Here is a 72,089-nt window from a genome sequence, read left to right on the forward strand (position 1 = left end):
CCAGCAGAGTGAGATGTATGAGATGTATGTTACAATGGATAAATCTATACTGACACATGATTATCACTGAAACATCATCTGTATGTTCACTGTTGCTGTTCCCTATTCTATGGGTCTGGACAAATGTATAATGATATTTATTCATCATTATGGTATCATACAGAGTATTTCCATTGCCCTAAAAATTCTCTATTCTCTGCCTATTCATCCCTACCTTACTTCCTCATCTCTTGACAACCATTGATCTTTTTACCATCCCCATAGTTTGCCTTTTCCAAAATGTAATATAATTAGGATTATGTAGTATGTAGCCTTTTCAGATTGGTTTATTTAGAAACTTATGTTTAGTTCATTGTTCATTCACTTCATATCACTAAGTTTATTTAGTTCCATTAAGGTTCAGTGAAGTTGCCTCTGTGTCTTATCATGGTAGCTCATTTCTTTTTAGTGTTGAATAATATTCTTTTTTCCAGGGGTACCACAGGTTATTTCTCCATTCATCTTCTGAAGGACCTCTTGGTTCCTTTTAAGTTTTGGCAATTATGAATAAAGCTGCTATGAACAATTGTGTGTAGACTTTGGCATAGACCTAAGTTTTCAATTTCCTTGGGTCAACAAACACAAAAGAGCAGGATTACTAGATCATATGTTTAACAGTATATTTAGTTTTATAAGAAACCACCAAACTGTCTTCCAAAGTGGTTGTACCATTTTTGCATTTTTACCAGTAATGGATGAGAGTTCCTGTTGCTTCATGTCCTTACCAGCATTTGTTGTTTATCAACATTGTAACAGACATTGGTCATTCTAATATTACTATAGTGGTATTTCATCATTGTTTTTTCATTTCCCTAATGGCAGATGATTTTCCTATGCCAATTTGCCATATTCATATCTTCCTTGGTGAAGTATATTAAGATCTTTGCCCTATTTTAAATTGTATTTTATATTGTTGCATTTCAAGTGTGTTTTTTATATTTTTTATAATAGTCATTGATCAGATGTGTCTTTTACAAATAAGGCTAGGGAGGAAAAAGGGATTCTCCATAGAACTATGAGCCGCTCCATTCAGTTAAGAGAGCAGCAAGCAGAATGGAAAATAATCATTGTTGAGAGTGGAATGGGACTAAGAAAAATGTGTATGTATAAGATAGTGATGGGGAGGTATGTGCACTGAATACCAAATGAAAGACAAGATTGAATTCAGCAAGCAATGGAGAGCAAAACAGGTATTCAAGCAGGAAAGTGACTCAATTAGAGGTGAATCCACCATTTTATTTATAAGCACAATTAACTCTTGATTACATTGTGCCTTAATATAATTAAGCTTTTATTTTTTATTTTTTAAAAGATTTTATTTATTTATTCATAGAGACAGAAAGAGAGAGGCAGAGACACAGGCAGAGGAGAAGCAGGCATCATACAGAGATAGCCTGATGTGGGACTCGATCCAGGGTCTCCAGGATCACGCCCAGGGCTGCAGGCGGTGCTAAACCGCTGCGCCACCAGGGCTGCCCATAATTAAGCTTTTAAACCCAGGTTGCTGAGCAGTGCCAGAGAAAAGTACACAATTGTTGGAATTACTGCAACAAAAATTTATGTTCCCCAACTTCGGCAGTATTATCAGGAGTACCGTCAGCACTGCTTGTAAATTCTTTACATATCCTGGTCAGCAATTGTTTTTCCCACCAAAAGGCTAGAAGAAACTCTAATTATTAAGCAGTCCTTTATAAAAAAATTTATAGAGAGCTTCATTTTTGCTTAAGAAAGGTCTGAATTGGGGATCCCTGGGTGGCTCAGTGATTTAGCACCATTCCAGTGCATGATCCTGGAGTCCTGGGATCGAGTCCTGCTCAGGCTCCCTGCAGGCGGCCTGCTTCTCCCTCTGCCTGTGTCTCTGCCTGTGTGTCATGAGTAAATAAATATCTTAAAAAAAAGAAAGAAGGGTCTAAATTCGGGTAAAATAAAAATAGATTTAAAAAATAATGTGTCTACACATCAACTGGACCTTAACAAACCCATGAACATGGCAATTTTAATGATAACTTCCGATATATTCTTTTTGAAGGTATATTCAAAAAGATATATTCTACTTAATATAATGTACCAGCAGAGCCACTGTTTGACTCCTCTAGCTATTATTTTTTCTGTATAAAACCCATTTCTACCTACATAAAAAACAATTTCAGAAAAAACAGGGCAACACAATAACTCTTATCACAACAGACCTAGAATAACCAGTATAAGCACTAACGTGTCACCAATGATATTAATCATGTCACCCTGACACCGAATGATGAAGATTTGCACTACACTATAAAGTAGGTAACACATTTTACACTTTATTGGACACTAGGTAATTAGCTAAGCATCTTGCAAAAGTATGAATATATTCTTCAAAACAACATCGCAATTATCCTAAAATATTTCAAACCTAAAATAAGGTTTGAACTTTAAAATATTTGAGCTCTAAGTTCATCTATTATCTCTCCTGGATGAAGAGCCAAAGGCAGATAACCTTAAAACTGTAGACTGATGGGGAACCTGGGTGGCTCGGTCAGTTAAGTATCTGGCTTTAGCTCAGGTCATGATCTCAGGGTCCTGGAATCAACCCCCACCTGGAGACCCATGACGGGCTGTCTGTTCAACAGGGAGTTTGTTGCTCCCTCTTCCTCTCCCTTTGCCCATCTCCCTGCTCATGTGCTCTCTCTTTCCTTCATATAAATAAAATATTTTAAGAAAATTTTTAAAAATAATAACCTGTAGATTTGTATTTTATCACTGAAATATAAATTGTATGTCACCACAAATCAATGATTAATATTCTGTATTTGCAGTAGACATATAGACTGCAGTCATCAAATCCTAAAATATTACAAGCTTTAAAAGAGGTGAAGGAGGTGAGTGCGGGCATGGGGTAACTGGGTGATGGGCACTGAGGAGGACACTTGATGGGATGAACACTGGATCTTATACGGTATGTTGGCAAATTGAATTTAAATTTTAAAAAAATGTGAAAAAAAACGGGGGTGGTTGAAAAGCTAAAGTTAAGTTCTCTCTGATAAGTTTTGGAGAATGTAATTCACTTTGCTTCTTCAGCATCATTTCAGTTACAGGGGCTGGCTTGCTACATGGTGTGATGTGCTGGGGTGAATTAGCTCCAGAATATCCTTTGCCGCTGATGACCTGCTCACTAGAGGACTACTCATTCTATCCAAATTATAATTATATTATATTATAATTTCAGAGGCCCTCACTTAAAATATAAATAAATTACTTGAAAATTACCAACCGATAAACACCTACTAGTTGATGGAATTCAGGAGCGGTCATCTAGTTTGGCAAAGTCTAAAATACGTGGGAGATACATATTGCTTGATATTCTCACTACAACCCTCTAAATTAGTATTATTAACAGCAGCAGGAGGAGCCTCCCAAGTAGCCCAGCTTCCACCTCCTCCCCCAAGGCAGCAAGAGCATTTTTCATAAACACAAACATTAATTCTCACCATACTTTTTAGGGTAAAGTACTCCTGAGATCTTTTGTATTCCTATCTATAAGAACTAAGAGACAAGATAGATAACAAAGTTCATGAGGAGGCAATTCTGCCTGTGTAAAAGCAAGAATTCAACCCTAAAATTCTCTATCCTTTATCCACCTCCAAATGGAGAAGAGGAAGGATCAAAACATAATGGCCAGAATGAGTTCCAGCCCCCAGGAGGCACTTTGGATTCTAATGAAGAAAACTCACTTATTCTTCATTATGAACAGTTCTAATTTATTAGGTAATATATTAGGGGAAAAATCATGTGGTTACAATATTAGAGCATTACATACTAGCTAAATACCATACTGGTTTATTAAATTTCTCAAATAAGCAATTGTCAAAATGAGAAAAAAGAATGTGGAGTGTGAACCAATCAAAACAATAGTGCATTGCTGAGTTGATCGTTTCCAAGGAAATATTTTATCTTTTCCAGTGAGGTTTTCAATTGGTCGTTCAGATAATGTTTATGTTCAGAGTCTTTTACAGCTACAAAAACTGTACTCTCACCAAGGAGACAAAAAATTCCCTCTGAAAAATAGCTAGATGTTCTGTTCTTAAAATCCCCTATTATTTATGCAAATACTGTCATACAACAGACTTAGGATCACCATGACTGTGAAAAACAGTATACAGATCATGATATTCAGATAATTTATTAGTATTTGAGAATATTTTGGAAAACAATGAATACTTTTTTTTTTTTTGAGAGAGAGAGAGTGACTGCATGAGTGGGAAGGGTAGGAAGGACAAAGGAAGATGGGGGCAGAGAATCTTAAGCAGGCTGCATACTCAGTGCAGAGCCTAACAAAGGGTTTGATCTAGTGAGCCTGAGATCCTGATCTGAGCCGAAATCAAGAGTCCGACACTTAACCACTTGAGCCACCCAGGCACCCCAGCAATGGATACCTCCATCTGCAGTAAAGACTTCCATCAACCATAGGGACTTCAAAAACTATTTTAAAATAACCATGAATAACTAGATATTAGAAGATGTACACTACTGTCTGTGCTTCAGATGAATGTACAAACATATTAAAATCTGCTCAGGCAACACTTCCTTCTGTATGATTCAAAACCTTTTGAAATTCATGTAAGAATTGCAGGGGTGCTCATCAATTTTAAAGTATATGAAGGGGGTAGTCTGGGTGGCTCGGTCAGTTAAGCAATCTGACTTTGGTTTAGGTCATGATCTTAGGGTCCTGGGATGAAACGCCTCAATCAGGCTCCATGTTCAGTGGGGAGTTTGCTTCTCCCTCTGCTCCTCCCCTGGGTTGTGGTGTCTCTGTCCCTCTTAAATAAATAAATAACATCTTTAAAACAAATAAATAAAGTATATAAAAAGGATCATATTAAGAATAGAAGGAGGGATCAAGAGCTTCCAAGATAGGAAGAAACTGAAAGAATATGTGATCACCAAACCAGCTCTGCAAGAAATATTAAGGGGGACCCTGCAACAGAAAAGGAAGAGGAAGCCCAAAGAAATAATACACAAAAACAGGGACTGAATAGGTATTACAACGACACTAAATTCATATCTTTCAATAGTTACTCTGAACAATTCGGCAGCATGGCAGGATACAAAAATCAATGCCCAGAAATCAGTGGCATTCCTATACACTAACAATGAGACTGAAGAAAGAGAAATTAAGGAGTCAATCCCATTTACAATTGCACCCAAAAGCATAGGATACCTAGAAATAAACCTAACCATAGAGATAAAGGATCTTTACCCTAAAAACTATAGAACACTCCTGAAGGTAATTGAGGAAGACACAAAGAGATGGAAAAAATTCCATGCTCATGGATTGGAAGAATATTGTGAAAATGACAATGCTACCCAGGGAAATTTACATATTCAGTGCAATCCCTATCAAAATACCATGGACTTTCTTCAGAGGGTTGGAACAAATCATCTGAAGATTTATGTGTAATCAGAAAAGACCCTGAATAGCCAGGGGAATATTGAAAAAGAAAACCAGAGCCAGGGGCATCACAATGCCGGATTTCAAGTTGTACTACAAAGCTGTGATCATCAAGACACTGTCGTAGTACCACAAAAACACACACATAGATCAACAGAACAGAACAGAGAACCCAGAAATGGGCCCTCAACTCTATGGTCAACTAATATTCAACAAAGCAGGAAAGACTATCCACTGGAAAAAGGACAGTCTCTTCAATAAATGGTGCTGGGAAAATTGGACAGTCATGTGCAGAAGAATGAAACTAGACCACTCTCTTGCACCATACACAAAAATAAACTCAAAATGGATGAAAGATCTAAATGTGACACAAGAATCCATCAAAATCCTAGAGGAGAACACAGGCAACACCATTTTTGAACTTGTGAACAGCAACTTCTTGCAAGATGCATCTATGAAGGCAAGGAAACAAAAGCAAAAATGAACTCTTAGGACTTAATCAAGATAAAAAGCTTCTGCACAACAAAAGAAACGGTCAACAGAACTAAAAGACCACCCACAGAATGGAAGAAGATATTTACAAATGACGTATCAGATAAAGGGCTAGTATCCAAGATCTATAAAGAACTTCTTAAACTCAACAGCAAAGAAACAAACAATCCATTCATGAAATGTACAAAAGACACCAACAGAGATTTCACCAAAGAAGACATAGACATGGCCAACAAGCACATGAGAAAATGCTCTGCATCACTTGCCATCAGGGAAATAAAAATCAAAACCACAATGAGATACCACCTCACACTAGTGAGAATGGGGAAAATTAACAAGACAGGAAACAGCAAATGTTGGAGAGGATGTGGAGAAAAGGGGAACCCTCTTACACTGTTGGTGGGAATGTGATCTGGTATAGCCACTCTCGAAAACTGTGTGGGGGTTCCTCAAAGAGTTAAAATAGAGTTACCCTATTTGCACTATTGGGGATTTACCCCAAAAATAAAGATACAGTGAAAAACCGAGACACCTGCACTCTAATGTTTATAGCAGCAATGTCCACAATAGCCAAACTGTGGAAGGAGCCTCGGTGTCCATCGAAAGATGAATGGATAAAGAAGATGTGGTTTATGTATACAATGGAATATTACTCAGCCATTAGAAAGAACAAATACCCAACATTTGCTTTGACGTGGATGAAACTGGAGGGTATTATGCTGAGTGAGTCAATTGGAGAAAGACAAACATCATTTGGGTTCATTCATATGGGGAATATAAAAAATAGTGAAAGCAAATAAAGGGGAAAGGAGAGAAAATGAGTGGGAAATATCAGTGAGGGTGACAGAACATGAGAGACTCCTAACTCTGGGAAACAAACAAGAGGTAGTGGAAGGGGAGGTGTGCGGGGGGGATGGGGTGACTGGGTGATGGGCCCTGAGGGGGGGACACTTGCACTTGACAGGATGAACACTGAGTGTTATACTATATGTTTGCAAATCCAACTCCAATAAAAAAATATACCAAATAAATAAATAATATATATAATGTATATAAAGATAAATATCCATCTAAGCACACACTGTTACTTAAATGAATAAAATACATACTAATTTTTGTCTCAAATATTTGAGGGTTTTTTGCTACAACATGCTAGTATTCAAATAATTATCTAAATTTTGTACTGAATAATCAATGAGTACCATATCCCTTACAGTGAAACAACCATATTGAAAAACACACACGCATCTCATGACTAATAACTAAAGATGAATAGATTTTAGGTCTTTATAACCAACTTTCTTCTACATAGACTTCTGTATGTATTAACTGTTGCCTTGTATTGGATTTCTAAACATCCTTTTCATCTAGATCTGTTCATGTCTAAAAATTGCATTATTCTAATTATTTTGTAAAAAATTAATTTCTGTGCAATTCAAGATATTTATTCTAGGAGTCTGGAATTACACATTGGGTAGCAATAAGCAGTTATCTGAGTGGTTTTAAAATGGAGAATTTTTTCCTCCTTCCACATGTCTATTTTTTTTTTTAAATAGGTGATCAACTCAGGTTATAAAGTGCCAAAGAATCACCCAGTATGTGTGCATTATTCTATGTGTATCACATAGTAGCTACCTATCTATCGATCTATCTGCATCTACTTATTTATCTATAGCAAATTTGAAATGGTTCCTGGTGCAATTTAAGTTATGGAAAATATCAAATGAAATTATAGTTTAGAAATATAGATATAGTTTAGAAATATCCCTAAGTTAACATAACTGGAAAAAGGGAAATTGCTGATAAAAGATTTAAAGCTCAAGATTTGCTTGAGAAGGGGCAAGATGGCAGAGGAGTAGGGTCCCCAAATCACCTGTCCCCACCAAATTACCTAGATAACCTTCAAATCATCCTGAAAATCTATGAATTTGGCCTGAGATTTAAAGAGAGAACAGCGGGAATGCTACAGTGAAAAGAGTTCGCACCTCTACCAAGGTAGGAAGACGGGGAAAAATAAAGAAAGAAACAAAAGGCCTCCAAGGGGGAGGGGCCCGCGAGGAGCCGGGCTGAGGCCGGGGCGAGTGTCCCCAGGACAGGAGAGCCCCGTCCCGGAGGAGCAGGAGCTGCACCAACCTTCCCGGGCAGAAAGGGGCTCGCAGGGAGTTAGAGCAGGACCCAGGAGGGCGGGGATGCCCTCAGGCTCCCTGGGACACTAACAGGCACCTGCGCCCCGGGAGATGCGCCGAGCTCCCTAAGGGCTGCAGCGCGCACGGCGGACCCGGAGCAGGTTGGAGGGGCTCGGGCAGAGGAAGAGGCTCCGCGGCGGGGGCTGCGCGGCGGGAGCGCGAATCCAACAGCGCAGGCCCCGGAGCACAGGGCGCCGGGACACAGCCCAGGATCCGGCCTCCCCCGGGACAGGCAGAGCCCGGGAGGGCCCAGGACAGCGAGGACGCTCCTGCCCCGAGCTGAGCAGATCAGCGGGCCTGCCCCGGAGCCTCCAGGCCCTGCAGACGGAGAGCCCTGGAGCTACTGCAGGAGCTGACTCCAGGGCTGCAGAGCTGGCCCCGCCACTGGTGTTGTTCCTATTGGGGCCTCACGGCGTAAACAACCCCCACTGAGCCCTGCACCAGGCAGGGGGCAGAGCAGCTCCCCCAAGTGCTAATACCTGAGACTCAGCACAGCAGGCCCCTCCCCCTGGATGGACAAGTTCCAGGGGAAGTCAAGGGACTTAAAGTATACAGAATCAGAAGATACTCCCCCGTGTTTTTTTCTCTTTTTTTCTTTTTGATTTGTTTGCTTCCCCACCCCCCCTTTTTTCCTTTCTTTTTCTTTCTTTTTTCTCTTTTTCTTCCTTTTTTCTTTTCTTTTTCTTTTTCTCTTTTCTTTCCTTCTTTCTCTCCTCTTTTTTTCTCCTTTTCCCAATACAACTTGTTTTTGGCCACTCTGCACTGAGCAAAATGACTAGAAGGAAAACCTCACCTCAGAAGAAAGAATCAGAAACAGTCCTCTCTCCCACAGAGTTACAAAATCTGGATTACAATTCAATGTCAGAAAGCCAATTCAGAAGCACTATTATACAGCTACTGGTGGCTCTAGAAAAAAGCATAAAGGACTCAAGAGACTTCATGACTGCAGAATTCAGATCTAATCAGGCAGAAATTAAAAATCAATTGAATGAGATGCAATCCAAACTAGAAGTCCTAGCAACAAGGGTTAACAAGGTGGAAGAACGAGTGAGTGACATAGAAGACAAGTTGATGGCAAAGAGGGAAACTGAGGAAAAAAGAGACAATTAAAAGACCATGAGGACAGATAATGGGAAATAAACGACAGCCTGAGGAAGAAAAATCTATGTTTAACTGGGGTTCCCGAGGGCGCTGAAAGGGACAGAGGGCCAGAATATGTATTTGAACAAATCACAGTTGAAAACTTTCCTAATCTGGGAAGGGAAACAGGCATTCAGATCCAGGAAATAGAGAGACCCCCCCCCCCCAAATCAATAAAACCGTTCAACACCTCGACATTGAATAGTGAAGTTTGCAGATTCCAAAGATAGAGATAAAGCAGCAAGAGACAAGAAATCCCTGACATTTATGGGGAGGAATATTAGGGTAACAGCATACCTCTCCACAGAGCCCTGGCAGGCCAGAAAGGGCTGGAAGGATATATTCAGGGTCCTAAACGAGAAGAACATGCAACCAAAAATACTTTATCCAGCAAGGCTCTCATTCAAAATGGAAGGAGAGATAAAGAGCTTCCAAGACAGGCAGGAACTGAAAGAATATGTGACCTCCAAACCAGCTCTGCAAGAAATTTTAGGGAACTCTTAAAATTCCCCTTTAAGAAAAAGTTCAGTGGAACAATCCACAAAAACAAGGTCTGAATAGATATCATGATGACACTAAACTCATATCTGTCAATAGTAACTCTGAACGTGAATGGGCTTAATGACCCCATCAAAAGGCGCAGGGTTTCTGACTGGATAAAAAGCAGGACCCATCTATTTGCTGTCTACAAGAGACTCATTTTAGACAGAAGGACACCTACAGCCTGAAAATAAAAGGTTGGAGAACCATTTATCATTCAAATTCTCCTCAAAAGAAAACAGGGGTAGCCATCCTTATATCAGATAAACTAAAATTTACCCCGAAGACTGTAGTGAGAGATGAAGAGGGACACTATCTCATACTCAAAGGATCTATCCAACAAGAGGACTTAACCATCCTCAACATATATGCCCCGAATGTGGGAGCTGCCAAATATTTAAACCAATTAATAACCAAACTGAAGAAATACTTAGATAATAATACACTTATACTTGGTGACTTCAATCTAGCTCTTTGTACCCTCGATAGGTCTTCTAAGCACAACATCTCCAAAGAAACGAGAGCTTTAAATGATACACTGGACCAGATGGATTTCACAGATATCTACAGAACTTTACATCCAAACTCAACTGAATACACATTCTTCTCAAGTGCACATGGAACTTTCTCCAGAATAGACCACATACTGGGTCACAAATCAGGTCTGAACTAATACCAAAAGATTGGGATCGTCCCCTGCATATTCTCAGACCATAATGCCTTGAAATAGAACTAAATCACAACAAGAAGTTTGGAAGGACCTCAAACACGTGGAGGTTAAGGACCATCCTGCTAAAAGATGAAAGGGTCAACCAGGAAATTAAGGAAGAATTAAAAAGATTCATGGAAACTAATGAGAATGAAGATACAACCATTCAAAATCTTTGGGATGCAGCAAAATCAGTCCTGAGGGGGAAAATACATCGCAATACAAGCCTCCATTCAAAAACTGGAAAGAACTCAAATACAAAAGCTCACCTTACACATAAAGGAACTAGAGAAAAAACAGCAAATAGATCCTACAGCCAGCAGAAGAGTTAATAAAAATTCGAGCAGAACTCAAAGAAATCGAGACCAGAAGAACTGTGGAACAGATCAACAGAACCAGGAGTTGGTTCTTTGAAAGAATTAATAAGATAGATAAACCATTAGCCAACCTTATTAAAAAGAAAAGAGAGAAGACTCAAATTAATAAAATCATTAATGAGAAAGGAGAGATCACTATCAACGCCAAGGAAACACAAACGATTTTAAAAACTATGAACAGCTATACGCCAATAAATTAGGCAATCTAGAAGAAATGGACGCATTCCTAGAAAGCCGCAAACTACCAAAACTGGAACAGGAAGAAATAGAAAACCTGAACAGGTCAATAACCAGGGAGGAAATTGAAGCAGTCATCAACAACCTCCCAAGACACAAGAGTCCAGGGCCAGATGGCTTCCCAGGGGAATTCTATCTAACGTTTAAAGAAGAAACCATACCTATTCTACTAAAGCTGTTTGGAAAGATAGAAAGAGATGGAGTACTTCCAAATTTGTTCTATGAGGCCAGCATCACCTTAATTCCAAAACCAGACAAAGACCCCACCAAAAAGGTGAATTACAGACCAATATCCCTGATGAACATGGATGCAAAAATTCTCAACAAGATACTAGCCAATAGGATCCAACAACACATTAAGAAAATTATTCACCATGACCAAGTAGGATTTATCCCTGGGACGCAAGGCTGGTTCAACACTCGTAAAACAATCAATGTGATTCATAATATCAGCAAGAGAAAAAACAAGAACCATATGATCCTCTCATTAGACGCAGAGAAAGCATTTGACAAAATACAGCATCCATTCCTATCAAAACTCTTCAGAGTGTAGGGATAGAGGGAACTTTCCTCACATCTTAAAAGCCATCTATGAAAAGCCCACAGCAAATATCATTCTCAATGGGGAAGCACTGGGAGCCTTTCCCCTAAGATCAGAACAAGACAAGGATGTCCACTCTCACCAGTGCTATTCAACATAGTACTGGAAGTCCTTGCCTCAGCAATCAGACAACAAAAAGACATTAAAGGCATTCAAATTGGCAAAGAAGAAGTCAAACTCTCCCTCTTCACCAATGACATGATACTCTACATAAAAGACCCAAGCCTCCACCCCAAGATTGCTAGAACTCATACAGCAATTTGGCAGTGTGGCAGGATACAAAATCAATGCCCAGAAGTCAGTGGCATTTCTATACACTAACAATGAGACTGAAGAAAGAGAAATTAAGGAGTCAATCCCATTTACAATTGCACCCAAAAGCATAAGATACTTAGGAATAAACCTAACCAAAGAGATAAACGATCTATACCCTAAAAACTATAGAACACTTCTGAAGGAAATTAAGGAAGACACAAAGAGATGGAAAAATATTCCATGCTCATGGGTTGGCAGAATATTGTGAAAATGTCAATGTTACCCAGGGCAATTTACACGTTTAATGCAATCCCTATCAAAATACCATGGACTTTCTTCAGAGAGTTAGAACAAATTATTTTAAGATTTGTGTGGAATCATAAAAGGCCCCCAATAGCCAGGGGAATTTTAAAAAAGAAAACCATATCTGGGGGCATCACAATGCCAGATTTCAGGTTGTACTACAAAGCTGTGGTCATCAAGACAGTGTGGTACTGGCACAAAAACAGACACATAGATCAATGGAACAAAATAGAGAACCCAGAAATGGACCCTCAACTTTATGGTCAACTAATATTCGATAAAGGAGCAAAGACTATCCATTGGAAGAAAGACAGTCTCTTCAATAAATGGTGCTGGGAAAATTGGACATCCACATGCAGAAGAATGAAACTAGACCACTCTCTTGCACCAGACACAAAGATAGACTCTTGTCTCACATTTAGATCTTTCATCCATTTTGAGTTTATCAAAATCCTAGAGGAGAACACAGGCAACACCCTTTTTGAACTCAGCCACAGTAACTTCTTGCAAGATACATCCACGAATACAAAAGAAACAAAAGCAAAAATGAACTATTGGGACTTCATCAAGATAAGAAGCTTTTGCACAGCAAAGGACACAGTCAACAAAACTAAAAGACAACCTACAGAATGGGAGAAGATATTTGCAAATGACATATCAGATAAAGGGCTAGTTTCCAAGATCTATAAAGAACTTACTAAACTCAACACCAAAGAAACAATCCAATCATGAAATGGGCAAAAGACATGAAGAGAAATCTCACAGAGGAAGACATGGACATGGCCAACACGCACATGAGAAAATGCTCTGCATCACTTGCCATCAGGGAAATACAAATCAAAACCACAATGAGATACCACCTCACACCAGTGAGAATGGGGAAAATTAACAAGGCAGGAAACAACAAATGTTGGAGAGGATGTGGAGAAAGGGGAACCCTCTTGCACTGTTGGTGGGAATGTGAACTGGTGCAGCCACTCTGGAAAACTGTGTGGAGGTTCCTCAAAGAGTTAAAAATAGACCTGCCCTACGACCCAGCAATTGCACTGTTGGGGATTTACCCCAAAGATTCAGATGCAATGAAACGCCGGGACACCTGTACCCTGATGTTTCTATCAGCAATGTCCACAATAGCCAAACTGAGGAAGGAGCCTCGGTGTCCATCGAAAGATGAATGGATAAAGAAGATGTGGTCTATGTATACAATGGAATATTACTCAGCAATTAGAAACGGCAAATACCCACCATTTGTTTCGACGTGGATGGAACTGGAGGGTATTATGCTGAGTGACATAAGTCAATCAGAGAAGGACAAACTAATGTTCTCATTCATTTGGGGAATATAAATAATAGTGAAAGGGAATATAAGGGAAGGGAGATGAAATGTGTGGGAAATATGAAAGGGAGACAGAACATAAAGACTCCTAACTCTGGGAAATGAACTAGGGGTGGTGGAAGGGGAGGAGGGTGGGGAGTGGGGGTGAATGGGTGACGGGCACTGAGGGGGGCACTTGACGGGATGAGCACTGGGTGTTTTTCTGTATATTGGTAAATTGAACACCAATAAAAAATAAATTATTTAAAAAAATAAAGCTCAAGATTTTTTTCTCTCCCTTACTGAAAAGTAGTTAATACAATAGTTTTTGTTTTGTTACATTTTTGTTTTTAAACAAAGAGCGCTGGTCCCTTGCTGTACTTTTTTGTAATGCTAATAAAATTAAGGAAGGATATATGACCCATAGTAGTATCAGTGTAGTTATAATTTGAGAGTCTTTTCACCAACACTCCTACTTCTTAAATTTAGTTCTGATTTTAAGTCATGCTAAAAAATAGAATTTAACTGGAAAAAAATGTGAAATTATATATGGATATAATGATTATTCTAGGACAAAAGAGGAAAATTGCACTAGTGGATTCAGTCTTTCACTCCATCTCTCCAATGTCTGCCCCTACTTCCCAGAAAATCAGAAACACACCATTCTACAAGAACATACACAAATTAACATACATTTTCGTACAACTCACATGGATCAGAAATTGTTTGTTCATTAAATCTTGTCTCCTACTTAAATCTGGTGCCCTATTAAAATAATAATAAGAAGAAGAATGTGGGACGCCTGGGTGGCTCAGCGGTTGAGCATCTGCCTTTGGCCCAGGGCTTGATTCTGGGATCTGGGATAGAGTCCCACGTTGGGCTTCCTTCATGGAGCCTGCTTCTCCCTCTGCCTGTGTTTCTGCCTCTCTCTCTGTGTCTCTCATGGATAAATAAATAAAATCTTAAAAAAAATAATAATGCCCTACATTCTGATTATTTCTTTTATAAGATGATTCAGTATCTCTACATGAGATTTAGAAATTTTCTGTATTAACTTAATTCAATTTATAAAATAAAAGTTTAACAAAGTTAACTTTGTTAAAAGTTTAACATTGGTCAGGAAAAATAAATTATAGTTATCTTGGTTATTTTAGTGATTAATTTTATGGATAATTTTTGTCACATTAGTTTTAATTGTTCACCATCTTGCTAACATGTTAATGGGAGAAAATGAAAGGGTCAAAAGAATACCAGTCATATATATATATATATATGACTGGTATTCTTTTATATATATATTATATATATAACAAAAATTATCCATATAATACTTATCCATTATAAAAAAAATTCTTATTCACCACTGTTGTGTCTAGGAATGAGGAAATTTCCTTTTCTCATTATAGAGAAGCCATATACCCCTTCTGTCAAGCTTCTCTTAGCAGGAGAATGCAGGGACTAATAAGTGTTAGATAGTAGGATGTTCCTTCTGTGGATCTGTGAGGCACAGATACCTAAAGAATTTAAAATTTTTCAAGATTTCAAGGGCAGAGACCTCTACAGTTGCAAACACTTTCTTAAGACTGATCTTGAGAAATGACCATGGTTTTGCTTCTTTCAACTTGAACTCTCTTGCTTCTTGTACTTTTTCCTGGCCTGGTTCTGTATAGTCTTGTGTGAGAAAACTAACTTACTTTAAATAATTTATATTTCTTCTCTGGTTAGCTCTTTCAACAAACCATCCCAACTAAAACATTCTTTTTTACCTAGAGAGGGATGCTGGACAGAGACCAAGATAGGTGGCTAGAGCAAGAGAGTCAAATGGTCATGACCAATTTTTAGTAATACACTAAAATATAAATAAAGCATATTTGGGGAGACAGTTAATGTAAAAGTAGAACAAGTAAATAATCTTCAACTACATAAATGCTGGATCATATGGTACAAAGTATGTGTAATATAAGTGTACAGAGAAAGGCAGCAATCATCATGAAAACCCTGTTTTTATACCAATTTCAATGCTGTAATAAAAATACCTGTGTGTGTACACATATATAATTTTAAAAAGAGACATATAAATTAAAACATAACTCATAAAGAATAAGTAGCATTCAGTCCTTAAACCTCACATAAAAACCTACATTAATTTATTGGGTGAGCCTTTAATTGGTTTTATATTAGATAATAAAATAATTTATATTCCGATCACTCTATCCAGAAAAGCTGTGGTCTCAGAAGAATCCTATTCTGGGCACCATATTTTCCCATGAAAATATGTTTGACATGTGGTTGGAAAGACAGTGACTCTAGCAACTCTTTGCCAAGTAAACAATATCCCAGAAATGTTCTGCAGTTTTGTCAGCTGTGCTCACTAAGGACTCCCAGATGTGGGGGAATGTTCAAACAAGCTCCCCAGTACAAGCAGTGGGATCCACAGGTCAGAAAGCTCACTTATCTACTCATTAGTTACTCACGCTCTTACAACTCCCCAGAAGGAAACACAAGATTAAAATAGACAATAGACACCAAATTCATCAGATCTAGTAACTTAACACATTAAAGCACCCAGAAATAATCAAGATTGATTTTGGTGCATGTTAATCAGATGTGGAAACTATGAGCTGTAAACAAACTTAATTATGTTACCTGTCTATTTTGAAGGCAATAATTCAATCCTCTAAGGAAAAAAATCCATTAAAGAACCATATATTTTACAGGACAGTTGTCTGATATATAAATATAGGGCCCAACCTCGGTGCACAGACTTATTTTCAGTTTCTTTGCAGCAAAGCTTACAGAATCTAATTAAATTATTTATACAACTTCTGAGAGATAAAGGAGGAATAAGGAAGTCTTAATTCATGCTAATCTAATCCCAAAAGGATGGCATTTTAAATAAGGCAGTTCATCTAATTAGAAGCTATTTCAGAGGCAAATCATTTCAATTTCACAGAATACTGTAACTACAACAATTCAAATATATGGGGAAAACCGTGGAAAAAAAGTATTTTGAAAATTTAGGCAAATATTTCTTAGGACTTAACAGCACTAATCATGAAAGATAAAAAAATGATAATTGGAAAAAATGATAATAAACTAAGCTCATCAAAATTAAAAACACATGCTTTTTGAAAGAATAGGTCAAAAAAAAAAGAGAAAAGAAGCTACAGACAGGAGAAAATATGTTCAATACACATATGACAAAATATTTAGATCCAGAAAATATGAAGGATGCTGATAACCCAATCATTAGAATGTATATAATGTATTAAAAATTGTGAAAAGATTTAAATGGAGACTTTACAAAAGTAGTTATGTGAAACAAACACATGAAAAAGTACTCAACATATTAGTTTATGAAAAATGAAAAGTACAATGAGTTCTATGACACACTTCCTGGAAAGATTACAGGAACAAAATTTGACAATATTAAGTGTCGGCAACAACATGGTGCAACTAAACTCCCAAGAATCATTAGAGTATAACATTCTATAGCTGTTTTCAAAAATAACAGGTTTTTTTGGCAGTTTCGTAAAAAGTTTAGCATATGTCTACCATGTAACTCAATCATTTGACTCCTAGTAATTTATCCAGGAGTAATGAAAACATATGACCACACAAACTCAAATATGTATAAACATGTATAGTCCCAAACTGAACACAACTCAAAAGTCCATAAAAAGGCGTGAACAAGTGATATATCCAACAGCATGCTTATGCCAAGAAAGAAACCAGATACAAAATGTTCCATACTGCTCTATTTCATTTATATAAAATTCTAGAATAAGCAAACTAATCAATACTAAATGAAAGCATGTCAGCATCTTCCCAAATTTGGGAGTGGCAAGGGGATGTTGGCTTGTGAGTTTAATACAAGGAGGTACAAGGGAGGTTCTGTGATGGAACTGATTCATATCTTGATTAACATGGTGGTTACATGGATGCATACACTTATCAAAATTAAGCCAACAGCACATTCCAAGTGTTTGCCTTTTACTGTATGTAATTTATATTTCAAAGTTGATTAAAAGTTAATTATTAAAAAAAGTTAATTATTAAAAGTTAAAATAAATGAAAGAGATAAAGGATATCAAGAGTATACTTAACAGTGATGTGCCCTGAGCAATGTATACCACGGTTGAATCATATTGTACACCTGAAACTAACGTAACACTGTAGGTTAATCACACTTCAGTAAACACAAAAAGTTAAAATAAGAGATAGTAATGGTACACTGCCCAAGAGATTTTAATATGCTGTCATGCAACTAGGACTGAATATAGTTTTTAAAAGAGTAGTATGCTCAGGAAAGTCACCCAAGACCTAACACCAGATCAGGAATGAGGAATAATAGTTCTTCTCATCAAAAAATATTGAATGCTAATTGTTTCACTTAGAGTAATAATTACCACTATTTATTTATTTTTTTATTATTTATTTATTTATGATAGTCACAGAGAGAGAGAGGCAGAGACACAGGCAGAGGGAGAAGCAGGCTCCATGCACCGGGAGCCCGATGTGGGATTCGATCCCGGGTCTCCAGGATCGCGCCCTGGGCCAAAGGCAGGCGCCCAACCGCTGCGCCACCCAGGGATCCCAAATTACCACTATTTAATTAAAACTTGCTTCACCTTCATTTTTTACTTATTTTCAGATTTTATTTATGAGACACACACACACACACACACACACACACACACACACACACACAGAGACAGAGGCAGAGACATTGGCAGAGGGGGAAATAGGCTTCCTGCAGGGAGCCCGATGCAAGACTCGATCCCAGGACCCGGGATCAGGACTTGAGCCAAAGGCAGACGCTCAACCACTGAGCCACCCAGGTGTCCCACCTTCATTTTTTAAAAAAGAACTTTGTAAATATCAAAATTAAATACTCATTTGTAGGCCTGAGCTCACATCAATTCAATTCAAAATCTGGGGGTGCCTGGGTGGCTCAATTGGTTAGGTGTCTGTCTGCCCTCGGCTCAAGGAGTTATCCGAGCGTCCTGGGATCAAGCCCTGTGTCGGGCTTCCTGCTCAGTGAGGAGCCTGTTTCTCTGTCTCTCTTACCTTCTCCACCTGACACATGCTCTCTCTCTCTCCCTTGCTCTATCTCAAATAAATATTTTTAAAAAATAAAAATAAGTTTAAAATCTGATAATAAAGACAAGAATTGGGTTTTTCTTTAATTTTAGTAGATTTTGAAATTATTTCAGATTTACAGAAGAGTGGCAAAGGCACTACAGAGAGCTCTTGGATAGTATCTTATGTAACTGATTGATGCGGACACTCAGTATTATTAACTAAAGTGGACGCATTATATGGATTCCATCAGTCTTTCCACTAATGTCCTCCTCCTGCTCCAAGATCCAATTCAGGATGCCATACTACATTTAGGCCTCATGCTGTTAGCCCCCTAATCTGTGAAGATTCTTTATCTTCCCTTGTTATTTTTTACTACCTTCAACACTTCCTGAAGAGTCCTAGTTAGAATGTCCATCCATCTGTAGAATATCCATCAACTTGGATTTGTCAGTTTACTTTTAACTAGATTGAGGCTATAAAGTTTTGGAAAGAACATCACAGAAGGGATGTGCACTTCTTGTTGCACCACCTCATGGGATACCTGATATAAATACGATTATTAGTCATACTAACCTTGATTACTTGGTTAAGATGATGTTGGCCAGGTTTTTGCCCTGTAAAATTACTATTTAATTACGATTTTTTCCCTTTCCTGGCTATGTTAGAAGTGATTACCTACGTCTTATTCATATTAAGGAACAGGGAATTAAAAATCCACCTCTAGGAAGGAAGAGTGTCTAGAAATTATGGAAATAAGTAAAAAAACCACAATACTAATTAATAAATATCTTGGGGGAGATTTTTTTTAACTGCAAATATTCTGTTTCCCCTTAAAGTTTCACCTACTGAGTTTCAACAACTAATTTTAGCCAAATTTACTGTGTCCTCAGCAATGTTTACTGTGGTGCTCTAGTAATTTTGTATTTCCTTAATTCCTTTAACAGGGTTTATTTGGGAATCTATTCCCCATTAATTTATTAAGCATATATATATATATATATATATATATATCAGTATGGATTCATGAATATTTATTTCACTCTTTAATTATAATCTAATTTTTTTTTGCCTCAATTGATCTTTGGCCATTGGGAGCCCTTTCAGACCATCTCATGGATCCCTTTCAAAATACCTCATCTATTGTTTGTTTCTGTACTTTTGTACTCTGTGGCCCATGGTGCCCTAGGTTTATCTCATATTTTCCTCACCCAAACTTTGAATCAGACATTTCTCCAGGGATCCAGTTTTCTTTAAAAGCCAAGATCTAGGGATCCCTGGGTGGCGCAGCGGTTTGGTGCCTGCCTTTGGCCCAGGGCGCGATCCTGAAGACCCGGGATCGAATCCCACATCGGGCTCCCGGTGCATGGAGCCTGCTTCTCCCTGTGCCTGTGTCTCTACCCCTCTCTCTCTCTCTGTGTGACTGTCATAAATTTAAAAAAAAAAAAAAATTAAAAAAAAAAAAAAGCCAAGATCTAGGTGACCTCCTTGCTCCTGGGAGATCATGGCTCCTAACCTCTCATGCAGAAAACATGCCTATATATACTAACCTATGTATACACACATGGCTGTGTTTATTTCTATCTACTTGTAAGTACAATAAATATGAGTATCTCTGACCATAAACCATCACTGCAGTCTCCTTGATAGCTTTCCTCTTGATTATTTGTAAATTCTCTGAGAAGAAAAACTAGCTTCCATTATCTATAATTTATTTGCTTATTTGTTGATTCCTAGTATGCATGTAATGTTGTTTCTAGATTATTAAGTCATACCCCTGTGAAAAACAAATTTACCAGCTAAAGCACAGTGTTTATATAGAGTTCCTTTTGTAGTTAGCCTTATGGTACCCATACAAGACGCTGCTTCTAGAGTTATTTAGCTCTGCTCCCTTTATTCTTATTCCCTGCAGTGAGAGTCTACCATACATTTGTAGTAGGACTAGATTAATTTGCTACACTCTACACTTCATCCTGGATATCACCTATATATATCTTTGTAGATATGTCTTTAAGAGGGTAGACATTAAAAGTTTTTCTTTGTGATGTACCTTTCTATGGGTTTTGATAAATGCAGTCATGTATCCACCATCAAAGTACCATACAGAAGAGTTTCATCATCCTAAATACTCCCTTGCACAGAACCTTATATCATCATCAAAAACAAGGTTACATAAACTTCTGTCCTGAGTGCTTTATAGTCTTACATTTTTATAGTCTAACATTTAGGCATCTAGTGTCCCTTGAGGTAATATATGTCTAAGGTGAAAAGTATGTGTCAAGGTTAATGTATTAACATATGGATGTCCAAGTATTCCAATACCATGCCCTGAAAAGGCTATCATTTCTTCATAAAAATGTCTCTGAATCATTATCAAAGCATTGACTCTATTTGTGTAGGCCTATAGAAGTCAACCGGTTAGGTAAAGCTGGTTGATGGTGTTTTTCAGATTATTGATACTCTTACTCATATGTATCCTCTTATATTTTCAATTACTGGCAGAAGCATGCTCAAGAACACAGCTATAGTTGTGGATTTTTCTATCCTTTCATTCATGTATACATTTTGCCTCATGTAATTTTGAAACTCTATTAAGTGCGTACACACTATTAATTTTTTATAGTGTAGTCCTTATTAACATTCATTTTCCTCTTCATCCTGGGTATGCTAATGTTGTGGTATCTACTTTTCTGACATTAATGTCGCTACTTCAGCTTTCTTTTGTTCCTAACTTTAAAGTGATCATTGATAGGGTTAATATTCTCCTTATAGCTCTTTTAAAAAAATAATTCGTGGGCAGGGGGGGTACGGTTTAAAAGGGGCCTTAACCCAAAGGGCCTATTTGGAGCCCGGGAAAAAAAGGTTCCCAAAAACGTTTGGGTTCCTTAAATGGGGGTGTTCCCCCTTTTTTGGGGTTTTTTTTCCCTCTTTTTGGGTCTTTTCAGAATTAAATAAAAAAATTTTTAAATTTTTTAAATAAATAAAAAAAATTTTTTAAAAAAATTTAAATTTTAAATAAAAAATTTTAAAAAAATTTTAAAAAAAAAAAATTTAAATAAAAAATTTTAAATTTTTTAAATTTTAAATAAATAAATTTAAATTTTAAAAAATAAAAAAATTTTTTAAAAAATTTAAAAAAATTTAAAAAAAATAAATAAATAAAAAATTTTTTAAAAAAAAAAAAAATTAAATAAAAAAAAAAAAAAATAAAATAAAAAAAAATTTAAAAAAAAAAAAAAATTTAAATAAAAAAAAATTTAAAAAAAATTTTTTAAAAAAATAAAAAAATTTTAAATTTTAAAAAATTTAAATAAAAAAAAAAAAAAAAATTTAAAAAAAAAAAAATTTAAAAAAATAAATTTTAAAAAAAAATTTTAAATAAAAAAAAATTTAAATAAAAAAAAAAAAAAAAAATAAATTAAAAAAAAAATAAAAAAAAAAATTTTAAAAAAAAATAAAAAAAAAATTTTAAATAAAAAATAAAAAAAAAAATAAAAAAAAATTTTAAAAAATTTAAAAAAAAAAAAAAAAAATAAAAAAATAAAAAATAAAAAAAAAATAAAAAAAATAAAAAAATAAAATTTTAAAAAAAAAAAAAAAAAAAAAAAAAAAATTAAAAAAAAAACCAATATTTTTAAAAAAAAAAAAAAAAAAAAAAAAAAAAAAAAAAAAAAAAAATTAACACTATTAAACTAAAAAAAACCCCTGAGATCTACAAAAGGGCCTAATATTAAATTTCTTCCTTTAGGTCTAGAGAAATAAAAATTTAAACCCAAAACTTGAGGATAATAAATATTAAGAAAAGAATTTTATAATGGAATAATTAATGGAACACTAATCAAGCAGCAGCACTAGAGAGCGTACATGAGCATAGGCCCACTTACTGCCATGACCAAAATCCCATAGACCTAAACATACACGCCATCCTGTGTCGGGTCCCGCGCACTACACATGCACAGTGCCCCTAACCAAGCTGGTGACGTAGTAGTTACCCAACTTCCACCCACCTATCCAAGACCGTGGTGGCTCTCCAACAATCAATTTCGAGAACATATGTCACCACACACCCATAGATTCAATACATACAAGATTCCCACATCAAAATTCACGAGCTTCACCAAAAGTCCAAACATTCACAAGTTCCACCCACACGTACATTTGCCTCTCTACAGGCAAACACCATCATGATAATATGTAAGTATGTTTATGCAGCCGCCTTTGTTCCCGCTGTGTATTGTAAAGTTAGGTGGCGTTGTTGGCGCCCCTGCTTTAGTCTTTCCTTGTTAGTCTTTTTTGTTTTTCCCTTGTTAGGGTTTGTGGCATTTGTATGTTTTTGTGTGGTGGGCGGTTTTGAGTTTGTTTGTGTGTTATTGTCCACTGTACTTGTGGTCCTGTTTTTTTATTCTTTGTTTTGTGGCTTGTGTGCTGCGAGGGTTTGTGGTGGTGTTGGTTTGGGTTGGTGGGGTTGCTTGCCCCTGCTGTTTTCTTTTTTCCCCACCCATCCCAACCCAAAAATACTGAATCTCCAAGTTTTGTCTATAAGCCCTTTTCTAAATAAAGTTTCAGGTGTCAACATTTTAAAAATAAATTTCCCGGATCCTGGTGGTGCAGGCGGTTTGGGCGCTGCCTTTGTGGCCAGGGCGCGATTCCGTGGATACCCCAGGATCGAATCCAGCACGGGCCTCTGCCCAGCAGGTGATGAGCCTCTTTTTTTTTTTTTTCCCTCTGCATGTGTCGCTGCCTCTCTCTCTCTCTCTGTGACTAACATAAATAAAAAAAATAAATAAATTTAAAAAATAAATAAATAAATTCCCAATAGAAAATCTTTTTTATGACTCCCCACTGTTTAGAAACGTTTCCAATAATCTCTGTAACACACTCAATGTTTTTAAATAATAAAGACTGTGTAATTTGTTAATGATCCATTTATCTTGGGGATATCAAAAAAAATAAGAAAACAAAAAACTACATGAATAAATGAACTTGGCTTGACAGGGCGGAGAGAGTGTCTCTAACGTGTATTCTTATCTGTGTTGAAATGCATTTTTTTTCATAGTATTAAGGGGTTTGTGGGGAAATTTAATCAAGAACTGTAAAAATTGTTTTTTAATAGGTTAAAAAAAAAAAAGATGACCCTCTTATTTTTAAAAAAACCCGCAATTTCAACTTATTAAAAAAATTTTCTATCTTTAAACTCAATGTTGTAATACTGAATGGGTGTATACTTTTTTAAGTGTAATATATAAATAAATATAAAAACATAAAAATGTGTATATTATATAGAGGGAAAACTCAAAAAGAAAAAATGGTATTCCAGGTATACATCTGGTCTTAACCTGGAGCAGCAAAATATTTTTTTCATTTTGTGCATAAGTATTAGAACTTGTCATTGTCCCCTTAACCAAGCATTCACAATTGCCCCCCTTTCCTAATCTCTGTTTTGGGGCCTGACAAAAAATGAGGCGGTCTTCTCTCCCCATGGGGGGCCCCCCCCGACCTTTAAACTTTGCACCCCCCCCCCCCCAAATTACAACTGAGCAAGCAGTGAATTTGCAGAGAACGACCCCACCCTCCATAAATAGCTCACTCCATCAAGAGATTAGGTTAAACACAGCAAAAGCATATGACTTTTAAAAATCCATGTTATATACTCCATGGGGGAGTACGACTCATGGTCCCAACTTACACCACCCTAATGTTGCCCTCCGCTTAAAAGAAATTGAAGAGTGCCCGCCCTACAAACTCTTACTATTACATTTCCTTTACTTTTCTCTTACTGTATACTCCACTTATCCATCACTAACAAATGAGACTAAGAGTAGAAAGGAGAGGCCTTTTGGTTTTAAATTGGAGGTAACTCAGAACACAACCTGTGAATCCTGAGTGATCGAAAGTTCCCCCAACAGCACAATTGGTGTGTGGGGTCAAATTTTTAGAAATTTTTTTAAAAAAAACAAGTCTTGAATAATCTAATACTTGAGGAATAATCTCTCTAGATTCCATATTATTGTTTTTTTTATTTAATTAGCAATACTTCCTCCTCAGGGCATGTACAGTGATTGGCTGCAGAATCAGTTCATATATGCACACTCATTATTAAATGTGGATAATGACTAATGAATCATATATAACAACATAAGAAACATTAAATTATACACAGCAAAATCCAGCTGCACCTAAACTAATAACATCTGGTTCCATTTGGGAGGCCATATAAAGTAGTCAAAAAGGGCGAACACGAAGAGGCCTAAACAAGCTATTTTGTACTTTATTTTTGCATCATCATTCAACTCTAAACACCTTTTTTTTTTTTTTTTTTTTTTATTTTTCTTTTTCCTCTAAACACCAATCAACAAAGGTCAGTGGGCGGCTGGCTTGGGCAGATTTTAAATAAATATTGTTAACCAAACCTCTCTCCAAGCTTAGCTATGCTCACAAATATGTGATTGCGATTGGGCGCAGGATAAGTAGGGTGAGCACCCTCAGAGTGTTAAAGGTACCCTGCCTAATTTGGTGGTTGGGCTGTTGTGATGGGAGAACAATTCATCCTCACGGACCCTTGGAGTTTTCTGTAACCCCTGTATGATACACAAGGACAACAGAACAATCCTGAAGTTTGCGTGGTTCGTTCAGATGGGTTACTATTAATGTTTCCAATATTATAAAGAGAGCCCCCTATTTTTCCCAGTATTATAGTAAAGGAGAACCCAAAATTTTCTTTCCCTTGAGATTTAAATTTGCTTTAAATTTTTTATTCAAAGACAATGTAAACCAATAACCCTTTGAATAGGGGTTTTCATAACTATATTTTATCTCAGACTGGATGTAACAGATGCTTGCACATATGAATGCAGTTGGCAACACTCCGTAAAGATTACACCTAGTTTGTTACATCCATACTTTCTAAGACATTGCAAAGTCAGATTTAAATCTTTACTAAATGGGTGCCCCTTTCCCCCTAAAAAGGTCATTGGAAATTGGAGGTCAAAAATCTGTGTAAAGTTAAAAAATCAGCAAAAATTTTCTGAATTAAAACAAAAAGAAGGTTTTTGACTCATCCCCGATAAATATTAGTAGAAAGTTTATAAACTTTTTTTTTATTTCAATAGTTTTTTAAAAAAAGACATCCAATACTACTTAGGTTGTTTCTAAAAATGTTGCTCAGGATTCATAATGGCTATGTCCAAAGCATCGTCCTTCATTGTGAGAAGGCCCATTTGGGAAACCCCATTAACAGTATCACTACTGGTAGAGCTATGCTTCCTTTTAAAAAATATTTTTTTTTTTTTATTTTATTTTATTTTTTTTTTATTTTTTTTTTTTAAATAATAATTTTTTAAAAACAAAAATCATTAATTTCTAAATTAATAATTATATCAAAAAAAGGGGCACCTGGTTGCCTCAGTGGTTTTAGTGCTGCCTTTGGCTCAGGGAAAGATCTCGGAGCCTGGGATCCAGTCCCCCATCTGGCTCCTGCAGGGAGTCCCGCCATCTCCCCTTTACCTATGTCTTTGCTCTCTCTGTACTCTCATTTAATCAATAAATGAAATCTTAAAGAAAAAAAAAAAAAGAAAAAGAAAAAGAAAAAAAAAAAAGAAAAAAAAAAGAAAAAAAAAAAAAGAAAAAAGAAGGACGCCGAGTGGGTCAACAGTTGAGCGCGTCTGGCCATGGCTCAGAGCATGATCCCGGCCTCCGAATCGAGTCCCATGTCAGGCTCTCTGCGGGGAGCCTGCTTCTCCCCCCGCCTATGTCTCTGCCTCTCTCCCGGGGGCTTTCATAATAAAAAAAATTCTTTAAAAAAATAATAAAATTTTATCAAAATCCTTCTGTAGGGGAGCCCGGGGGGCCAAACGGGGTTTTGCTCCGCCTTCAGCCCAGGGCCTGATCTTGGAGACCTGGGATAGAGTCCCCCCGTTGGGCTTCCTTTTATGGAGCCTGCCCTTTTCCCTCTGCCGGGGTCTCTGCCCTCTCTGGGTCTTTCATGAATAAAAAAATAAAATCTTTAAAAAAATCATTCTGTAAATTTATACAAAAACAAAAATTTTTCATATTGTATTTCAAAATTTTTTTTTTTAAGCATAATTTTGTCTAACCAAAATAAAAAGTGAGAAAATTCAAAATTCAGTCCCCAAAAAAAAGGAAAAGTTTTGGATATATATTAATATAAATATATATATATTATATATATATGAAAAAAATTGTCTTTTTAAAAAAAAATTCTCCAAAAAATTCTGATGCTAAAATTTTCTATTTAAATTTTCTTTTTTTTTTTTTTTCTATTTAATTTTCAATGAAAAACGGTAACGCATACCATGGCAGTATTTACTATGACTACTAAGTCCTCAATAGTTATGATATTAAATTTTAAATATAAGGAGCTGCATTTTCAACTTGGCAATCCAGTTTGACAAATTAAATATATCCTTTATAAGCTGAGAATCAATCCCACCTGTAATCCATCTATTCATGCAAGATTTCATTCTCCTTATGGATTAAAATATTCTTTGAAATACATATACCATTTTCTTTATCCATTCATCAGTTGATGGATATTTTGGGTTGTTTCCTTATTTGGCTGTGGTAAAATAAATGGTCTGTGCTATAAACTGGAGGGCATGTGCCCCCATTGAGTTAGTATTTTTGTATTTTTTGGGTAAAAAACCTATATTTTGCAATTGCGGAAATCACAGGGTACTTCTATTTTTAACTTTAATGAGGAACTCCCACCACAGTTATTCATAGTTAAATAAACCAGTTTGCAGTCCCACCAATAGTTAAGCATTCTCTTTTTTTCCCCCTTTTCACCAACACCTGTTGTTTTTTGGGGTTGTTGATTTTACCCCGCCATTCTTTGACAGGTGAAAAGGGTGGTGCTCTTTGTGGTTTTAATGTGCATTTCTCTGATGGTCAGTGATGTTGAAAAATTTTTTTCCCATGTGTAGTATTTTTCAATTGGAATTTTGATTTTTTTTAAAAATTTCCGAAGTCTAGGCCCTTGAAATTTATTAGGAAAAATTTATACAGCCCAAAATTTTTCCATGATAATCTTCCATTTTTGTAACAAAGATTTCATTTTATTCATAAGGGGGACAGAGAGAGAGAAGGAGGGAGGAGAGAGGCAGAACAGGCAGGGGAGAAGCAGGCTCTATGCAGGGACCTGAGGTGGGCTTGATCCTGGGTCTCCGGATCACTTCCTGGGCTGAAGGTGGAGCTAAACCACTGCGCAACCAGGCTGCCCTGTTAAACCTCTTTATTTTAAATATGGCTTTTTTTAAACGGGAAAAAGAAATCTAAATGGCTTTAAATTTAGATTTGAATTATACATTAAGCTGAATATGGGTTTTTATAGTTTAAAACCGCCTACTTGAAAAATATTCCCAATTTTCTACATGGAAAATTTGGCAACAGATTTCTGAATTCTGAAATTTTTTTGAAACAGCAATATATTTTTCATAGTCATCATCACTTCTCTCTTTTTCCAAATACTTTTTGATCCCTTTAACATTGTAAGTTTATAACACTGAATTTTAATTTCTAACTCCTTTAGTTTTTAAATTAAATTTGTTAATAAATAAAATGCGCTTTAGGTTTATAAACCCTATAAAAGAAGTGATGTGCAAACAAAATTATGTATTCATTAAAAAATAGAGCCTGTAAATTTTAAAGTGCATCTTTTCAAAGTATCTCTGGTTTGATTCCCAGTATTTATAATTCTATTCTGAATTCACCTAAAATTTCCCTTATTGTAAACTTCATCTACAGCATTATAAAAAATTAACCTAAATTTCTCTAGGAGCTTTTAAAAAAATTAAATTTTTAAATTTAAAATTTTTCCAAAATTTTTTTATAAAGTTTTGGGGGGGAAAAAACCTACAAAAATAGAAAAATGAACTTTTAAATTTAGATAGCATTTTTTTGTTTTTTAAGTCATCCTATATATTTTTTTTCTTTACTAAAAATTTAAAAATGACTTGAAGACTTTGGGACACTTAATTCCTAAGATTTTGGCTTTAATCACTAAAAATAAGAAAAATATTTTGCCCAACCTTAAATATCACCACTATTTTCACATTTTTTTTTCTAATCATTAAATGTAAAACATTCAAATCTCCCCAACTGTCCCCAAATTGCCCTTAAGTTCCATTAAATTAATCAGAATTCAAACAAGATTCACATATTGTTTTGGGCCCCCCCATGTCTTTTTTTGACCCTCCAGATATCCAGAGATCTAGATTTTATTGGGCACTATAGTACAGGGAAAAAAACAAACAGGGCCCGTATCCCAAACTAGACAGTCTAGTAAGCTCCTCTCCTGAAGAAGAAATTTCTTTTCCTGTTCCTCTCCTCTGGCCTCAATAAGCATTCATGAGTGCCCCCAAAGCAACCCCTTTCATTGTGTTTCCCTGAAGAATAAGGCTCTCTTTTCTCCTTAAGGGAAAAAAAAAAGAAGTTGGGTCTAGATGGAATTTTGACAGTGGCTGCTATTCCCCTCCCAGATGGAGTCTCTCACACACACAAACCTTTTCACAATTCCCCCAAACTGCCCTGTGTGTGTCCAGTAGAATTTGTGGAGGAAAAGCCTGCAAAACTATACAGACTCCTTTGTATCTGTGGCTCCCCAGGCTTCCAGCTCTCATGCCAGCCCCCACACAGCCTTCGGCAATGTGTTAAGGATTTTCAGCTGAATCTTCTCCACAGCTTCTAGTCATTCAGCAACATCTGCACCAGTTCCACAAATGCTTGGGTCTTATTTCCTCCTGAGGGCTTTTTTCTCTGCCTATATTTCAACTGAGTTGTTTTCCTCTTCTTCCCCACTCTCAGTCGTTACAGTAAAGTCATTTATTACCAGTGTTCCCAAGTACTTAAAAATATATTCTTTTAAAGGGTGAAAGTAACTCTTTCCAGGTCTCTATATTTCTGAGCTGAACCTGGACATTGATATTTTTGAAACTCCTCAGGTGATGATCCTGTACAGCCTGAGAACAAAGCATTGCAATATACAGCTTAGTCAGAAAGGGTAAAAATTTCAACTAGGACTTAGGTGGTCCTATATAACCTGCCCCCTTGCCCCCAAGGCCATAATTCACTAACTTTATCCCCTACTGTGATTATCCTTGCTTTGATTTTTCTAGTCACTCTGAGCACTTGTCTTAAAACACACTACTCATGCTCTAGCCTCAGAGTCTTTCCCCAAATTATTTACGTCTGCTTTCAGTGCTGGTCCCAAGTGTTCTCTTGACTTGCTCCCACAATTCCTCAGATGCCCATCATCTCATTCAAAGACTTGATCCAGTCCTCTGTGTGAAAGACAGTACCCTACTGAATTATTCTTTACTCCCCTATACTTTTTAGTTCCTTTATTCAGAATTTAGTGAGTCACAAAGAACTCAAAGGTTTCTAGGTTTTGAGACTGAGGGTAAAAATACTGTTTTAAGAAGTGGTCTTTAAAATTTGGACATAATAATATAGGATGGATTAATTTTCCATGATTGTTTTATCTGTACTATTGCCCCTAGATATATTTTATTTTCATTTATGCATCTATTATCTCTATCCACAGGAATGAAAACTGTATGAAACCAATGTTTTTAGTTTATTGATTCACCGATTTTTCATTCTTAGAACATCATCTAGTATGTAGTTGGAAGCCAATATTCCATTAAAATATGAATGGTACACTTCATTATTTTTAGATGTGCCTCCCATGTGCCAGGTAGGCATTAGTGATTAAAATTCAAGGTACAGTCTGTAATATCAAGAGTTTAATGTCTAATTTATAACATGAATAAAATGTAGTTGAACATACCATCCTGGACTGGGAGAAAATGGGTAGAAATTAGGAGGGATTCAGTGAAAGTAAACCTGAGCTGAGCCCTAGGCGTTAGTGGCCATATGACATATTCTTTTGGTATTTTTTTTTTTTTTTTTTACACATAAATGAAGTGCAAGATTAGGAAAGCTGACTCATAGGATTTCACCGTGGGACAAAGGTATAGTGGAAATGGGAATTTCTTAATGATCTCCCCACCTTTGCCATGAATGCTTCCTGGGGCCTACTACCTCCAAATATCCAAGCCATGCAAAGAATAAAGTTCCTCTTTCAATCTGACTGCTTTCTGGGTTGAGATCTATGGCCCTATGATTGTTTTGATTTCCTTTCTTCTCTCTAAAAAATGTTCCCTTTCCCACTCTATCTATTCACTTTCCCCCTCTTATTCTGTAACTTTGTCCTCTATCCTCATTCTGTTTCAAAATGAGTTCAGACAACAGGCTAAGAATCCTCACAGGAAGAAGAATAAAAGTAGAAGTTAATATAGGTTTTTAAATTATTCGATAAGACATGGCTTAAGAACATGAATTCAATGTGACAAGCCATTAGGGGATCTTGTAGGTTTATGAAAAAGATAAGTGCTGTGAAAGTAGTGTTTTAAGAGGATTAGTCTGGCATCAGAGGCCTGTCTGTATTAGAGGAGGTGACGCTCTGTTCACAGAATCACTAGGCAGTTACAGAGGTCCCACAGTGGGCTAGGAGGGTACTGAGAGAATTTAATGAGGGAAGGTGAACTCCAAGGTTCCTATGTTGTGAGACCAGAAAGATGAAAAAAGGTTTACAAATCGCTTTTAGAATTAAAAAGTGCAGATGTGCAGAAGTGATCCAATTTTTATGGTTCTTTTATTTGCATCTATTTTATCTGTAGTTGCAGAAGGTCTAGGTAATGAGTTAATTTCTTTACATTATCTCTAATAAAGCACAATGATAATTATCATTTTGGTGAGGCCATGATAAATTTTTACACTGTTATTTTTTATAATTTAAACAATCTGTAAGCATAACAGGCTTAAATAATTCAATAGTCTTGAGAGCAAATATGAATTCTATTTAATATATTATTTTGCTTTACCCCTGAGATCTACAAGGCCTAATATAAATTTCTTAGTCTAGAGAATAAAATCCAACTTGAGGATATTAAATATTAAGAGAAATTTTATGGAACATCATGCAGCTTGTAGGCACTAGCAATATATTACATGTAATTAAAAGAATTCGGGGTAGGTCAGATATCTGCTGGATATAAATATAAATTCTGTGAGTTACATATTCACGACATTTGCCAGAAAACTAAATATGTTTGCTCTTCCCCACCCATCCCACCCAAAAATACTGAGATCTCCAAGTTAGTCTATTTGCATTATCTAAATAAAGTTTCAGGTGTCAACATTTTAAAAATAAATTCCCAATAGAAACTCTTATTTATGACTCTCACTGTTAGAAATGTTTCCTAAAAATCTCTAACACACTTCAATGTTTGAAGTAATGAAAGACTGTGATAATTTGTTAATGATCCATGTATCTTGAGATATCAAAAGAAATAAGAATTCAAGAAAATACATGAATAAATAACTTGGCTGACAGGCAATTTCACTAACGTATTCTTATCTGTGTAGAAATGCATTTTTCTTCATAGTATTCAAGTTTAGTGAAAGATTCAATCAATGAACTGTAAATATTGTTTTGTAATAGGTAAAAAAAAAAGTGATGACATCTTATATTTTAAAACCTGCAATTTCAACTTATTAAATAATACTATCTTTAAACTCAATGTTGGTAATACTGAATGTGTGTATACTTTTTAATGTGTGAATATATATATATATATATAACACATAAAAATGTGTATATTATGATAGAGGACAGCTCAAAAAGAAAAATGGTATTCAGGTATACAGTCTGGTCTTAACCTGGAGCAGCAAAATATTCTTTTCATTTTGTGCATAAGTATTAGAACTTGTCATTGTCACTTAACCAAGCATTCACAATTGCCCACTGCCTAATCTCTGTTTTGTCCTGACTAAACATGAGGCGGTCTTCTCTCCCCATGGACCCCTGACCTTTAGCTTGCACCCCCTCCCACTACAACTGAGCAAGCAGTGAATTGCAAGAACACCCTCCTGAAATGGCTCACCTCAAGAATTAGGTAAACTTAGCAAAAAGCATTGACTTTTAAATCATGTTATATACTCATGGGCCCTACTTACCCTATTTTCCCTTAAAAGTGCCCCCTACTCCACTTATCCATCTCTATAAAAGGAGACAGGCCTTTTGGTTTTATTTGGAGGTACTGAACATCCTGAGATCAAAGTTCCCCATACTGCAGTGGTCTTTTTAATAAAAAAGTCTTATCTAATTCCAGTTTTTTTTTTATTTAGCATACTCAGGCATGTACTGTGACACTGCAGAATCTGTTCATATTTGCACTCTCATTATGAATTTGGATAATGACTATGAATAATTATAAACATCTTTTTCATGCTACCATCTGCTCCTACTATTAAAATATGGTTCCTTTGGCCAATAATGTAATCAAGGCTACAGCTTTTCTTATTTTCACCTTTTTTTCTCTTAACACAATCAAGTAAGTGGCTGATTTTAAATGTTACCATCTCCAAGATTAGGCTCCAAATAAGTGTCGAGATTGGCAGGGTAAATGGAGCACACAGAGTGTTATGGTGACCTCCTAGTTGGCTGTGTGATGGGAGAAAAATTCTCACCTGGTATTTTTCTGTAACCCAGGTATGATACACAAGGACAACAGACAATCCTTGGGGAAGTTTCTTCAGGATTGGGTTACTATTAATGTTTCCAATATTATAATGAGAGCCCCCTAGTTTTCCAGTATTATAGTAAAGGGGCAGCCATCCTTTCCCTTGAGACTTATTTGCATTAATTTTATTCAAATGACAATGTAAACCTATAATCATTTGAATATGGGTTCATAACTATATGTATCTCAGACTGGATTAAAAGATGCTTGAACATATGAATGGCAGTTGGCAAAACTCCTAAAGATTACACCTAGTTTGTTACATCCATACTTTCTAGAGACATTGCAAAGTCAGATTGTAAATCTTTACTAAGATAGGTGCACCTTCCCTAAAAAGGTCATTGGAAATTGGAGGTCAAAAATCTGTGTATAGTTCAAAATCAGCAAGATTTTCTGAATTAAAAAGCAAAAAGAAGGTTGTGACTCATCCCCGATAAATATTAGTAGACATGTTTATAAGACTTTTTTTTGTTATTTCAATAGTTATTTAATGGAGAGCATCCATATACTATCTTAGGTTGTACTGAACTGTTGCTCAGGATTCATAATGATGCTATGTGCCAAAGCATCTGTCCTTCATTGTGAGAAGCCTATTTGGTAAACCCCATTATACAGTATCACTACTGGTAGAGCTATGCTTCCTTAAATAATATTTTAAAGACAATAGATCATTAATTTCTAGAATTAATAATTATATCAAACATGGGGCACCTGGTTGCCTCAGTGGTTGAGTGTCTGCCTTTGGCTCAGGTAATGATCTCGGAGTCCTGGGATCCAGTCCCTCATCTGGCTCCTGCAGGGAGCCTGCTTCTCCCTTTACCTATGTCTTTGCTCTCTCTGTATCTCTCATGAATCAATAAATGAAATCTTTAAAAAAAAAAAAAAAGAAAAAGAAAAAAAAAAAGAAAAAGAAAAAGAAAAAGAAAAAGAAAAAAAAAAAGAAGGACGCCTGGGTGGCTCAACAGTTGAGCGTCTGCCTTTGGCTCAGAGCATGATCCTGGGCCCTCGAATCGAGTCCCATGTCAGGCTCTCTGCGGGGAGCCTGCTTCTCCCTCTGCCTATGTCTCTGCCTCTCTCTGGGTCTTTCATGAATAAATAAATTCTTTAAAAAAATAATAATTATATCAAAATCATTCTGTAGGGCAGCCCGGGGGGCTCAGCGGTTTAGCTCCGCCTTCAGCCCAGGGCCTGATCCTGGAGACCTGGGATAGAGTCCCACGTTGGGCTTCCTTCATGGAGCCTGCTTCTCCCTCTGCCTGTGTCTCTGCCTCTCTGTGTCTCTCATGAATAAATAAATAAAATCTTTAAAAAAATCATTCTGTAAATTTATACAAAAACAAATTTCACATGATTGTATTTCAAATGTTTGAATTAAGCATAATTTTGTCTAACCAAAATAAACATAAATAGTGTAAAATTCAAAATTCAGTCACAATAATTAGGAACGTGTGGTTACATATATATATGAAAATAATTGTCTTGCTTTAATACAAATTCTCCAAATATTCTGATGCTAAAATTTTCTATTTAATTTTCAATGAAAATGGTAACCATACCATGGCAGTATTTACTATGACACTATGTTCCTCAAATAGTTATGAATAAATTTTAATTATAAGGAGCTGCATTTTCTACTTGCAATCCATTGACAGAATTAAATATATCCTTTAAGCTGAAGAATCAATCCCAAATGTATCCATCTATTCATGCAAGATTTCATTCTCCTTATGGATAAATAATATTCTATTGTATACATATACCACTTCTTTATCCATTCATCAGTTGATGGATACTTGGGTTGTTTCCATATTTGGCTGTGGTAAATAATGCTGCTATGAACATGGAGGTGCATGTGTCCCATTGAGTTGGTATTTTTGTATTCTTTGGGTAAATACCTAGTAGTGCAATTGCTGGATCACAGGGTACTTCTATTTTTAACTTTATGAGGAACCTCCACACTGTATTCCATAGTGATTAAACCAGTTTGCAGTCCCACCAATAGTGTAAGAGCATTCTCTTTTCTCCACATCTTCACCAACACCTGTTGTTTCTTGTGTTGTTGATTTTAGCCAGCCATTCTTTGACAGGTGTAAAGTGGTGTCTCATTGTGGTTTTAATGTGCATTTCTCTGATGGTCAGTGATGTTGAACATCTTTTCATGTGTAGTATTTTTCAATTGGAATTTTAGATTTTTTTTAAGAATCAGAAGTCTAGGCCTCTTGTAATTTATTAGGTATATTATATACAGCACAAAATGTTCCATGATAATCTTCCAGTTTGTAACAAAGATTTCATTTATTCACAAGAGACAGAGAGAGAGAGAGGGAGAGAGGCAGAGACAGGCAGAGGGAGAAGCAGGCTCTATGCAGGGAGCCTGAGGTGGGACTTGATCCTGGGTCTCCAGGATCACGCCCTGGGCTGAAGGTGAAGCTAAACCACTGAGCAACCCAGGCTGCCCTGTAACTCTTATTTTAAATATGGCTTTCTTATACTGGATAGATAATCTAAATGGCTATTAAATTTATATTTGAATTATACATTAAGCTGAATATAGGATTTATAGTCAAAAACCGCCTACTTGATAATATTCCAATTTTCTACATGGAATAATTTGGCAACAGATTTCTGAAGTCTGAAATTTGTTTTGTATCAGCAATATATTTTTCATAGTCATCATCACTTCTCTTCTTCCAAATAATTTTTGATCCCTTTAACATTGTAAGATTATATACATTGAATTTTAATTTCTAACTCCTTTAGCTTTTAATATTAATGTTAATATATCATGCGCATTTAGGATATAAACCCTATCAAAGAAGTGATGTGCAGAACATATTATGTATTCATTATAAAATAGAGCCTGTCAATTTAAAGTGCATCTTTTCAAAGTATCTCTGGTTTGATTACCAGTATTTATAATTCTATTCTGAATTCACCTAGAATTCTTATTGTAAGCGTTCATCTACAGCGTTATGAAAATTAACCTAGAATTTCTCTAGGAGCATTTAAATTATTTTTCAATTAAATTTTCCAAATTTTTATAAAGATTTGGGGGGAAAAACCTACAGAAATAGAAAAATGAACATTGAATTTAGATAGCATTTTTTTGCTTTTTAGTCATCCTATATATTCTTTCTTTAGCTAAAAAGTTTGAAAATGACTTGAAGACATTGGGACACTTAATTCCTAAGATTTTGGCATGAATCTACTAAAAATAAGAAAAATATTTTGCCAAACTTAAATATCACATACATTAACACAGTTTTTCTAATCATTAAATGTACACATTCAAATCTCCACAACTGTCCCCAAATTGCCTCTTAGAGTTCCATTATATTAATCAGAATTCAAACAAGATTCACATATTGTTTTAGACTCCCATGTCTTTTTAGACCCTCCAGATATCCAGAGATCTAGATTTTATGGGTCACTATAGTACAGGCAAAAGACAAACAGGCCAGTAGTCCAAACTAGAAAGTACAAAAAAAAATGCTGATACAGATATTTATAGCCAAATAGAAAATGGGAAAATATTTTTTTCAATAAGTGATCCTGGGTCAATTGGCTAGTTATATGCACAAAATGAATCTTGACCTCCAGCTCACACTATACACTAAAATCAATTCCAGATGAATTGTAGATATAAATGGAATAGTGAACAGGAAAGTTTCTAGGATGAAGCACAGGAAAATAATTCACAGTGTTATAGTATACAAGGTTTCATAAGTTAAATCCCAAAGAATACTATCATAAAGGCAAAGATTGATAAAAATGACATTAAAATTAAGAACTCTTACTTATCCAAAGACACCAAGAAGAAATGGTAAAGTGGACCACAAAGTGAGAGTAAATTTTTTGCAATACACATGTCTAAATGTATTAGATTCTATCATGTACTGCCTACCAGCATTCATTTCACCAACTCTAATATAGTTGCACTGTTGACCTGTCTTCTCCCCTGGCAGCTATCCTCAGTGAAGACAGCAAACCTGTCTCTTCTTCCTGGAGGTAGCATGCATCTAATGACTTGATATAATGATGTCCAGTCTTGGTTCTCCTGTCTCAGTGCTTTAATATTCTGAACAATCTTTGCTGTGACTTCATCATAGCACACCTTCCTCCTCTCCCCAGTCCTGCTTCCTTCCTTCCCCCAAGGATTTTGATCCTAAGATTGCCACAAATGTCCTGTGTGCGCATCTCTATCCCAGTATCTCTTTCCCAAGGAATTGAACCAGTGGCAATGCCAAGGAGTTATAGAACATATAAAGACTTCCAAATCCATAAGTAAAAGACTACACTTTAGTAGAAGAATGAGCAAGAGATTGGAAACAGCACTTCATAAAAGGAGATATCCAAATAGCTAAAGAACACATCCAGGATATTAAAAGCAAATTCAATCTTGACAAGAGACTCCTTCAAATACATCAGCATAGTTATCATGAGAAAATATATATATAGTATCGGAGAGTCTGTGCAACAAGTAGGGTTCTCATGCACTGCTGGAGTGGATGTATAATGGTATAACTCCCTTGGAAAACTGTTTGATAGCATTTACTACAGTTATAACCTAGCAATCTTCTCTTGGAATAAACTCAACAGAACTATGTACACTGAAAGAAATGCTTAGTGTAACAATATTCAAAAGCAAATCTCAATAATACTCAGAGAAGAATGGATACACAATATGGGGTGTTTCCATAGAACAGAACATTCTATAGCAAGGAGAAATAATGAAACACTGTTCTGTGTAATAAAACGAGTGAATTCATATACAAAATAATATTCCATGTTTCTGTTTATATAAAGTTCAAAAATGGATGACTAACATATATAGTATCAGATGTCAACAGGCAAAAATCTATTTGTATGCTCTAACAAACCACCAATATAAGAGAAAAATCAGTAGCCTTATTGGCAGAGGAAGAATTAATTTGAAGTGGAGGGCAAAACACATAGCATCATGCTTGTATAAACAGCAAATGTTAGGGAAAAAAGGTGGAGTCACTATCCCAAGTGGGGCAAGTAACATGTCATCTGCCAATTTAAGGTAAAGTAAGTCCTTCTCAAACTTTGCTTGGAAACTTTGCATGTGTCCAAGTAAGAACAAAGAGAGCCCAGCAGAAACTAAAAGCCAAGAGAGATTTAAGTATAGGCTGAAGTCTGCCTCATATACTTCCAAACCACTCAGATTCAATGGTAGAGCATAGAAACCTAATGGGTTCTAGGAGTTGAGACAAAACTGCTACCCAAATAATTGGCTGAACCCAAAAACATGCAGACACAGGGACAATTCTTGAGAAGTCCAGCAAAAAACTAAAACTAAGCATTTAGGGAATAAAACATCAGCAACCACATACCAAGAAGGAGACAGGTTACATCAATTAAGTAGAGAAGCTATATTAAAGAAAATTCAGGGAAAAATCTAGAATCATCATAATATATTATCTACCATGTATAGCTTTAAAAAATATTAAAAGGCTTGGCAGAAAGAAAAATGTGATCCATACTCAGGATGTCTCAAAAGAGAAATAAAACCCCCCTACCTTAACAATAAGAACAAGATGATTTATTTACAATATCATGCTTCCTTTAAGTCTATCAAAGAGCTAGTGTTACAACGTAACCTAATAAATTAAAACCCAGGAGGTAATTTTCTTCACAGCTCTGATGGAAATAAGCTGACTTCTTTTCTGATAGAGTGGAGGAAGGAAGGAACCACTGCAGATGCAAAAAATCTGACCAGATTCCCCACAAATCTGAAAAGGTTAAGTGTGAGCTCCCAAGTCCTTGGGTACCCCATAAACAAAGATAATTTGGCAACTTCCAACCCTTTCTCACAGTCTTTGGGGAAACTCAACAAATGGTGAGAAGACAAAACAATGAGAAAGACTCCTTGAAGGCACAGGACACTGGGCATGCCCAGACACTAGGCATGATATACTCTCGAGGGTGAAAAGGAAAGTCAAGCAAATTTCTGCAGTCAAGGTATGACCAGATAAGTGAGAGAAACCTCCTTGGAGAATGAAACAAACCACTTTTGTAGGTCATATGATAGGAGAGCAATAATCCCAAAATTCTTCATACTCTAGGTCTTATAATGCAGAGGCACTGGCCACCTGCAACGAGAAGAGCCTAGCAGTTTGTGATTTTGGAATGACTACCGTTTGCCTTAAATTCCTTTTGAACCAGGGATGCTCCACCAAGGGCCCTCACTCACCTGTCCCTAATTCCTCTCATCTCTAACAGATTCCTCCAATATTCAATAGATGTTAAATCAATAAGCAGTCTTTATGGCATGTTGTGATCAATTTAGAAAGTGAAATTCCCTTTTTTGGCAACATCTGCAAGTGTCAGGGTTCAAATCCACCCAAGTGGTTGACAGCTCATATGAAAAGTAACCCTTCCCTGATTAATGCTTAAATACTCTCACTGCTGTAATCCTGCCTCTCTTCCAATCACCTTGTCACCAGCAACTTCAGGCTGGTGAAGTCCCCCCTTTGAGAATCTCTGCGTGTGTGAAGGCTAATTCACATTTATTTCTTAGGATTGGTGTTTGTTATGTTATTAGCACAGCCACCTAGTAAATTCCCAGATTACTGGGAGGCGGGATTGGAGAGCTCACTTTAGAGTCAACCAAAATACTGTCTACCATTAGAGAAGGGATAGAACCAGGATGGACACCCCCAAGTTTCAGGCACAAGTGCAAGATAGACTAGGAAGGCAGGGTAGAAAACTTGAGATGAAACTTCAAGCCTTCAGCTTCTCCTTAGTGTGCTGATGGCTGGCACGGAGACTGATAAAAGGAAGCTGATGGTTCTGCCTTCAAAAATAAATGGAATTGCATAAACTAAATATAACTAAAGCAGCAACAAATTCCAGACACAGCTAAATTGCAGCATCAATTGACTCAAATCCCCACTCTAATGGCCTAAAAGGATAACAAGCAGGCTCTTTGGGGAGAATAAGTGACCATTACTTCACCTATACCGTTTTTGGGGTTCTTTTTACACGCAATGCCTAATATGCAATCAAAAAGTCTAAGATGTGAACAAAGCAAGATAGTGTCACCTGCTGTTGAGTAAGGAGTCAATACAAACAGACACACAGATGGCCTCTTTTTATAACTATTAAATCAGAACTTTCAAATAACTAGTGGAAGAATTGGATGACATATACGAACGGCTGAGAGATTTACTCAGGATTGAAATCATTAAAAAAATAGGAATGCTAGATATGAAATTATGATCAGTGATGAAGAATTCATTCAGTGGGCATATAATTTTGTTAGGTATCAAAGAGAAAAGAAGTGAACTTCAAGGACAGAGTAATATAAATTATCTAAACCAAAACTTAATGGGGGGGGGGGGGGGGAGAAGAGTAAAAATGAAAAAGAATACCCAATCTCTACAAGATAGTATCAGTCTAACATGGGATAATGAAATGCCAAAAAAAAATTTGGAGAAGAAATATCCCCAAGATATGATAGATTAATGCAAGTTGTGACTCGCACATATTGAAGCAGCTTATAGACCTCCAGGCTGGGAAAAAAAATGTAAGCAAACAAACCCAAAAATAAAAACAAACACACAAACAACCAAAAAAAAAAAAAAGCAAAAATATACCTACACAGCATAATCAAACTCCAAAAAGTAACAACCTTGAGAACAGCCATAAAGATAAAGAAAAAACATATTAGATTCAATGACAAATATACATTCCATATAGTGAAACAATTTTAAACACTGTGTCTAAGGTGAGAAGAAGGTAGAATTAAACCTTTGAAGTACTGAGAGAAGCAAAATGCCTCTCAAACAGGAATGGAAGCTAGCAAAGATGGTCATTGAAAATGAAGACATTAGAAATTAAATAAATGCATTAAAGACATTTGAAAACTGAAAAAATACTTGCAGTACAAGAGTGAAGACTTTTTAGGTTTTTATCTTCTAACCAGATGTTGTCAATTCTCCTCTTTAAAGTAGCCTTAATTTAAAAACTGCTAAGTGTAGAGTATTCTCAGGTTAACCAGCAGCATAGAATATTTTCTTTAGTGTTTCTCAATATCCTTACACTCAGATGCATTAATGTAATACACATTTTGGATCATTTGCCATGTTGGAACTCTTCTATATTCTTCCTTAGAAGTGGTTACAAAGGGTCCTAGGAACACTTTGAGATACACAATCTCAGAAACATATGCACTTTTTTCAATGAATTGGAAGAGAAATCCACTCTACCAAAAATGTAAGTAGCTGAGGATATGCCCTGTGAAATCCTCATACATTTTTTACAGAACTCTCATTCTTCTCCCCATTCCCCAGGCATCCCCATCAACAACTTGGAAGGAATAAGAGGTTAATTATATCTTATAGTGATTATTTCTCTCCTATTTTTCTTTGATTAATGCCTCATGGTTCCTTTTCAAGACTCTGCTGAAATCATGAATGTTAGTCTGAACTTCAGTGTAAAGGCTCATTACACCATGTTTTGGTTATCTTTCAAGTGTTTTACAAACAAAATTTCTAGAATCCTGTGCTGTAGAATGACATGAAGCAGATCTGTTGTTTTTAATTTACAACAGTTTGGGGTGCCTGAGTGGCTCAGTCAGTTAAGCATCTGCCTTCAGCTCAGGCCATGATCTCAGGGTCCTGGGATCAAGCCCTCCATCAGGATCTCAGCTCAGTGAGGAGTCTGCTTCTCTCTCTCTCTCTGCCCTCAACTCCTTACTCTTGCTCTTTCTCCCTCTGTCTCTCTCTCTCTCTCTCAAATAAGTAAATAAAATCTTAAAATAATTTACAACTTTTTCGTTCTGAAAAAGCAAGTGCACTTTTTCCCCCCACTATAACTGTTGGAATATATGGAAGATGCTTACCAGATACAGCAGCTTTCAGAGAGTTAAAGGTTTTGTGCTTTATGGTCTGCCTTTACATTTCCTTACTTAGGTGAAGAATTATGCAATCAATCTCAAAGCACTGCTGATATTGTGGAGAGTTTTCCTATCAGTGAGAGTAAAAAATGGAAACTAATAAAATAGGACACACAGGAAATTTGTGTACAGTGAGATGATGATGGCAATCTGGGTCTTAGGGATCATTAGATCCATTAATGTTCTTAAATAAGGATGTAGCAGTTCTCCATAATTATGCATTTATTCTTCAGGGTACTCATAACAACTGGCAAAAAGCATATAACCTTTTTAAGAACAGCAATAATTAATCTCAAGATGGCTGTAAAAAAAATCACTGTCATCATTTTACTTTGGATTAAATAGATTGGAGTTTTCATCAAAAATCACTGAGCAACTCACAGAAGGATGACCTAATTATCTCCTTTAGGTAAGAGCTGACTCACTGCTGATCCTTCTGTGTTGAGGAGGATCAGTCTAGGTCATCCACCAATGTTCAGAAAAATAGAAGGATGTAAATAAAGAATTTGTACTGGTTAGTGGAGCACTGCTAAATAGATAGCTTTGGCCTTCTTTGAATATCACAGTTAAAGAATTTTTTTCCTAAAAAGAGAGTAAAGATAGGTCATACTATATCCTAAGCCATAATCATGTCTGTTAATCAACTAAGCACCTATTTGCATATTATTGATAATATGATCTGCTTTTAATGTCACAAAAAAGTACAGTGTAATATGGAGCATAAATAAGAAATACGGTCAAGACAGCCAGTGGTTATTAAATAAATACCCAGAATTACAAAAGTAATTTTTCATTGTAGAAGAATATGTAGTTTCATTGTATAGTTTTTAAGCTGCAAAAAAAAAAAAAAAATGCCATAGAAACTATACCATGAGGAGACACAAAAAAATGCAAGTGTTATATATTGTGTCATTCACTGGGCTAAATAAAACAACCCCTAAATACCAGAGAGTCTTTTGGTAAAATCTGGACATCTACCTAACAGAATATGAATCAGCTTCTCCCAACTGCCTATGGTTTTAAACAACAAAACAAAATAAAAATGTGTTTATAGGGGTACCTGGATGGCTCAGTCGGTTAAGTGATTGCCTTTGGCTCAGGTCATGATTCCTAAAGTCCTGAAATAAAGACTTGCATGAGGCTCCCTGCCAAGCAGGGAACCTACTTCTTCTCCCTCACCTGCTGCTGCTTCCCCTGCTTGTGCTCACTCTCTTTCTCAAATAAATATTTAAAAAAAAAATGTGTTTCTTTTATTTCACTTAATTTTTTAAAAAACATTTTTAAATAAACATAGTAATAAATGAATCCTTCAAAGTTGAAAAACACTAACAGAAAATAATTTATATTAGTGTTCTAGTTCCCAAAGAAGGTTTACATACAGAGACAAGAAAAACCCCTTATTACTACACCCTGGAAATTTCTAATACATCAAGAGATCAAAGAATCAGGAAATGGAAGCAAAAAAGAACCTAGGTACACAATCCACTAAAGACACAATAGAGCCTACCAGATGAAGAGAAATATACCGGAGTATGGCCATCAGCCATATTGTATATCTCCAGGAACAGCAAAGGAGAAAGTGGGAGGAGCACCAAGGCCAGATTGCAGCTATCACGCTTTATATATTAACAATCATCACACATCGATAGCCTTTACTTCATCCAAAGATGAATATGTTCGTATATATAAATATGAATATACTTATTCATATATAAACAGCTTAAAACACAGGATGCATCAGAGAAATTACAGCATGCCAAGCAACAGGAAACATTTTTGTGAAGAATCAAAGATTTAACTTCTAAAAATCAGTACTACTTCAAAACAAACACAAAAGCTATGTAAAAATACCACTCAGGGGCACCTGAATGGCTCAGTGGTTAAGCGTCTGCCTTCAGCTCAGGGTGTGATCCCGGGGTCCTGGGATCAGGTCCCATCGGGTTCCCCGCATGGAGCCTACTTCTCCCTCTGCCTAGGTCTCTGCCTCTCTCTCTGTGACTCTCATGAATAAATAAAATCTTTTCAAGAATAAAATAAAAATACCACTCTGAATCATAAGCAGAATGCAAGAAGGATATTCTACTTGGTTTTCATATTCTGTTTTACACTTGATTGTGAATATAGCAGTCTGTGGAACATAAAAGTACAAGTTGATTTCTATGTATTTCATTAAATAATTATTTAATTACAAGTCCTACAGGCATAAAAATGTTCAGAGGGATAAACAATAATTAAACATGAGTAGCACCACAGCTCAGCTCTTGTACCAGAACTGTCCACAGAGGCTGGACAGCAGGCTAGAAGCCGTGAGTCATCAGCGTGTAGTTGGCACCGGGCAGTACATTTTGAAGAGGAAACAGAGAATGTTATTTAGTCTCATTGGCCCTTTAGAAAGCAGCTAGTTAAAAAGGTCCCTTCCTCCCTCTGTCTTAGACATATATGTGCACAAACACACATTTGGTTTTACATATATACATGTATGTTTTATATCTATTTTGTGCTGGTTGACTTATATTTTGGGGTAAGAAGTGAGAGAAGGGAGGAAAGGTGTGAGGAGAGTCTTCTGTGAGCAAGACTATGAGGGAATCTCATCACCAATACTTCTCCCTGGTAGCTCCCCTGACACAACAAACACAGTAAATATTGGGCCACTTACAACTTCTCCCTAGATCCCTGAACTATTATGCTCTCCAGTATCTTTCTCCTGCCATCTCTTTACCTCTCTGGGAAGCCCTCTTGTGGTAGGAAGAATGTCAGGAAACTCAATGGCTTCCCAAGCACGGAGCCTACATGAGGTTCACTAGCTACACTTGTGCCAGTTCAGTAATGCCCAACCAGGGCTCTTCAATGATCTGTGGCCCCAGAATGTTCCACACAGCTCAGAAGAAAAAAGCTGCAAGATTTACTTACTCTGGGAATCCATTCAGTTACTCAGGAGTTTCTTCTTGAAACATACATCCTATTTAATCACTTCAGACTATTTTTCCTACTCCAAATTACATAAGGCACCAAGATATTCCAGGCTGCAATATATCTTAGTAACTAGGATAAATGGAAAACTGCAGGATTCTCAAACTGGGTAAAATTGCTCACAGCATGACATCAATATATAGGAATTAAATGAAAACCCAAGTTTCTTTAATCAAGGGCAAAAAATACAACAAATTAACATACCTGGAATAAACACTGTCTTCTTCATTAGTCGCACGCATAATGCCAAGTGTTTATCAGAAACCAGTACTTAAAGGCAAAGACTCTGATGTAAGGATAATGTTGGGTTATAGTTTAGTCTCTTTAACAGTTATGGGTAGACTGTATCAATGAAAAGCATCAAACTGATATATTTGTTCTAGTTGTTGAAAGTGTGATCTTATATTTCAGCATTGGATCTCTAGCAAGCTTTAATTTGTTGAAACATTTTTTATTCTCTCTCAGGTTCTGCAGGTACTGATTGTTACACACACGGCTCTTATCTTTCATTACAAACTCCCGGAAACCGTGTAATCCCATTATCTAGACAGGATTTTTTTCTTTTTTTTTTTTTTTTTAACCATTCCCTCATTCTATAGCCCAATTGCCCTTCCATTTGCTCTTCAATGTTTGCAGACCTTTATCATCTACCATTTTCATAAAACATGAGTCTGCTGCCACAAGAATTTTATGGTAAATTTATCTAAATTAAGTGCATTTGCCTTGGTACCTTATCGATCTCAGTTATTTATTAAGTTCTGTTTTAAAAATCAACCATAACTTTGGCTTCTTAACATTGTAAGATCACATGATAAATCATGGTAATAAATGTGAAGTCTAATTCCCTTACCTGTGTGAAGAAAGAGAAGGCAGTATGTTCTGGAGGCATATGATACAGCTACTCCACCTTTGACCTTGTGGGCTGAGTTGCACACCCTTCCCCACCCCATGCTACTTGAGGGCAGCATGAGCCTCTGCTCATCTACACCTGCACAAGTCCACAAGTTCTCTGTGCCCTATTTACCCTCAATTGCAGACTCGTGACCACTCTGCTTCAGGCTTTGGTAGTTGCTTTTATTGCCTTCACTTGGGGCAAACATTTCCAAATTCTTTTTGACCCGTGATACTTCAATTTCTCACTCAGCTCTTGACTCTGCTTTCCCCAGCTTTGAATTCTCCTCCTTACAGGTTTTATCTCTGATCTCATCCTCAAGTTCTGTTACATAGATGTTCATCAGACAGGAATGGGGGGGGGTTGGGGGGAAGGATTCAGAAATACAGCAAAATTACTCAGAATACTGCTTTTTCTTTTAAAAGTTCTCCTAGCTAGCCCCTCTACTTACACAAACACACACACAAGCACGTGTGCAATATCTGGTTAACATTGCAATACTGCCTCCCAAACTCTCCACCACTCTGTATTATTTTTTATTTGTATGAGTTTGCAGGTGAGGGTGGGAGGGCTGTCACATGAGACTACAAATTCCTCCAGATAAACACTTCTTCACTTTTGCTTCCCCTACAATGTCATGTGCCTGTTACTACATATGTGTGGAATTAATTTGAACAAAAGGTCTGCATTTTTAGGGAAATGACAGGATTATATTTTCACAGGATTTATCTCCCCACCCAGGTGATGCACACAATCCCTAAAACACAGCTAAATGAGTGAAGGATTCCAGTACAAAAGCATACATCCTCATGGGTTCAAGCATACATTCCTGATATGCAACTTCGTGTTATACTACTGCGTAAAATCCACTCTAGTGTATTCCTGATAATTCTACCCCATGAAAATCTCTGCCTCAGAAAGAGTTAGGAACTGGCATAGATGCCACAAAGAACAAAAGAATACATTTCAGAAACTGTAGCCACATGGTCCCCTTTCCCTATCACTGTTATTCTACCTGGTATTCAATGAGGCCTAATCTACTACACCTTTCACAGATCCAAGTGTGAATTAAATCATGGTAAAGTATGTGTGTGGGGGGGCACCCTGCTGCTGCTCATATGTGCAAGGCTCAGGACAGTTTCTCAACATCTGTCTTCTTGTAAGAGCACTGCATATCTCTTGGAAAACCTATCCCTTTTACTCGTATTCCTAGAGCATCATCAGCCTTAACGCTGCTTTCATCCCCACTGTTGTGGCACACAGGAAACCCAGGTCAGGGCATTTGGCGTCCTTCCCATAATTTTTGAATTGCAAATGGAAGGAGGGATTCTTATCTTCTTTGATCTTAAGTGTAAGATTACAGGGCTCTCATTAGACATTTCTCACAATGCAGAGATGCTTTACATACAAAATGAAATCCAGGAAAGGCTAGCAAAGATAAGAGAGTCCTGCTAGCACTGATTCTCAGGATCATAGCTGAAGCTGATGCTATGTTTCTTCTGTTTTGTAAGCTACTCCAGTGTTCTTCCCAGCCACTAAGAAGCATTTCTATTTTTGTTTTTATGTTTCCTTCAGGTGATTTAAATTGTGATTCTTATCACTTAGCTCTAAAGACAAACTACTGTGATAGTTGGCTAATAATCTCAGAGGTCACACTGAGGTTTGCGGTCTCCTTTAATATTTGAAAAGTTCAGAAAATGGACCTTCAAAACTTGGAAGGTTTAGATCATTTCACAAAACACTGGAGTCTTTCTGAAATATTATAGGCATCTTTATGTGATTGTAAGCTATTTTTCTAAGTCAAAAGTGCTTTAAGCCAATGACACTCTCTTTTCCAGCTCTTTGTAAATTATTTGCTCAAAAACATGGGTTACCAATGGAATTTACATCTTATTTTTCATGCTAGATTACCAAAAAGCTTCTCATTTTAATCCTTATTGGCCTTGGAGATAAAAGTTTGCACAGCATAAAGTTCTACTTGCAGGCTCTTACCACTTCTTCTGTCCTAACATTCTTGACATCCAGGTAAGAGCAGACCACTGGGTTCAGGTGCATGGGTAAGAAGAGAATATGAAAAAGAGATTGTGTAGGCTGTGAACAAAATACAAGGAGATGGTACATTAATACAAATGTGTTAAAAACTAACATGAGGGGAGTCAAACCTACCCTAAGCATGAAAAGTTTTAGATCTTTTCCTTATAGAAGAGGTATGTTGAGGTACCAATATTACCAAACCCTGGGCAAGAGCACGTAATGCCTGTTTAATTCCATCTGGGATGCATACACTAGAAAGGACATTCAGTGGTTTACAGCTGGCAGTTGTTCTGACTGATGCCCATAAAATAACAGGTATTATTATATTGTTAAATGTCTTGAAGATCATTCCAGGATTTCAAGACTGAAGAGGTAGGAATCAAGATATAAAGGAAGAGTACTGCTAGAAAGAAATTTCATTTTTAAAATTTTTTTTAAAAGATTTATTTATTTATGAGAGAGAGACAATGAGAGAGAGAGAGAGAGAATGACAGGAGGGGGGCAGAGAGAGAAGCAGGCTCCATGCTGGGAGCCCGATGCGGGACTCGATCCTGGGATTCCAGGATCGGCTCCCTGGGCCAAAGGCAGGTGCCAAACCACTGAGCCACCCAGGGATCCCCTAGAAAGAAATTGTAAAAGTAAATATATAAACCAAGAAATAATGACAACAAGGACTCTCTAAGATAACTAGAAATTTTATAACATTTTCCTACCTAATTTGTTACTCATTATCTACAATAGTAATGGAATCATTAAAAAATGAAAAAGGTTTTTTTTCTTCCTTCCTCCCACCTTTCTTCCTTTATTTTCTTCCTTTCTCTCTTCCTTTGTCTTTCTTTTTGTCTTTCTTCTTTCTTTCTTTCTTTCTTTCTTTCTTTCTTTCTTTCTTTCTTTCTTCTTTCTTTCTCTTTTCCCTGGGGGAGAGGCCAAGGATAAACTAGGCAAAAATCCGTTACTTAACATATAATTATAGGGTAAAAGGAATTCTAAAAGGTAGGAGAAAGGTGCAGGTAAAGAGAGAGTAGAAGGTAAAATCTGATTTTTAAAGAGAAAGGACTGGGAGGTCTAACCCAGGACATGTGTTGGTGTGGGTCTAGAATAGGCAGATGGTTTTTCCCTGCTTGTTTTTCTCTTATGTACAAGATGGGAATTCTGTAATTTACTCTAATTCTTTAAATTTCTACCAAGCGTTTTTGAAAAACTACCTGATAAAGTCTTTCACCCCATTTCTGAGCTATCATTTGAAAACCACAATCCAATAATAGTTAAACTGTTTGGAGGAAAAGGTGGTCCTTATTGGGGTAGTAGATATATCCAGAACCAAGGCCAGAAATGTGATAAAATATTTAATAAAGATGCATTCAGATAACTTGGCAGACTTTCCAGATTTACTTTCCTCTTTAAAAGAAACCCTTATGGTATATGTAGGTAGTCCTTTTATAACTTACTTTCTTTTTGAGAACCATTTGAAATTCTGGGAAAAACAAAAGTCTGTCTAAAAACAATGTGTATTTTTCTGCATGAAGGTTGTACTCAGGAGAAAAATACTAGACAAAACTCATTTTCAAAAGCATACTGAGTCGTAGGTGTAGATCGAATTTGAAGAAGGGAACTGAAATATGTGACTTTCTTTTTTCCTTATGTAGAAAAAAAAATTTAACCAACATCAAGAACTAGGTAAGTGAATCACTGGAGTACTCTACACTTGCCAATGGATATGGCAGGTCAACAATTCAACATACTATGTTAGAAGTGGCACTACTCTATTTCCTATTTATAGTCAAACTGCTCAATTCATTCTACTTTAGCTCCAACCCTTAAAGGAATGGATAGCTAGAAAATAGAGAACCTGATTCCATTTCATTAGTTAACGGAAATGGCTCATTCCACTTGATTCTTCTAATTTATTTTAAAATCAGGAATACTTGAACCTCTTCCAACATTCGTACTTCATTTGGAAATATGTTCTACTTATACATTTTGGTTTAAAAATAAAGAAAGCCTATCATTGATATGGGCATAAATTCTTGAAACACACAACATATTAAGAAGAATAACCACAAAAATACACCTGAAAGAATGCCCATCTTTTCATTTACTGTATTTTGGGTTCAATATTACTTATTATACTGTTCACTAGACTTTATTTGCTATCATTACATGATCAAATAACTACTCAATATTATTATAAGACAAATGAAATCTAGAAAACAAAACAGATAAGTAAACAAAATAAAACAGACTTAAATAGAGAGAACAAATTAATTTACTTCCGGATGCTTGGGTGGTTCAGTGGTTGAGCGACTGCCTTTGGCTCAGGGTGTGATTCTGGAGTCCTGGAATTGAGTCCCACATCAGGCTTCCTGCATGGAGCCTGCTTCGCCCTCTGCCTATGTCTCTGTCTCTGCCTCTGTGTATGTTTCTCATGAATAAATAAATAAAATCTTTAAAAAAATAATTTACTCCCTAACAAGACAGAGAAGCATCTCTGGCAGGTGCCAGAGTAGAGGTGGTAGGGGATGAGTTCAATAGAGGAAGGGGAATAGGTATGACCTCTCAGTTATAAGTTAAGTCATAGAGGTGAAAAGTACAGCAGAGAGAATACAATAATATTGTAATAATGTTGTATGGTGACACATGGTGACTGCACATGTTAAGGTGAGCACTGTGTAATGTATAGAACTGTCAACTTGCTATGTTGTACACCTGAAACTAATTTAACATTGCCTATCATTGATACTTCAATTAAAAAAAGACTCTAAACTTGAAAAATGCTGAGAGTTGAAAATGAATTTAATACTCAAAAATACATTAAAAATGTTTTAAATAAGCTATAAATCTATGGGGACAGCTCTGTAGATCATGACGAGCTTAGCTTGGTGTTGAGGCTTTAGAAGACTTTTGTGATTAAATGAGTATTCCATCAGTGGAAGAAAAATGTGTGTGTGTGTGTGTGTGTGTGTGTGTGTGAAGGCTTATTTAATATACTGTATTAATTCAACATATATCTGTGTCTACTATTTGTGTAGGTTTTGTGAAATGCTTTCTGAAGTAAAGAAGCTTAGAGTTTAGAAAGGGAGAGACCTTTAATTTGAAAACTATAATTCAAGATATAATATGAGGATTGTGGAATTGGGAATTCAGTGACAGCATGGTAGAGGGGAGATAGTTCACCCTCTGAGTTCAGATCTCACTTCCAACTGACTCCATTCCATGCTATCGGGAGTTGGTGAATAAGTGAGTGTATCCGTTGATTTTCAATTTTATAAACTAGAAACCAAAGCAAATTTACAGAACTGCTATGAATAAGCCTTAACCATATACTGATTAAATATTGCTTTCAATTAATTATGTGAAAGACAACAATCAGGAAAAAAATCACAAACATTTTGGCCAAAATCAGAAAAATATGTAAGCACACAAACAACTCAAACATACATACATATCTACAGAATAGTTTCTACTGTTTACCCTTTGCATATTTCATAGGTGCTATGCCATAAAATCAATAAGGTAAAATTTACTTCATAAGTTAACGTATCTTAAAAGTAAATAAAATTTACTTTATAAAATCTAAAACTTAAAATCTTATACGTTTCATTGTGTACTAAAGTCATTATATTTTCCATCACAGACACCTTATTTTCCATGCTCCTTTTCATAAAATTGAATTTGAAAAGAGCTATTAAGTTGAGAAAAATTTATTTACTTTTAAAATAAACTTTTAAATGAAGTATAACACATATTATGAGAGGTGAACACACCTGAGCATGCAGCTGACCATGTGACCACCATCCAAGTTCAGAAACAGAACAACACCAAGCACATTTTGTCTCTTTCTATCACTCAATCCATTTTCCTGTCCAGAAGTACCACTACCTTAACCTCTAAGACTCTAGAATAATTTTGCCTATTTTTGAATTATATGTAAGAATCATAGAGATACATTCTTTTGCATCTAGTTTAGGTTACAAAACACTGTATATGAGTTATTTATCTATACTATTGCTTATAACAATAGTTGGTTCATTTTCATTGCCATAAAGTATTATGATTAGTCCACAATGTATTTATCTATTCTCTTGTTGATGGACATTTGTATTGCTTCCACTTTGGAGCTATTATAATTAGTTTTATTATATACATTACTGAACATATATTTTGGCGAACATATATACATACTTTATTTTTTTTTAATTTTTTGATAATCACAGAGAGAGAGAGAGAGAGGCAGAGACACAGGCAGAGGGAGAAGCAGGCTCCATGCACTGGGAGCCTGATGCGGGATTCAATCCTGGGTCTCCAGGATCGCGCCCTGGGCCAAAGGCAGGCGCCAAACCGCTGCGCCACCCAGGGATCCCTATACATACTTTACTTGGAAATATATCTTGAATTTGAATTTATGTCCATACATCATGCTTAAATACTTACTGCCAACACATTTTCCAAAGAGATTATACGGAAACAACCTAAGTGTCTATCCATAGATGAACAGATAAAGAAGATGAGATCTTGTCATTTGTTACCATAGGGTTGGATCCAGAGTGTATTATGCTAAGTGAAATAAGTCAGACAGAGAAAGACAAATAATATATGATTTCACTTATATGTGGAGTCTAAAAAAATAAAACAAATTAACAAATGAAGAAACAAAAGCAGAAACAGACTATAAATACAGAGGACAGATCAATGGTTGCCAGAGGGGAGAGGTAGGAGATTCATTTACCAAATCAAAAGTACAATTATTCATGGTCTTCCTTTCTGCATCTTAATCTTCTTCGTTATTTGCTACAGAATAAAGAGTTAGTTGCTAATAGAATCAAAGTTTGTCCTTTGGAATGGAGACACAAAATTCCAAAGGAAAATCTTCTCTGCAAAAAAATTAATTTTCTCTCTTCATCTGATTTGAAGGGGCATATATGATTCTTTCAAACATGTCAAATATCACATCATTTTCTTTGTCCTAAAATAAAAGAGATTATTTCAACAAGCCTACATACACACACACACAAAAAAAGAGGATAAATTGATAACTGATATTTGGTGCTCATTCTTATGGCCATGGGAAAAACACCAAATTTCTTCAAGTAGGTGTGGTGAGGACACTGAACCAGCATTGCTCTGAGATGTCAAAAAATCACATTTCTATTCCTTGCAATCCTGAAATTACACATAGTGAGATCACAGGTTACCAATATAATTTTATATTTTATTACTAAAATTTCCAGTGTACCTTTCCAAAGAAAACCTAAATGGGTGTGGTGATATCGTTTGCTCTGGGATCCTGGATTTTTGAGGCATGCACTTAGCCCTCTCCATAGATAGAATTTAATGATACTCTAGTAGATCAAGTTCTCCTAATACCAGACAATTCTTTGTGGACGATTTGCTCATAAGACAAACACAGTAAGTTTTGTACTTGTTTCCACTCTGCAAGGTGATATTTTCAATGTCAAGAAGCAAATAAAAATCCTCCCTCAGCGAACTTGAATGACCAAAGAAATCTACAAATTAACTTTTATTAGCATTTAACAAGGTAGTGAGTTATAAGCTTAATGTTAAAAAAAATCAGTTGTATTTTATGCAACAATAAATAACTAGGAGAGCAAAGTAATTAAAGCAAAAAAATGCTAACAGGAAGAAAAAAAATAGCTGAGAATGAATCAAAGTGCAAGAGCTTCTACAGGTAAAATCTAAATGCTGATTACATTTTAGAGAAAACCAAAATAAGTGATATGCTATATTCACAGATAAAAACATAGAATATCATAAATCTATCAATTACTCCAAACTAATCTACATACTCAATACAAGTCCAATTAAAGTCTCAACGAGATTTAAATGAAATATTTTAGTTTCTACATTTAAATGGAAGATTCAGGAATCAGAATCCACCAGGATAATTGAATGGCAGGACTTAATGGTAACCTGCACAGCATGAATGAATGTCAGCAGTATAATGTTAAGTGGAAAAAATCTTATTTCCAAGACTATGTAAAGTAGGAGCCCTTCTTTTTATCGTTTTAAAGATTTTATTTTTGTTTATGAGAGAGAGAGAGAGAGAGAGAGAGAGACCTGGGGGAGGAGCAGAGGAAGAAGCAAACTCCATGCTGAGTGCAGAGCCAGTCTCTGAGCTGGATCTCACCATTGTGAGATCATGAACTTAGCCAAAATCAAGAATCACAGGCTTAGCTGCCTGAGCCACCCAGGCACCCCTTAGGCCTTTTAATAAGGTGAACAGAACTAAGTTGAAAAGACAGTTCTTGGGAAATATTTAGGTCCACAAAACCATAGAAAGAGGAACATGTGTGAGATATGAGCAGACTTTAGAAAAATAAGATACATCACATAAGGGAAAGCAGGATAACATGGACCAGAACATATGTTTAGATGTAGGTTAAATTACCTGATGGATCAGCTAATTTTTACTACACACATGAAATTATTTAACTAAATACATACAGTAAATAAAAGCACAATATATTGGACTAACAATGAAAGTGAACCAACTTCTATGATTACTTCAATTCTATACTCACGAGAGAATTCTAAAGAATGATAATTAAACTTCATAGATGGGAAAACATGCAACATGCCCAAACATAGCTTCACACAGAAAGTGACTGATCAACTGATAAGGAAGGCAAAAATCCACTTTTATTCATCTTTTCTATTTTTCTCCAGAAGTAAATATTAACATGGTGGGACTTGTAAAGCACTCCGATCATACTCTGCTTTACCTGCATTATATCTCCATTTCTATACACTCTGATTTTATTTTTATTTCCTGGTAGAAACACTAACGCAGCATCTCAAGCATGATCAATCATCTCTATTGGATCACAAAAGGCTCCATCCAATGGGGCAGGTTCTTGTCTCTCCAGTAATTATTTCTTCTAGGCAGAAGATCTCCAACCAACATTATATATCCATCCATACATCCCTATGCTATTCAGGTAAGTCTAGCACTAATATGTGGAAACAACACAGGGCATAATGGACTATTAGAAAAGGGAGTGCAAAACATTGTGCAAAATATTATCAGAAAACCCAAAGGGCCATATCATGATAATCTGTTCACATGTTTCTCTTTTTCATTGAACTTCTCTCCTTAAAGGAGAGGCTACATCATTTCAAGAATGATCAGCAATTTCTTGGTAATGCTTTGATACTATAGATGTTTATGCAAGGAATAAATAAATGAATGCTTCTTATACATCACAGATTGATTTTAAAAGTCACGAACAGTCAGAGAGCCTGGGTGGCCTTAGTCAGTTGGGCATCCAACTCTTGGTTTCGGCTCAGGTCATGATCTCAATGTGAGATCCAGCCTGCGTGGGGCTCCCTGCTTACCATGGCGTCTGCTCAGGATTCTCTTTCTCCCTCTTCCATTCCCTCTCCCTCTGCCCTCCCCAAAGCTTGCTACTGCCCTTTCTCATTCTCAAATAAACAAAGAAAATCTTAAAAAAAAAAAAGTCATAAATATTCATTTTGATGGAGGAACAAAATACAGTGCTTCCCGGAAGTGAACCTACAGGGCATATTTCTGGTGTGGAAGTGTATCCTTATATGCTCTGCAAATACAAGATTCTCACAAATATTTGAGAATGCTAATAGGCTGTTATTCTTGACAAGCAGCCTAGAGAATCATTTCTTTTTTCAGATTCTCTGTTAATTAGAGTTCTCTTTAATTAACCTGGTTATTGTTCCCATTCCCTTTCAGGATGCATGCTCCATCACTCAAACTCAGTAACTATCACATTGCCCTGAATAGCTCCCAGCTTGGCTGCTGTGCTTTTGGCAACACTTTCTCTAAATGTCAAGAAGAAATGGGACTTTGGGTAGAGGTAATTTACTGGCATAGCACAGAGGTGAATGGTTACATACATACTCAGGAGGAAGAAAGGGGACTAGAATAGTTTGGTAAAAGGGTACATGGAAACCTCAGTGAAACAACTGGAAGGAGAGCCCCAAATGATAAAGGAAACACCACCATCAATTTCATGACAATAGTATGATAGCTAATGGGAATGGAAGCCATATAACTCAGGTAATAACAGCTCATTTGGCTCGTTTATTTCCTTTCAGAGACTTAAACCTCTGGTTTCCAAAAATTATATAGCGTTACTATCTCACCCTATATAATTCCTATGTTCCCCTTAATGAAATTAGTAATGGATGTCTTAAATTAGGGTATCCATCTTACACATGGTTAGTAATGGGAAATGACTCGAAGGTTTTTCTCAGATTATATATAGGGATGAAAACAGAAAGTAAGGTATTAGGGAAATTTCAGATACCTTGGGAAAAGACCAAACATTATAACCATAAACCACATCACAAGAGCTTACATATTTTGCCCCTGTTCCCACCTTCTTTATTCACAAAATATATCTCTCAATTCTGTAGGATCATAAACTCTACATCTATTATTTAAGCAAAGAAGCTTTGTAAGGAAAAGACAAATGGGAAGCAAAAGATAAAAAATAAAAGAGTTCAGGTAACACCAAGAAATGTAGTACACAGAACTAGCAGGCTGAGGTAAAAATTGAAAACACACTGCAAAGAGGCCAGTGCTAAATAATAAATGAATAAAATATTGAGAGAAGAGGAAGAGCTTGGAAATAACAAAATACTCTGTAAACAGAATTGAAGTTTGGGAGAAGTATTTTATATAGAAGTAAAATGAATTAAAAGAAATAATGTTCAATAAACAATATTTTAAAGTATCAAATAAATAAGTCTATCAAGTTAAATAAGATAGGAAAGACCACATATAAAAGAATGACTGGAAATCAGGACAATACCGTGGTAGAAACAGCAGTCTTAGTGTTATTACTTTTGTGTCATCTTTGGAAAGGGAACACCTGAGGGTTAATGTATATAATCCAATTTGACAGACACTTTGATGATTCAATGATTAATGGCAGGAATTTATGGAAAAGAGGTGTGAAATGGAAATGCAAGGAAAGAATTCTAAAAACATATGAATGTAACACTGAATAAGATGACACGTTCAATGCTGGACATATTAATTTTACATGGTAATGGACAAAGGGTGCCATGATACACATAATAAAATCAGATGAACTAATAATATGAAATAAAGCCTCTGGCTACATGCAGCCATATGTAAAGGTGTCTTATGTGACCAGGTTGTGGATTGTGCATATCAGAGTTCTTTTAAGAAAAAAAATTAATAGATTTTACCATTTAAAATAGTTTTTGGTTTACAGCAAAATTAAACAAAATACACAAAGATTCTCACATCCCACCTGTCCTCACACATGCCTCTCTTCACCATTATCAACTCCCCACCAGAGTGGCTCATTGATGATCCTATGTCAACACATCATTATCATCAAAAGTCCACAGATGACATATAGAGTTCACTCTTGGTAATGTACATTCTATGGACATGGACAAATGTATAATGACACGTATTCAATATGGTAGTATCATATGGACTGGTTTCGATATCATAAAAATCCCTCTGCTCTGCCTGTTTATCCCTCCTTCCTCATCCACCCCTGGTGACCACTGATATTTTTATGGTCTCCATAATTTTGCATTTTCCAGAAGTCATAGAGTTAGAATTAAATAAGACGTGGCCTTTCAGATTCCCTTAATTCACATAGAAATAGGCATTTAAATTTCCTTCATGTCTTTTCATGGCTTGATAGTTCATTTCCTCTTAGCACCGAATAATATTCCATGGTCTGGATATATCAGTTTATTTATCCATTCTCTTACTGAAGAACATCTTAGTTGCTTCCCAGTTTGGGCATCTGTGAAGAAAGCTATTATAAACATCTGTATGCAAGTTTTGTGTGGGTCTAAGTTTTTAAATCCTTTGAGTAAATGCCACAGAGCATGATTATATGGTAAGAGTTTGTTTAGTTTTGTAAGAAACTGCCCAACTGCCTTCCAAAGTAGGAATTTTTAAAAATAACTTGAATAACAATATCCCAAATATCTCCATAGTTAATTACGAATGAATGTTGGTAATGGATACACATAGACTCTTAGAATGTGTCCCATGTATTGCATTATACAATTCTTTTAATAAAGAAGACTAAGCAGATCAAAAAGTAACACTGCACACTTTCGGAGAACAACCATTTCAGAAAGTGATGGAATATGTCTGTTTACTCAGGCACAGGAATCTAAAATTCAACACTTACTTCCTTGTTTAAAACTCAGCAAATTCAACATGATTTTTTCAAGGACCATAAAGAGGCCATGTGTAAAGTAGAAAAACTGAGTTTCACAAACTAAGAACAACTATTAATAATGGGAATTTCACAATTTGATTCTTAACTTGGTTTGTGGATTGAGATTCTGTGAGTTGTTGGAAAAGGTTAACACAAATCTTTAATTAATTACTTTCATGTGTTTCATTATTGCTGTGGCAGGGTAGAACGAGGGTGTGATTAAAGCAGATCCCATTCCCCATTGCCTTTCTGACAAACTCGTCTTCATCCGAAAAGATATGGCAGATATGACTTCCTCTGTGGAAACTTCTGGGATCTTGTTATCTTTGTTACCTTGTTCATCTGGGCTTCAAGATCACTTGGTCCGGACACCTGTTGGCACTTGTCATGATGCTGTGGCTGTTTGGGAGAGGGAGAAGCAGGCTCCATGCAGGGAGCCTGATGTGGGACTCGATCCCGGGACTCCAGGATCACACCCTGGGCCAAAGGCAGGCGCTAAACCACTGAGCCACCCAGGGATCCCCCCCCGCCTTTTTTTTTTTTTTTGAAGATTATTTATTTCTTCATGAGAGACACACACAGAGAGAGGCAGAAACATAGGCAGAGGTAGAAGCAGACTCCATTTAGGAGTCTATGCTCCTCTGTGCTCCTTGACAGTATCTTCACACCGAAATCTTCATGAAAAGCTTGTTTAGTGAAGAGAGAGAGAGAAAAATGAATGATGCATTTTGCTGTGTTGGAACCTGACAAATAAATAGGGAAGAGTCCAGCAAGATTCAACCACCTTTCCGGTTTCCTGATTACAAAGATGTTTAGCTTTATGAATGAACAGTAACTCAAAATGACCTCTTATTATCTATGCATCAAACTGATTTGCTCCTATTTAGACCCTTCAGATTCTTCTGTATCAATTTAAATGCATCATCCATTATAAAGCATTCTTTACTTGCACCATTGCTTTAAGACACCCATGCGTTATTTTTGAAAGTCTTGTGTCCTTCATGGAATACTTTATAATTTTTTCCATTCTCACTTATTTTCTAAGTAAATGTTGTTATCCTAGAAGGCCCTGATTATTTCTGTAAGAAAGAGTCCTGGACACCCACAGGATCAACACAATGCTTTGCCCAGAACTCAATCACTGCCACTTTGTTATTGATCTGAATAAACTGACTACATGTTTAGAAAAAACAGAGCACCACTTGGAAAGAACACATCTGTACAAGGACTCCTAATTCTCTGATTTATGAAAATAAATGTTTAAATATGCTTTCTCTCAACGTCTTGTTATTTTAAGAATTGTGGAGGGGTACCCGGGTGGCTCAGTGTTTGAGCATCTGCCTTTGGCTCAGGTTGTGATCCCAGGGTGCTGGGATCCAGTCCCTCATCAGGCTCCCCATAAGGATACTGCTTCTCCATCTGCCTAAATCTGTGCCTCTCTCTGTGTGTCTCTCATGAATAAATAAATAAAATATTAAAAATATAAAAATAAAAGAATTGTGGAAACATTTTCCTCTGATGAAGTTGAGTGGGAGATAGTTTACTGGGAGACATGTTTGTTCCTGGGGGAGTTATTTCCTGCTGGTGTCCTCAACTAAATCTGTGGTATGAAGCAGCTGGAGTATTCAATCGCCACTGGAAAACGAGGATCAAAATCCACGGTGCCTGGAAAAATTTAACTAAATCCTGGGATTTTATTTAGATGTAGCAGCCATTAAGAACTACTGTGCAGCAGGAAAAGCCTTATACTCTTTCAGAGGCTTGCTCTACATCACATTTTGAGATTAAAAAACAATGACACCTTGTTGGATCCAGATATATAGGTGACCCTTAAATTTCAAAACCAAATTGTAGAGGATGCCATCTGTGAGATGCTTTGATTTTATACACAAAATAGTACTTTTGCCAATGAATTTATTTTCAATGGCATAAAATTGAAGTGGAGGGTGGTATTACAGCATAGAAACCAATGTACACAGAAGGCTATTCTCCTAACCAGACTATACAGGTTATAACTTACAGAGGCTCAAAAAGAAGATGACAGAGTCAGATGTAAGTAGTCATGGAAAAAGGAAAAACTGTTTTATTTGATCATTAGGTATTGACACAGATCAGAACTGGAAGGATTCTTAGAAACTAGGCAGTACCACCCTTTAATTTACAGAGAACACTGAAGGCAATGGCAATTAAGAATTTCCCCTAGGGAAACTGGATGGATAAAAATGAAAGAGCAAGAGTTTCAGGCCTTGTGATCATTATATTTTTAGATTTATTTATTTATTTTAGAGAGAGAGGGTAACTGGGGAGAAGGGCAGGGGGGAGAGAATCTCAGACTCCTTACTGAGCACAGAGCTGTTGTGGGGCTTGAACTCATGACCCTGAGATGATGATCTCAGCTGAAATAAAGAATCAGATGCTCAACCGACTGAGCCACCCAGGCACCCCTGGCCTTGTGATCAGTATTATATGTAAATACAATTACATGCCTGGCTAAGGTATTAACACAAGGTAGGTCTCCAAAATACTTATTTTCTCTTTTTTTCTTGCATCTATCTTTCTGCTGCTATAAAGAATATCAGAGGGTATTGATTAAGAACATGATTTCAAAAGCTAGACTTCCTGGATACATAATCAGTATTGTTACTTAGTAGCCAGGTAGCCCTGGGCAGAATTGCAGAACATCCCCTGTGCCTTGGATTCCTCACAGGTTAATAAGAACTAAAACATAATTTTCATCATAGCATCACTGGGGAAATTAAACAAGTTAGTACACACAAAAATGCTTAGAAGAGTACCCAGCATGTAGGACATGCTAATAGAAGTAAACTATTATTACAATAATGATTATTAGGAGGTCACCTAGTTAGGAGGTCCACCTCTTGGCATTCGCCTACTTATGAGGCTTCCAGTGCTCTTTTTCGCTCCCTCATTGCTCCACACTGAGATAAATATGAAGGGTATTTATCTGTCTTCTCTTATTAAAATATACAAGAGATACAATCTAAACTGTCAAATTGAGGGATCCCTGGGTGGCGCAGCAGTTTAGCGCCTGCCTTTGGCCCAGGGCGCGATCCTGGAGACCCGGGATCCAATCCCACGTCGGGCTCCTGGTGCATGGAGCCTGCTTCTCCCTCTGCCTGTGTCTCTGCCTCTCTCTCTCTCTCACTGTGTGCCTATCATAAACAAATATTTTTAAAAAATAAACTGTCAAATTGCAATAAAACCTGAAGACATTTCAATAAATTAATTCAATTAATATTTGTAGTTGCTAATGGTTGAACCTATTTCACCTGCCAGACACAGGTGTCATTTTCATGGTCCTTTTATACTGGAGCACCTGGATGGCTGTCAGGGAAGGGTCCAACTCTTGATTTTAGCTCAGGTCATGGACTCAGGACTGTGGGATCCAGCACCAGGTTGGGTTCCACATTGAGTGTAGAGTCTGTTTGTCTCTCTTCTATCCCCACTTGTGCGCTCTCTCTTTAAAAAAAAAAAAAAGATTGTATTTATTTATTCATGAGAGACACACAGAGAGAGGCAGAGACATAGGCAGAGGGAGAAGCAGGCTCCATGTAAGGAGCCCAATACGGGACTCGATCCTGGACCCCAGGATCACGCCCTGAGCCGAAGGCAGATGCTCAAATGCTGAGCCACCCAGGCGTCCCAAATAAATACAATCTTTTTTTAAAATAAATTAATTTTTATTGGTGTTCAATTTACCAACATACAGAAAAACACCCAGTGCTCATCCCGTCAAGTGCCCCCCTCAGTGCCTGTCACCCATTCACCCCCACCCTCTGCCCTCCTCCCCTTCCACCACCCCTAGTTCATTTCCCAGAGTTAGGAGTCTTTATGTTCCGTCTCCCTTTCTGATATTTCCCACACATTTCTTTTCCCTTCCCTTATATTCCCTTTCACTATTATTTATATTCCCCAAATGAATGAAAACATATACTGTTTGTCCTTCTCCGATTGACTTACTGCACTCAGCATAATACCCTCCAGTTCCATCCACGTCGAAGTAAATGGTGGGTATTTGTCTTTTCTAATTACTGAGTAATATTCCATTGTATACATAAACCACATCTTCTTTATCCATTCATCTTTCAATGGACACCGAGGCTCCTTCCACAGTTTGGCTATTGTGGACATTGCTGCTAGAAACATCAGGGTGCAGGTGTCCCGGCGTTTCATTGCATCTGAATCTTTGGGGTAAATCCCCAACAGTGCAATTGCTGGGTCATAGGGCAGGTCTATTTTTAACTCTTTGAGGAACCTCCACACAGTTTTCCAGAGTGGCTGCACCAGTTCACATTCCCACCAACAGTGTAAGAGGGTTCCCTTTTCTCCGCATCCTCTCCAACATTTGTTGTTTTCTGCCTTGTTAATGTTCCCCATTCTCACTGGTGTGAGGTGGTATCTCATTGTGGTTTTGATTTGTATTTCCCTGATGGCAAGTGACGCAGAGCATTTTCTCATGTGCATGTTGGCCATGGCCATGTCTTCCTCTGTGAGATTTCTCTTCATGTCTTTTGCCATTTCGAGATTGGATTGTTTGTTTCTTTGGTGTTGAGTTTAGTAAGTTCTTTATAGATTTTGGAAACTAGCCCTTTATCTGATATGTCATTTGCAAATATCTTCTCCCATTCTGTAAGTTGTTTTTTAGTTTAGTTTTTGCTGTGCAAAAGCTTCTTTTCTTGATGAAGTCCCAATAGTTCATTTTTGCTTTTGTTTCTTTTGCCTTTGTGGATGTATCTTGCAAGAAGTTACTGTGGCCGAGTTCAAAAAGGGTGTTGCCTGTGTTCTCCTCTAGGATTTTGATGGAATCTTGTCTCACATTTAGATCTTTCATCCATTTTGAGTTTATCTTTGTGTCTGGTGCAAGAGAGTGGTCCAGTTTCATTCTTCTGCATGTGGATGCCCAATTTTCCCAACACCATTTATTGAAGAGACTGTCTTTCTTCCAATGGATAGTCTTTGCTCCTTTATCGAATATTAGTTGACCATAAAGTTCAGGGTCCACTTCTGGATTCTCTATTCTGTTCCATTGATCTATGTGTCTGCTTCCACACTGTCTTGATGACCACAGCTTTGTAGTACAACCTGAAATCTGGCATTGTGATGCCCCAGCTATGGTTTTCTTTTTTAAAATTCCCCTGGCTATTCGGGGTCTTTTCTGATTCCACACAAATCTTAAAATAATTTGTTCTAACTCTCTGAAGAAAGTCCATGGTATTTTGATAGGGATTGCATTAAACGTGTAAATTGCCCTGGGTAACATTGACATTTTCACATTATTAATTCTGCCAATCCATGAGCATGGACTATTTTTTCATCTCTTTGTGTCTTCCTCAATTTCTTTCAGAAGTGTTCTATAGTTTTTAGGGTATAGATCCTTTATCTCTTTGGTTAGGTTTATTCCTAGGTATCTTATGCTTTTGGGTGCAATTGTAAATGGGATTGACTCCTTAATTTCTCTTTCTTCAGTCTCATTGTTAGTGTATAGAAATGCCATTGATTTCTGGGCATTCATTTTGTATCTTAAGAAAAAGAGTTATTTTATTAATTTAAGTAGGAAGAGAAATGTATAGAGAAATACAGGAGAGTATGAAGGATCAATAAGATCTCTATTTTGGTCTAGGTTAGAGTCTGTCCCAGGTGGCAGGTTGCTTTTTCCATCTGCAAGGAAAACTAGCAATTGTAAGTAGCCAATAAACAGTTTAAACTGAATATCCTGATATGAGACTTCTCTAATATGGTAAAATTTGACCCATCTCACAACTACAGAAATCCTATTTATTATAAAATAAACAAATTTTAATTGAAAGCATGAAAATAACCCCAAAAGTCTTAGTGTATATTTGGTAGACATTCATACGTGTGAGTGTGTTGGTGGGTGTGAATTTACAATCGAACACACCTATTTTCATATATAGTCAAAGAGAAGAGAGACTTTCATCTAACATGCAAAAGTGAAAATGTCAGAGCTTCTTCATTCACTTTACTTGTCTTTAAAACATATCTATATTTCTGGGTACAACAATATGAAAGTTCATAATGTTTACATTTTAATGGATCTTTCTTTGAAATTGCTTTTTCAGGAACATTCTCTTATTTTCTCTGAAGGCAGTAGGGAAAACAACCGTGTTATAAAATAATGAAAATCTAGGCTGCGTTGCTATTTATTTCAGAGTCATTTGATTTTTTCTTATATACTGTAAAAACAATTTCTTTATCTCTAAATTGGAAAAGCAAACTAAATGTAAGCCCTTACTGGCTTTTACCCTTTATGCACTTCCCGTCTATGACCAATGTTGTCTCTGCCAGCACACTACTAAGGCCAAGTAGGACTCTCTTTGAAATATTATTAAGCCTTAAAAATCACACCAAATAAATTAAGGGATAAATCCCAAGCCATATTAAAGGCAATGCACTGACTGAGAATTTCTATTTATAATTCAACTGTGTATTCATGAGTCTACAAAGAGCTGTGTTCTTTGGGATGAGAAGTAGGAAGAGACACTAGAAAGACCAGAGTGCTTAAAGCCAGTAATGGTAGTGTCCATTCAAGCACAACCTAGAAGAGAGGAAACTTAGACAATGGACACTGTTTCTTAATCTCACTGGCAAAATGATTACTCTTTTAAACTAGGAGCCATTTACATCTGTAGTCTCAAAACACATATTTTGCAGTATGGTTTTCACTAAGCATGGAATTTAATTCCATCTTACTTCCTAGGATCTGATATGTTAGTCAGGCAAAGACTGGTATTCTAGTCCATTTGGGAGTGACATTTCCCATTGTACATTCTGAAGCATCATTTGGTTTTCTTCATAATTAAAAGCTTGTTACTGGACCTCAGGGTAAATGCTGGGTTTTGAACCAGAATCAGAATAATGGCACATTCACCAAAGTGATATCATGGCATAGGTTTTATGGGACAGTCTGCTGTTCTTCCCCAGAGGAACCAAGACAGCCTTACTAACTGAATGTTTGGTTGTTTGGTATTTACTTTTGAAATTCTACATGGCATCATCATTAGATGTGATGAGCACCACACACCAAAATATGGAAGGCTGTCTGCAAAATGTCATTAATTAATAACAATTATAGGGGATCCCTGGGTGGCGCAGCGGTTTGGCGCCTGCCTTTGGCCCGGGGCGCGATCCTGGAGACCCGGGATCGAATCCCACGTCGGGCTCCCGGTGCATGGAGCCTGCTTCTCCCTCTGCCTGTGTCTCTGCCTCTCTCTCTCTCTCTGTGACTATCATAAATAAATAAAAATTAAAAAAAAAATCTTTAAAAAAAAATAACAATTATAGTAATAATTAATAACCAAGAATGAAACATCTACTAAGGCTTTGCAGGGATTATTCATTTCATTCTCATGTCAGCCTAATGACAAGAGTAATATGATCCTCACTGTTTGACAAGGACATTGAAATCAAAGGGACATAAACTCATTTGCCAAACTTAAACAGCTAACTGGAAGAGGTCAGATGTGAAACCAGGTAGTGTGACTACAGAGCTTATGCTCAGAGCCATCATGCTGTTGAGACTTCCTATTTGCTGAGAAGGAAGAGTCATTTAATAGAATGACTGACTCATCTTATTCAGCACCTGACATGGTGCTTTGAATCTGGAAACCTCATAAAGATTTGCAGGACTGAGTCACCAAGCATTCATGATCACTAAGACAATGAAATATGATGCGAGTGAACAAGCTAACCAACACTTTGTTTTTTTTTTAAATTAATTTTTATTGGTATTCAATTTACCAACATACAGAAAAACACCCAGTGCTCATCCCGTCAAGTGCCCCCCTCAGTGCCTGTCACCCATTCCCCTCCAACACCCGCCCTCCTCCCCTTCCACCACCCCTAGTTCCTTTCCCAGAGTTAGGAGTCTTTATGTTCTGTCTCCCTTCCTGATATTTCCCAACATTTCTTTTCCCTTCCTTTATATTCCCTTTCACTGTTATTTATATTCCCCAAATGAATGAGAACATACACTGTTTGTCCTTCTCCAATTGACTTATTTCACTCAGGGTAATACCCTCCAGTTCCATCCACGTTGAAGCAAATGGTGGGTATTTGTCGTTTCTAATGGCTGAGTAATATTCCATTGTATACATAGACCACATCTTCTTTATCCATTCATCTTTCGATGGACACCGAGGCTCCTTCCACAGTTTGGCTATTGTGGACATTGCTGATAGAAACATCGGGGTGCAGGTGTCCCGACGTTTCATTGCATCTGAATCTTTGGGGTAAATCCCCAACAGTGCAATTGCTGGGTCATAGGGCAGGTCTATTTTTAACTCTTTGAGGAACCTCCACACAGTTTTCCAGAGTGGCTGCACCAGTTCACATTCCCACCAACAGTGTAAGAGGGTTCCCTTTTCTCCGCATCCTCTCCAACATTTGTTGTTTCCTGCCTTGTTAATGTTCCCCATTCTCACTGGTGTGAGGTGGTATCTCATTGTGGTTTTGATTTGTATTTCCCTGATGGCAAGTGATGCAGAGCATTTTCTCATGTGTATGTTGGCCATGTGTATGTCTTCTTTGGTGAAATTTCTCTTCATGTCTTTTGCCCACTTCATGATTGGATTGTTCGTTTCTCTGATGTTGAGTTTAATAAGTTCTTTATAGATTTTGGAAACTAGCCCTTTATCTGATATGTCATTTGCAAATATCTTCTCCCATTCTGTAGGTTGTCTTTTAGTTTTGTTGACTGTATCCTTTGCTGTGCAAAAGCTTCTTTTCTTGATGAAATCCCAATAGTTCATTTTTGTTTTTGTTTCTTTTGCCTTTGTGGATGTATCTTGCAAGAAGTTACTGTGGCCAAGTTCAAAAAGGGTGTTGCCTGTGTTCTCCTCTAGGATTTTGATGGACTCTTGTCTCACATTTAGATCTCTCATCCATTTTGAGTTTATCTTTGTGTATGGGCTAACCAACACTTTGAGTAAGAAATCAGTTCTAGTAAGATTTGTATGCCTTTCAAAATAACCAAAAAGATACTAAATCCTGGATGTCTGATCAGTACTTTCTAATTATATAATGTTTTCACTCTTCTTAGAGAAAGTGAGTACAAACTTTGCACATTAGAAGAGCTTTTTTATAATTTATTAGAGAGAGAGGAAAAAGAGAGAGAGAGACAGAGACAGAGACAGAGACACAGGCAGAGGGAGAAACAGGCTCCATGCAGGGAGCCCGACGTGGGACTTGATCCCAGGTCTCCAGGATCACACCCTGGGCTGAAGGCAGCACTAAACTGCTGGGCCACCCGGGCTGCCCACATTAGAAGAACTTTTTAAAAAGGATTTTTGAATGGCCTTCAATACTTGCCAATATCATCAATGTTTCTCTCTACTTTTCATTTTGTTCTCTCTATAATTTAATAAACCACCTGAGATAATCTGGGTATCTGCCGGCCCTGTTATCAGAAGAAAAGAACATGAACACTCATCTATTAGCAGGTGATACGATATCATTTCCTTCAATGAGAAATGGCTGAGACTGACACTTCTACCAGGTAATTATTTCATGAAGAAAGAACACAAAATCTAATTATTTCTAATAAGTGCTTCTGGATATTAAATATTAATTTTAATATTAATCTTGTTGATGGCATTATTATCGTGGTGTGTAGCTGGCTTATAATTTATCTGCTGGGTGCCACAAGGATTAGCAGTTTTGATTGCATCCTAAAGGAGCTTAAGAGAAGCAGATATACGTCTATAACTATCTTAATATTTCTCTCCCAGTTGAAATACTCCTGGCCATGCTTTCTGACATAGATTTTTATAACTTTTTATCATAAATTCATCTGTGTATTTGGCAAATTCTTAACAATAGCTTAAGGGGAATACCAACCCCATTCTTTCTACTTCTGTGTAGAGTTGACATGGTCTTAATTTAGCATGAGCCTTTGTTGTACTCCAGCTTTCACAAGGGATCATTGATCTCAACCTCAGTCAATAGACTATGGAGAGGCGTTGGTGTTCATTCATCAGAAGAGCTGCTCTCCCTCTTTAGCCAGGCTCAGTTGAGAGAAGCCACATTTAAAGTGGATGGCTAGAAGTGGTTCATCTCAGACTTCTTCAGGTCTGCCCAGGGCAGGAATGGCATTCTATCAGCCACCTAATGCAGGACTTACAGTAATTTCACTTTGATGCTATGTCAGTACTTCATGTCAAAGGTCAGAAAAACAAATGGTCCTATTGAATTAGTACTTATATATAGGACATGGAATTTTCTGGTGGGGGTGAGGGGAGGGTGGGATCCCCTCCATGTGGCTTCCCTCTACAAATCTACAGAAGAACCCCAAGCCTGGGAGTGTCCTGGGAATGTAGGGAAGCTGTGCTCTGCCCTCTGGCCTGGGGACAGGGAGAGTGAGTAGGGCAGGCAGACTGAGAACACCATCACAGAGGAGATGGCACAGCTAGGATGAGTGGGGAGGCCTGCTGGCCTGCTGCCAGCTCTCCCCTACAACCCACTGGTGGGTGGCATCTGGTTGTGGGTGACCAGATGGAGGCCAGAGAAGTGAACATCCTTCCCATGCTTGTGGCCATCACTCCAATCTGGGTGCTTACTACAAGGTCCCATCCTCTGTGTCTTTCATTTCATACCCATATTTTGGTATCAACACAGTTCGTCCATGCAGACCACGAGGATAAATTCTCCCACTCTCTACGTAACACTTAAAAAATTTTCGTGTGAGATCACTTTATTTGTATCTCCAAGACATTCAGGATTATATCCTGAAACAGGTTTCCCCTTGTTTGATTGCCTTTGAGAATGTAGGAGTCTAATTTTTGGCTCATGCATCAAAACATATGGGTTATTACAGCTAGATTTTTAAGCATTGCTCTGGACTTCATCTGAAACAGCCATCAGGGTTTTTTTTAGATTATTAAGTTTTGCAATTTTCCACATTATGTATTCTGTTAAGGTGAAATTTTCCTTGAATATTTAGATAGGATATAAATAAAATCAAGTTATCATATTTACAGGCTGCCAAATGATTTGGCCACAAAGTTCTCATTGATCTAAACTCCCTACCCTCATCTTCTGCAACAGCTGTGCATTCTTCTCTGAGCCATCTAGAAAGGTTTTCCACGATCCTTTTGGAAATTACTACTAAAAGGTAAACAGATTTATGATCAGAGGACACCTATAAACTCTGGAGCTTCACTCTCATTTAGTGGATGTTAATTCTGAGAGAGAAGCCTGGAGAGAGACCAAAAGTATATCATTTATAGTAAGAAAGATGTATTTTTGAGACATCTTAGAGAACCAAGCACATTGTGCCCAGGCTGGAAATTTTGTATACTGCAGGAAAAAAAAAACAGAAATAGAATCACAGCTCTCCACAGCATGGCTGTCAGCACTCACCAGCACTCACAGACAGGCCAGAAAAAATGATGATCCAGGATTCAGTATTCAAAATGTATCTGCCATTTTTAAATTTGTGATCATGGGGGTGGGGAGTGAGTCACAAGAAGAGATATCTTCAGGGGCCAGGAAGGCAATGAAATAAGTAAACTTGGCAGGGTTTGCCTGTGGTTAAATGGAAAGAGGACAGGTAAGATTAACTGAAGGATGATTGATGCCATCTGGAAATACGAGCCCTAACATATCTGATTATCCTGCCAGAAATATGTCAATTTTTAAAAGATACCAAATAATCTTAAAAATTAAAGTGCTACGCAGGCCAAAGAAAACAGCCTGCCAGTTTGTGAATTTTAGTTTAAAATGTATATAAATACCTCAAAAGACAGCTTGTATTTTTTAAATAAAACCTAGAACATTTTGGAAATAGCCCTTGGATTTCAATTAAACAGCAAATCATGAAGAGCTTAAAATATTTGTATTTGTAGAGCCACACATACTTTCAATAATTCATAAGGTTATATAAGTCCATGGAATTTTGCAGAAGAGCATTAAAGCATCAACGACTTCAGAGAATGTTGAAAAAGTATCTGATAATTATGACAACGTAAGAGTATATGTTAAAATGAAGACATTTAATTTAATTTGGTGCATACTAAAGAGTAGTTTATGAGTCTCAGATGACAAAGTAAATATCGACCTTGATTGAAGCTCAGACATTTTACTCAATAAAAGTAGAGAAATAATTGATTGGGAGCAGGAGGCATTGTTTGTGGAATCACTTGGGGACATATGTCACTAAATTCTGCATAATTAGGAATTGCATCTCCAACCAACCAGATGTTTTTCTAGATCCCACGTTACCACTTTGAGTCTGTCCAGAATCAAATCATATGTTGATTGTATCCAGTTTTTCTCATCTCCTGATCCTGCTAAGGGATATTAGACAAGTCAACTTACATCAGCTATTATTTACCAAGAAATGCAAATGGTATAAGAATGGGGCTCCTTGGGCAGCCCCGGTGGCTCAGCGGTTTAGCGCCACCTTCAGCCCAGGGTGTGGTCCGGAGACCCAGGATCGAGTCCCATGTCCAGCTCCCTGCATGGAGCCTGCTTCTCCCTCTGCTTGTGTCTCTGCCAATCTCTCTCTCTTTCTCTGAGTGTCTCATGAATAAATAAATAAAATCTTCAAAAGAATGGGACTCCTTTATTATTATTTTTTAGTTAATTCATCTATTTTCTAAACATGCTTTAGGAATGATTCTTGAAAATACATGAAAAATATGGCCTCATAAAATACACTTAAAATGAGTAAGAAAATTGGGGCATCTGGAGAGAGTTGGTTAAGAATCCAACTCTTGGTTTCTACTCAGGTCATGATCTCAGACCCATGAGATTAAGCCCAGTGTCAGACTCCACGCTCAGCACACAATCTGCTTGGATTCTCTCCCTTCTTCTCCCTCTGCTCCTCCCCACCCCCATGCCCTCTCTCACTCTCTTTTGTGCTCTCTCTCTAAGATAAATAGTCTTTTTAAACAATGAGTAAGAAGTTGATTTAATGTGACAAGAATGTTTAGAAGGTAATGTAAATCCAGGTATGTATTAAGTATACACAGAGAGAGTGAGAGAGACACTGAGGGGATTGAAAAGAAAGCAAGTGGTTAAACTTATACATTCATATGCATAACTCCTTCAAGTTATGCATTCCATTCAAAGGTTGTTCACCTGTTTGACTCTAAATTTTCTATAGCCAAGAAAAATGGTGAAATATGATTTATCATAGAAGTATCATGAGTGGGAAATATCAGAAAGGGAGACAGAACATGAAAGACTCCTAACTCTGGGAAATGAACTAGGGGTGGAGGAAGGGGAGGTGGGAGGGGGGTGAAGGGGACTGAGGTGGGCACTTGACGGGATGAACACTGGGTGTTATTCTATATGTTGGCAAATTGAACACCAATAAAAAATAAATTTATAGAAACTTTAAAAAAAAAGAAGTATCTATGAAGTAGGAAGAAATTGATGTTCCTGATTTTACTTTTGACACTCATGAGATAGAGATAGAGAGAGAGAGAGATCTTTACTACCACTCTTCAAAGAATTAACACTGTGTAATACATCTTCCTTATAATAAATAGGATGAACTGCATAGTTTTTTGTAACATCCATCAATAGAGTTAAAGGTATCACATCAGAATATAAACTATTGAGTAATCAATATAATACACTGTGTCCAACATATTAGTACACCATAATATAATTCACTGACAGTTTTTCAACTTCCTGTTAATATTTTGAGCCTGCTATTTATTTGTTGTGGAGAGCATGCATTTGAGAATATTTATCAGGATC

The sequence above is a fragment of the Vulpes lagopus genome, chromosome 7, assembly GCF_018345385.1.
Source record: "Vulpes lagopus strain Blue_001 chromosome 7, ASM1834538v1, whole genome shotgun sequence".
Lineage (NCBI taxonomy): Eukaryota > Metazoa > Chordata > Mammalia > Carnivora > Canidae > Vulpes > Vulpes lagopus.